The sequence below is a fragment of the Vulpes lagopus genome, chromosome 5 (assembly GCF_018345385.1).
Source record: "Vulpes lagopus strain Blue_001 chromosome 5, ASM1834538v1, whole genome shotgun sequence".
Classification (NCBI taxonomy): domain Eukaryota; kingdom Metazoa; phylum Chordata; class Mammalia; order Carnivora; family Canidae; genus Vulpes; species Vulpes lagopus.
In genome coordinates this window covers 12560454-12617327 of record NC_054828.1, presented here as the reverse complement: position 1 = coordinate 12617327, position 56874 = coordinate 12560454, and the positions used below count along the sequence as shown (strand labels likewise).

At 55.1% G+C, this 56874-nt stretch overlaps 2 protein-coding genes and 1 long non-coding RNA gene across 3 annotated transcripts; all 3 read left to right on the top strand.

The window, feature by feature from the left end:
- The first annotated feature begins 746 nt into the window (after nt 1–746).
- On the top strand, nt 747–3966 carry LOC121492131. Its single transcript, XR_005988114.1, has 3 exons — nt 747–924; nt 2302–2417; nt 3517–3966. It is a non-coding gene; the product is annotated as an uncharacterized LOC121492131 (long non-coding RNA).
- Nucleotides 3967–22366: 18400 nt separating this feature from the next.
- Nucleotides 22367–29598, top strand: HMOX1 (heme oxygenase 1). Its single transcript, XM_041757420.1, has 5 exons — nt 22367–22541; nt 23645–23765; nt 25855–26346; nt 27691–27790; nt 28953–29598. The coding sequence occupies exons 1-5, from the start codon at nt 22519–22521 to the stop codon at nt 29081–29083; spliced, it is 867 nt and encodes a 288-aa protein (XP_041613354.1). The 5' UTR covers nt 22367–22518; the 3' UTR covers nt 29084–29598.
- Nucleotides 29599–32622: 3024 nt separating this feature from the next.
- Nucleotides 32623–52701, top strand: MCM5 (minichromosome maintenance complex component 5). The gene is made up of 17 exons (XM_041754034.1): nt 32623–32745; nt 33256–33430; nt 35029–35155; nt 35248–35376; nt 37504–37676; nt 38817–38972; nt 40508–40674; nt 40985–41156; nt 41972–42083; nt 43329–43472; nt 44024–44089; nt 44363–44539; nt 45146–45258; nt 46624–46752; nt 47721–47863; nt 51312–51439; nt 52352–52701. Exons 2-17 carry the CDS (start codon nt 33264–33266, stop codon nt 52451–52453), a joined length of 2205 nt encoding a protein of 734 aa, XP_041609968.1. The 5' UTR covers nt 32623–32745; nt 33256–33263; the 3' UTR covers nt 52454–52701.
- Nucleotides 52702–56874: the final 4173 nt, after the last annotated feature.

The following is a 56874-nucleotide window of genomic DNA, read 5'->3' as shown; positions in this document are numbered from 1 at the left end:
AGTGCACTGAGGAATTCAGTTTTTGGTTTTTTTGTTTGTTTTTTTTTTTCCTGTAACGCGTCGTCATCGGACTCTTGGCCCTTGCGGCTCACCGGGCAGGTGCTCATTCCAGCCTGAATGAGCAGCCTCGTCCCCGGGAACAGACTGCACCGGCCTGTTCACCGGCCCGCTGCGCCCTCCTGCCTCCCCGGGCCAGAGCTGAGGGCAGCGGCGCCCCCCCACCAGGGTGCCACCGCCACAGCTCCCATCAACCTTGGCCCTAACTCTTCGTCACACGTCACCCATCGGGACCACCCTGCCCTCTACACTGGTCCCTCCACTCTGCAAATGCGGCTCCTTGCCTCAGAGGAGCCCCTGGTTCTCTCCCAGCTGCCCCGTGCCCCCGGCACTTGGAGATCTTGGCTTTCAGACCCCCAACTTCCAGCAAGAAACCCCTCCCCAGTTGATCTCCCACCAGCAGTTCCACACCTGGCCCACCAGCTGAGGGCCAAGAGCCGACAGCTTTGGGCTTTTCCCGATGCGATGCGGCAGCAGAGCTCCAGGGCCAGGAGAGGGTGGTGGAGCCCCCGAGGCGGAGAACAACCAGAACATTCTAGCCCCACTGCCCTCTGTCGCTGGTCCCTCCCTGCCATCTGTTCATCCTGAATGGATGCCTATTCAGCCATCGCCTCCCCCGCCCCTCACCCACCCAGAGCCTGCAGAGACAACTGCCACACAGAAGCCTCGGAGGGCCCAGCAGAGACAGATGTCACACAGCAAGAACCACCCTGGCACCAGCTAAGAGACCTCTCCGTCTTTCCTCCTCCCTGCTGCAGCCCACCAAAGAAGAGAGGGACCCGGAGGACAGACCCGGGGTGGGGTGATGAGGAGCAGGGACCCCACCCCCAAGTCCCTCCGGCAAAGTCCTCAAGTACTGAGTGGCAGGTAGGAGGGGGGTCAAACCAGAGGAGAGTGAGCTGGAGCCTGGACCTAGTTGTGTGTGAAAGTGACAAGTTAGCAGAAGGACCTGAGGTGTCACAAAGGCTGCGATGGCACCTGGCCCAGGGCGGTGGGTGGGGAGGGTGAACCTGTGTCACTTCCAGGTCTGTGAAGGATGACTTCAGGTGTGTAAGCTGGGGAGACCAGGGGAGGGGGCAGAGAGGGAATCCTGTGCTTCCGGAGCCACCGGGAGGAGGGGAGGGGGACCCCTGGGCAACCGGGGGAGAGTGCAGGGAGGATGCAGGTAGGGAACAGGGCATCCCCAAAAGGTGGGGAAGAACAGACCTATCGGGACTCCTGGGTGGCTCAGCAGTTGAGTGTCTGCCTTCGGCCCAGAGCATGATCCCCAGGTCCTGGGATGGAGTCCCATATGGGGCTCCCCGAAGGGAGCCTGCTTCTCCCTCTGCCTGCGTCTCTGCCTCTCTCTGTGTGTGTCTCAGGAATAAATAAATAAAATATTTAAAGAAAAAAAAAAAAAGAAGGAAAGAACAGACCTATCGCAGGTGCCTCGCTAAAGCGTCTTCTGCGTGGGGCCTGATGTCACCCCTCTCTGTGACCTCAGGACCTTTAGTGAGTCCTCTGCTCACAAGGATTTGTCAAGAGTAGGATTTTGCAAATGGAAGAGGGGTGAAGTTTCACATCTGAGTCCGCACAGGACCAGCAGAATCACTGAGGAAGAAGCAGGAGCAGGGGATGGGTGCAAACCTAAGCCTCCAGGTCTGAGATCTTCAGGGCTTCAGACGTGTACGTGGCATCAACTCTGTCCCCTCCCCAACTCCTCCTCACATGCAGCCATGAATAAATGTCAAAAGCCTAATGTGACCGGGTTTCACAACACCCCCATGTCAAACCCCAACCACACACCCTTGCTCTCAAGTTAAAGACCCACTTCCTGGCCTGGCCTCGCCTCCCAGGGCCCAGAGGGGCCACACTTGCCACACTCCAGATCTCTGCCCTGTACACTCACAGGTTTTCATACCTAAGATGGTTTACACCCTGACCACAGGGCTCTTGCACATGCTGTTCCCTCTAGCACTGCCCTGCCCTCAGTTAACAGACTCACCCTTCAGGACTCAGCTCATGACAAGTCACTCCAAGGATGCCTGGCTCAGTGGTTGAGCATCTGCCTTCTGCTCAGGGCATGATCCTGGGGTCCCGGGATCGAGTCCCACATCAGGCTCCCCACAGGGAGCCTGCTTCTCCCTCTGCCTGTGTCTCTGCCTCTCTGTGTGTGTCTCTCACGAATAAATAAAAACAATCTTAAAAAAAAAAAAAAAAAAAGACAAGTCACTCCAGACCTTCTCACCATGTCATTCATCTCAGAATTCACCTCCATGACTGTGCTGGCAAAGAAGAACGGAAGAACCACAAGGTGGCTTAGAGTCCACACCTGAGACCAATCCTTATTCACGCCTGGGCACCGGGCCCACCTTCCCTGGGTATGTTTTCATTTGAATCCCGAACAACTTGGGAGTCTGTCATCAAGGGGAGTGGGGGAGGCTGAGGGGTAGACGACCCACCTTATCCCCCAGATGACCATACACTGCACACTCTGCTGCTACTCGCAGAGGTGGAGGGGGCTGTTAGACATTTCTGGAAGGTGAGGCATGGGCAGGAGCATGAATGAACTTGCCACGTCTGGGGGCTGGACCCAGACTGGCCTGACGAGGTTGGGGGATGTGTGAGATAATGGAGCCTCACTATTGGGCAGGGTGTTTTTAACACAGGTAAACTGCAGGTCAAATCATGTCCCCTGGGACATTAAAAAAAAAAAAAACCCAGAGCAAAACTTCTCACCTCAGTTAGCAACAGGTAAGGTTTTTGTCTCGTCCTCCAACAGAAACCTGGTAAGGACGAGAACGCAGTCATAGACTGGTGGTGCCATCCGGCTAGTCAAGCCCAGTCTTTGCTTACACACACCTCCAGTGATGGGCCACTCACCACCTCCCATGGGAACTCATTTCGCCGACACCGACCCATTAATAAAGCCATAAACTAGCTGACATATTGTTCAGTGTGTAACTGAGTCTCAGTTTGGGATGATGGAAAAAATATTGGAGCTGGATGGTGGCCCTGGTGGCACAACAATATGAATGTCCTCAACGCCACCAAACTGCAAGCTTTTTTTTTTTTCTTTTTAACTACATAACAGTTGGTAAAATGGTGAATTTTATATTATGTGTATGTTACCACAATGAGAAAAAGAAAAAAAAAGCACCGCTTCTGGGCTTCACAACCTACGAGCTGTGTGACTTTGACTACTTTTAAGTGACCTTTTTAAAGTTTGCTTTTTAAAAAAATCCAACTGGTGGTGAAGACAAACAGACACCCCCACCCTCTTGGATTCCCTGATTTCCCTTCATTCAGTCCTGTTCCCCCAGCTCAGGAGGCTGGGCTCCGGATCCCGCATCCATCCTGCCTGCGACCCTGTCCTGTTCTGTGCTCGGCTCCGAGGACCCACCTGGGAGCAACTCACAGCCCCTGGCCTCCCAGACACACAGGGAACAAGTAGATTTTTTTTTTCCTTTTCTTTTTTAGGTGAAACATGGTTCCAGTCTCTGTGAAACCCAGACCGGCCACTAATCTCCCGAAGGAATAGACCATGGTGACCTGTCCCTGAAGACTCACTTGGGAGGAATGATGACAACAGCACAGAGGACACTGGTCCCTGAATGATCGGCACACACAGTGTGTGTGGGATGGAGCCTGTTGGGCCCCTGGCAATGCTGGGTGACCCAGGGCAGCTTGGAGACGTGCCAGGAATGACCATCTCCGAAATCCCCTCCCGGATCAGCCCCACCCGACCCCCCAGGAATCACTGACCAATCAGAGAAGCAGCCGGAGAGCATGAGGGAACCCCAAACCCGGAGGTCTCAAATCTCAAACTGGCAGGCCAAGAGCCGTATCAAGTCCTGGAGTGATTTTGTTTTGTTTTTTATTTTGTTTTTAATGCAGTTATTGCCAGTGTTTGCAAAAACGATGTAAAATTTCTCGTTCTCTAAAAAAAAAAAAAAAAAAGGAGGGGCACTTGGGTGGCTCAATGGTTGAGCGTCTGCCTTCAGCTCAGGTCCTGATCCCAGAGTCCGGGGATCGAGTCCTGCATCGGGCTCCCTACTCAGGGGAGAGTCTGCTTCTCCCTCTGCCTTTGCCCTTCCCCCTGCTCCTGCGCTCACTCTCACTCTCTCTCTCATGAATAAAATCTTTAAAAAAAAGAATGTTTAAGATCTGCTCTTTTAGCTACTTTCAAATATACAAGACAGTGCTGCTGACTAGAGTCTTTGCACGCGACACATCCTGAGAAAAGCATGGCTGCCTGGGCACACGTGTGTCCCCAGCGGGCGGGGAGCAGCACTCAGGGACCCAGGCAGGTGGACAGGTTCCAGGCCAGGGGGGAGGGGGGGAGGGGGGGCGGGGGATGTACACGTTCCTGACACCACTCCAGCACCCAAGGCTGGCACGGTGCCCCGAGAGCTGTGCAGCCTGCAGAGAAGCTGGGACACTCAGGCTCCAGGCCATGTCCCTCCTCCTGGGGGGACTCGCTCAAGTTAAGCAATGGCCTGGCCTGGCCGCTCTTACCTGCCTCTCCGCTCACTCACTCCAGGGAGTGGGGAAGCCCAGGAATGATACAGCCACAGCGCTTGTATCTGCCAATAGTTATCATTATAAAAACACATCCATGAGAATAATTATGCTGAACAATTAATTACAAGCCAGGCACAAGGCTAAGTATTTGACACGGATGATTCCACGGCACACAAGCCTAGGCGGTAGGTACCACTATGATCCCCATTTTACAGAGAGGAACCCCGAGGCCCAGGGACGTTCAGAGACTCTTATTACTGAAGAGATCTGGGGCTGCGTCTTACATGGGTGTTTAACGACCAGGCTCTAGAAGGGAGAACAGCCTTGTTTATATTAATAGATTCGGTTTTCCTTTGTTTAAGGAACACCCCTCACTTGACACAAAGATGCTTTTCCTGTCCTCTGCAGTCAGTCACAGGCTTCGTCAAGGCAAATAAAAAACCTGGTACTGGGGGCGCCTGGGTGGCTCAGTGGTTGAGCATATGCCCTGGGCTCAGGGCATGATCCCGGGGTCCTGGGATCGAGTCTCCCATCGGGCTCCCCACAGCGAGCCTGCTTCTCCCTCTGCCTGTGTCCCTGCCTCTCTCTGTCTCTCATGAATAAATAAGTTGAAAAAAAAAAAAATCTGGTACTGAAGGGCACCTGAGTGGATCAGTCCATTAAGCCTCTGGCTTCAGCTGGGGTCATGATCTCAGGGCCCTGGAATCGAGCCTTTGGGATGGAGCCCCCAGCTCAGCGGGGAGCCTGCTTCTCCTCCCTCTGCTTGTGCTCACTCTCTGTCAAATAAATAAATAAAATCTATTAAATAAATAAATAAATAAATGAACTCTGGCCTCAGCTGGCTGGGTTTCAGTTTCCTTGGTTCTCTCTGACAAGGAGATGTCACAGGACCACATTGGATTCTGGCCAAGAATGTTTAACCAGAATCTAATCGGGAGGAAAGAAAATAAATCCAAACATGGGATATTTTCAAGGCAACTGATCTGTGTCTTCCGAACAATTCTTCAAGAGTCAATGCCATGAGAGACCTAAAAAAAAACATGGCAGCAAAATGGAGGGCATGCACCCTGACTGGAGTCTGGGGGTCCTCCAAGGGACAGTTTCTGGGGGATCCCTGGGAAAGGGTGAATGTGGACTGACAGCAAAGGTCAGTAAGGAACCTGCATCACATCTGTACTCTGATAATGACAATGCGGACATGCGTCCTTGCTCCTACAGGTGAAGTGTCACGATGTCCACAACGCACCCTCAGATGATTCTGGAAAGATAATAATAGAGAAAAGGAGAGAGACACAAAAGCAGCAAATTACTGACAAGGTGTGATTGGAGGGGAAGGCACCCCGGCCTGCAGTGTGCTGTTTGTGTCAGCTGTTTAGCACGCCTTTTTTCAAAATAGAGAGAGAAGAGGAGAGGAAGGAGAAGTTGACCGAGTCTGCCCCTTTGGGGCCCCTTCCGGCCTTGAGTCTAGCCTGTGTCAGGGTGCTGGCAACACCATGACCCAGCGCCACAGACCGGGGGCCTTAAATCATCAAAAATTTACTTTCTCACAGTTCTGAGGGGCCAGAGATCTAAATGTTAGCAGGTTTCATTTCTTTTTTTTTCTTTTTTTCTTTTTTTTTAAGATTGTATTAATTTATTCATGAGAGACACAGAGAGAGGCAGAGACACAGGCAGAGGGAGAAGCAGGCTCCATGCAGGGAGTCTGATGCGGGACTCGATCTTAGGACCCTGGGATCACACCCTGAGCCGAAGGCAGATGCTCAACCACTGAGCCCCCCAGGCACCCCAGTTTGGTTTCTTCTGAGGCCTCTCCTTGGCTTCCCACCAGCCTTCTTAGTGTGTCCTCCCTTGTCTTTCTTCTGTGCAAGCGCCGGGGCGTCTTTCTTCTAGGACACCAGTTACACTGGATTGAGGGCCGTCCTAGGAGCACCACCTCTGTAAAGGCTCATCTCCAAATCTGGTCACATACTGCGGGTTGGGGCTTCCACAGATGAGTTTGGAGAGGGACCCAATTCTGCCTGTAACAGATCGTAAGGCTTCCTGGAACTTCACCCCAAACTCCACGTGGGGTACAAAGAGGGCTTTTCAGGAAATCATGTTTCTCCCCCCTGCAGAGCACTGAGGTGAGCTCCAGGCAGGAAGGGGCTGCTGCAGGCACCTGCCAGGAGTGAGAGAGAGAGCAAGCAATCCAGAGGGCCAGCAAGAGAGAGCCTCCCTCACCTTCAACACCAAGGCCAGCCTTCTCACCCATTCCTGCCACCTCTCCCCACCACCCCACTCCACCCCTCCCCATCCCAGGCACACACAACATGTGCACCTGACTGCCCAGGCAGCTGCCCGGGGGCAAAGTCATGCCAACCAACCTGTGATAAGTCTCCTCCCTGCCCTGGGTGCAAAGTAACAGGCCTCTTCCTGAAGCCCCAGTGTCCATATGTCCTTCCTTCCTTCCCAGACCCCTCAGCGCCTTCACACACCCCCATGCCCCCACCCTGACCCCCATGCTGGGCCTGTCCTTCCTCCTGGCCATCACTCAAACAAACTGAAGCAAACAGCCCCCTGCCCTAAGCACCAGTGGCCAAAGTCATATTTACTATTGAAACACGAGCAATAAAGTTATGAAAAGTAGTATACTTTTACCTACAACTAGGCAAAAGACTCTAAAAGCCTTTTTTCCAGGAGGAGGGGGCAGTGGTAGTGCCTGGGTGGCTCAGTAGGTTGAGCCTCCGACTCTCTGCTCAAGCACACTCCCTCAAGTAAATATACCTTTCTTTAAAGCCTTTACTTTTTTTTAAGATTTTATTTATTTATTTATTTATTTATTTATTTATTTATTTATTTATTTATTTGAGAGAGAACAAGAGAGCATGAGAAGGGGGGTTGGGGGGGAGAGGCAGAGGGAAAGGGACAGGGAGGGAGAAGCAGACTCCCTGTTGAGCAGGGAACCCAATGTGGGGCCTGATCCCAGGACCCGGGGATCATGGCCTGAGCCGAAGGCAGACACTTAGCTGACTGAGCCACTCAGGTGCCCCAAAAGCCTTTTTTTTTTTTTTAAGATTTTATTTTTAAGTAATCTCTATACATAGCATGGGGCTCGAACTCACAACCCCGAGATCAAGTCTCATGCCCCACTGACTGAGCCAGCCAGGTGCTCCAAGACTCCAAAAGCCTTCAAAATAGTTCTATGCTTGGCCCAGTAATTCTGCTCTAGGGTTTCCATCTAATCCCATAATCAAAAATACAGGAAACACTTCACCTGGAGATGTTCCTTTTGCTGTTATTTACAATGATTTGTAATGCAATGGGTGCTTCGATAGTACCCCAAGTTCTTGAATTGTGCCTAAACACCCTTGTGTTCCCTTTAATTAGGAAAAAGGAAAAGGAAAATTAAATCCTTTAATTTTCAGATGCAAAGGTCCCAGCCCTGCCTACCTTCCAGGGCACCTCTTTTGGGGGGGAGCCCATCATTCTGCAAGCCACCCCTTCTTCTCCCTGCCTGCTTCAGACACCTCCTCCATCTCTCCTCTGAGGGTCCACTCCTTTATCTCTACAAAGAACCCCATCGGAGCCCTGGTGAATGGCAGGTCTTGACTGAGGGTTTGCCAGTAGAAGACAATTGCAAGGCCCACAGCTCAGACAGCTCCGGAGAAGTGCAGCATTAGCCACCTCTACCTGCAAGCCCAGGGGCCATTTCTCAGGCCTGGCCATGTCTTACTGCTCACTTTCTCATCCTAGATCCCAGCTTACCAGCAAGGATGCATTCTGATTTGCATGAGCCCATGGCATCTTTGTCTTTGAGGACTCTTTCCTCTGTTAAAAAAAATAAATAGGGGATTCCTTGGCACCTCCTGCATGGAGCCTGCTTCTCCCTCTGCCTGTATCTCTGCCTCTCTCTCTCTGTCTCTCATGAATAAATAAAATCATTATTAATAAATAAATAAAATTAAAAATTGCATTTTAGGACTGCAGTCATATAAAGAAGAATACACTCCAGACTGGATTCATTATCCTATATTTATTACTATTGTATTTTTTTGTTTTCTTCTGATTTTACTTTATTATTATTATTAAATATTTTATTTATTTAAGAGAACGAGTAAGCACAAGCAGGAGGAACAGCAGCGAGAGAGGGAGAAGCAGACTCCCTGTGGAGCAGGGAACCAGGCGTGGGGCTCAATCCCAGGACCCCAGGATGATGACGTGAGCCGAAGGCAGACACTTAACCTACTGAGCCACCAGGGCGCCTCAATTTGATTTGATTTGATTTTTTTTCCTGTCACAATAGAATTTATTTTTGTGGGGTAGGGGAATGAAAATACAAAAGGTAGAAATGAAAATTCAGGTAGAAAAGAAGAGGATGTAAAATTTCAAATGAGATTATTTTTTTAAATGGATGACAGCCCATTTAAAATAATCATCACTCTGGTACTTAGATTCCCCTAGAGTTAGGAGAGTGATGGGACACATTTTAGAATGTCACAATTTAGGGATCCCTGGGTGGCTCAGCGGTTTAGCACCTGCCTTTGGCCCAGGGCCTGATCCTGGGGTCCTGGGATCGAGTCCCTCATCGGGCTCCATGTGAGGAGCCTGCTGCTCCCTCTGCCTGTGTCTCTGCCTCTCTCTCTCTCTCCCTGCGTCTCTCGTGAATAAATAAATAAAATCCTAAAAGAGAGAGAGAGAGAGAGAGACAGCTACTTCCTACGCTCTGTTCCAGTTATGATTGTTCCTTACACGGGATCCTGTCTACATGATGTCCTGTCTACATACTCCTTTGTGAGCCTATCAGAAGGCCGATGGTTAGTTATTATTTTTAATCCTAAGCAATCCACTAGAAGGTCCCGGGCGGTAGACTTCAAGGCGGGCCGGTGCCGGGCAGTATATTCTAACTAGAGGGTCAAATCGGATCATCTAAAAAATAAACAGACGCCCACGGAATGCCATCCGCCGAAGGGAGCTTCCGTCTGCCCTCAGTGTGACGATGGGGAAACTGAGGCAAGCAAGCGTCTGATGCTGAGCGGGGCAGGAAATGGTGGCGTCGCTCCGCGGTGCCCAGGACCGCACCCCCACCCCTCCCGGGGCTGCGGCAGCGCCGTCGCCGCTCGGGGCCCTGGGGGCGGCGGAGACACCTGCTCTGGGTCACGGGCGGCGCTGGTGGCTCCGGGGCTCCGACCGCGCGGAGGCAGGGGTGGGGCGCCGAGGCCCGCCCGCCGAGTACCCCCCCCCCCCGCACCCTGCGCCCTGCTCTGCCGAGTCACGCTGGCGGGCTCCGCGCTGAGTCACGGTCCCGAGGTCTGTTTTCGCTGAGTCACGGTCCAAGGTCTGTTTCGCTGAGTCACGGTCCAAGGTCTGTTTCGCTGAGTCACGGTCCCGAGGTCTGTTTTCGCTGAGTCACGGTCCCGAGGCCCGGGCTCCCTTCCCGGCGGCGGCGGCGGCGGCGGCGGCGGCGGCGGCGGCGGCGGCCACTCCCGGGGCCCGCAGGTCGCGCTGCCTGCGGCCTCCCCCCAACCCCCGCCTGCTCCGGGTCCTCGCCGCCCCCACCCGGCCTCGGGGACCCGGCCCTCTCGCGCCCCCGCCTCCCCCAGCCCAGGGCCGTGATCCCACCGGAGCCGGTCGTCCTCCCCGGGGGGCGGGGGGGGACCAAGGCGGGGTCCCCGCGGTTTCCCAGCCGCGAGCTCGCTGCCCGGAGCACGCTACGGACGTGGGTTATCTCGGCTTCACTCGGTTGCAAAGCAACATTAACATGATCATGGAACAGGTTCAGGATTCCAGCCTCCGTGGCCCTTCGGACGACTAACTTGGCTTCTTAGGCGGCGCCGAAAGAGCCCAAGTGGCGCAGTAAACCCGATAACAGAGTGGGGAGGAGGTTAATGCGCCAACCCGCAGGCGCCTGTGGGCGCGGGCGAGATAAGGCCTGGGGGGCGGGGCGGGCCCTGGGCCGGGCTGCCCCCGTGTAGGCCGGGCCGACCCCAGCGCTGCTGCAGCTCCGAGCTAAGTGATCAGAGAGGGGTCCTGTCCGAGGCACAGCGGCCTTGTCAGGGGGGTTCCGCCGTTTGGGGCTCCTGCAGACCCCCGGTACTTCCACCCGTTACAGTTGTGGGGTGTCAGCGGATCTGGTCTCGGGATATCTCAGAGCTTCGGTGCCCTGCTAGACACAGGCCCCTGCTGGACACCAGTGACTCCATCTTGCTCTCCAGTCATGAAGCGCGGGGGGCTGTGCACAGCAAAGCAGCAGGACAGCTCTGCTGGGTCTGGGCTGGAACCCAGACACGGCGAACAACAGTTGGGAGACAATTGATGACGTTGGAATGTAGGTTTTATAGAATGTATTTGCGCTGAAGTTAAGGGTCCCTGATGTTTACAATTGTACTAATTGTACTGTGGTTCCAAGAGGCTGTACTCTGGTATAATACCTGCTAAAGAATTTGGGGGCAGGGGGGCATGATGTCTGCAACTTACTCTCTAATAAGCCAGAAATACAAATATATATGTAAAAGAGTATGTGTGTGTATCTATAATCAAGAGAGAGGGAGGGGGATCCCTGGGTGGCGCAGCGGTTTGGCACCTGCCTTTGGCCCAGGGCGCGATCCTGGAGACCCAGGATCGAATCCCACATCAGACTCCCGGTGCATGGAGCCTGCTTCTCCCTCTGCCTGTGTCTCTGCCTCTCTCTCTCTCTGTGACTATCATAATTAAATTAAAAAAAAAAAAAAAAGAGAGAGAGAGAGGGAAAGGATGATGAAACCAATATGACAAAATGTTAACAACTGGTGAATCCAGGTGAAGAATTCTGTGTACTCTTCTTGCAACTTTTCTGGACATTTGGAATTATTTCAAGGAAGTTTACTTATTGAGAAAAAAAATTAAGATGAGGATTCTGAGGTTCTGTTTTTGTTTTTGTTTAGAGAGAGCAAGGAGCAGGAGAGGGCCAGAGGGGGAGAGAGAGAGAGAGAGAGAATCTTGAGCAGACTCCATGTCAATTGTGGGGCCAATGCGGGGCTCGGTCAGAGCTGAAATCAAGAGTCAGACACTTAACTGACTGAGCCCCCCCAGGCGCCCCAAGGACCCTGAGGTTCTCAACTCCCAAGTGAGAGCAAGGTTTGTGAGATTTTAGTGACCCCAACCTACTCAGAACCACCCAGAAGTTTCTAGGTAGGAAGCAGTCCCTGCCAGAACCCTGAGAGGGGAACTGGTTGCCACAGTCTGACCAAACAGAGCAAGGAGTGCTTAGTGAAGGCTTCCTCTTCCACTGGCCCCATTTTGAGCTTCTTACACATGTTAGACTAATTTGATCCTGACCACATCCCCTGGAGCTGATGGTGTTATTACTTATCAATTTGTCACATGAGGAAGTAAAGCTTAGAGGGGTGAAGTGCATATATGGGCTAAGTCATGGGACCTGGATTTGAAGCAGTGTTTGTTTAGAGTTCGTTGCTTGAACAATGAACTGTCTACACCACCTAGAAGTGCCTTGATCCTGTTGATCCAGGCTCCATGTTGGCCAGGCTGGCCTCGCAGCCTGAACTCTCCAGAGTCCAGACTGCTGCCTGGTCTGGTCACTGGTCTTCAGTCGTTGGATCTGGGCAAATGGAAACTGAGTAATGCCTGAGAAAGAGGTTGCTCTTTGTACCCCCTTCACTGTCCCAGACCCAGCTCCAGATGGCAGCTTGCTATAGAACTCGAGTGTGCTTTGGGACGCCTGGGTGGCTCAGCAGTTGAGCGTCTGCTTTCAGCTCCGGGTGTGATCCCGGGGTCCTGGGATCAAGTCCTACAGCGGACTCCCCGCAGGGAGCCTGCTTCTCCCTCTGCCTGTGTCTCTGCCTCTCTCTGTGTCTCTCATGAATAAATACAATCTTAAAAAAAAAAAAAAAAAAACTTGAGTGTGCTTTAAGGTGAAGGGGAGTAAAATGTGCCACCCTCAAATATGCCACTTTGGTATATTGATTATTTTGAGTTAGAGTTATTTAAGAAACAGCCAGTGCCAAGGACATTCTGAATCTCCTTTGTCCCTCTGAAAGCAGGAAATAAATCTCCCATGTGAAAGGTGCCCTCCCTGTACCAGGACCGTGGAAGGCATCCTTATCGCTGGAGATAAGGCATTCAAGCCCGAGAGGCTGGTACAAATAAAGCTTGTTACTTCCTATTTTACTACCCCAAACCCAGACTTCTTTGGCTTGTCAATTGTTCACAAATTTATTGTTTCTTTGTCTGTAAGGCATAAAAGCTGACTGATTTGGTCATTTCCTTTTCTTTTTTTTAAGATTTAATTATTTGTTTTAGTGAGCGTGAGAGTGGGGGTGGGGGAAGGGCAGAGGGAGAGGGAGTCCCAAGCAGACTCCACGCTGAGCATGGAGCCCAATGTGGGGCTTGATCCCATGACCCCGAGACCACCACCTGAGCTGAAACCAGAGCCAGATGCTCAACGGACTGTGCCACCACCCAGGGGCCCCTGATTTGGTCATTTTTTCAAGTCCCATATTTTTATGTGCTCTCATGTGTACAAAATTAAATTTGTTTTTCTCCCGTTAACTTGTTTTGTCCATTTTATTGTTAAGCCGGCCTAGGAACCTAGATGGGAAGAAAGGAGATATGTTTTTGTCCCCTGCAAGACTTAGACCTGGCCTCCATTCCCTGTGAGCCGTGTGGCTGCAGGTGGGGAATTCAACCCTGCTAAGCCTCATTTGGTAAATATATAGCACCTGCCTGTGGTCTGCTGGGCTCCAGGCCTAGGAGAGGGGATCCCCTGCAGTCCTTATGGCCTTCATGGATCTCACAGTTGGAGTGGGGGTGGTGGGGACACAGCTCAGTGAGGGGCCTTATGAGGCAAGAGGGAAAAAGCCTGGGCTCAGCCTGTTTGTTTTACGACTTTATTTTTTTATTATTGAGATATAATTGACACAAACCCTGCATATTTAAAGTGTATAATTTGATGAGTTTTGGTGTAAATATACCCATGAAGCCATCTCCACAATAAAGATAATGAATGTATTCACTACTCTCAGAAGTTTCCTCATGGTCCTTTGGGGTTTTTTGTTCTGTTTAAAGATTTTATTGGAGAGAGAGTGTGTGTGCAAGAGCAAAGGGAGGGGCAAAGGAGGACTGAGAGAATCTCAAGCAGACTCCACCCTGAACACTGAGCCCAACCTCGGTCCTTGGTAATCCCCCCATCCAGCTAGGTAACCACTGATCTGATTAGAGTAGCTTGCATTTTCCAAAAATTTGTAACATCCTATATTCATTTTATTTTTTAATAATATTTTATTTATTTATTCATGAGAGAGAGAGAGAGGCCGAGACACAGAGGAAGAGGGCAGAGGGAGAAGCAGGCTCCATGCAGGGACCCCGACACGGGACTCAATCCCAGGACTCCAGGATCATGCCCTGGACTGAAGGCAGCGCCAAACCACTGAGCCACCCGGGCTGTCTGATCCTATATTCATTTTATAGATAGTTTTACATAAATGTAATTCAACAGTAGGAATTTTTTTTTTCAATCTGGCTTCTGTTATTCAGTATTATTATTTCAAGATTCGTTTGTCTTGTTGCATGGAACAATGGTTCCTCCTCTTCATTGCTGGGAATCCAGCATATTGTTATTCCACAGTTGTTTCTCTATACACCTGTTGATGGACTTTTGGGTGGTTTCCAGTTTGGGACTATAACCAATAAAGCCACTGTGAACATTGGTATACAAGTCTTTGTGCCGAAACATGCTTTTATTTCCTGTAGGTAAACACCTAGGGGTAGAATGGCTGGGTTGTATGGTGAGTGTTTGGTCTCTTAAGAAATTGCCAACTCTTCAAAAGAAGCTCTACAGTGAGAGAGTTCATTTCCTCTACCCTCCCAGGTTCTGGAATGGGGAGGAGGGCCTAGAAATTAAAATGACAAAGACAAATTAGCAAGCAACAATTTATTAACACATGCATCACACATGCACAGGAGAGAAACAGTGATGAGTAATTGAAAAGAGTTCAGGAACTGGGGCTTAGGACGCCAGGGTGGCTCAGCAGGTTAAGTGTCTGCCTTTGGCTCAGACACTTTGGCTTGATCCTGGGATCAAGCGCCTCTGAGCAGGGAGTCCGCTTCTCTCTTTCCCTCTGCTGCTCTCCTGCTTGTGCTCTCTAACTCTGTCACATAAATAAATAAAATCTTAAAAAAAAAAAAAAGGAACTGGGCCTTATATAGCATCTCAACAATGAACAATGCTGCTGACGCATGGGACACCCTGCACAGCTGAAAATTCGTAATAACTTTTGACTCCCCCAAAACTTAACTCATCATAGCTTACTGTTGACCAGAGTCCTTAGTGATAACACAAACCATCAAGGAACACATGTTTTGTGTGTTATATGTGTCCCATACTGTATTCTTATAATAAAGTAAGGTAGAGAAAAAAAATGTTACTAAGAAAATCATAAGGAAGGGCTGCCTGGCTGGCTCAGTCAGTAGTGTGTGCAACTCTTGATCTCAGGGTTGTAAATTCAAGCTCCACATTGAGGGTAGAGATTACTTAAAAATAAAATATGAGAGGGTTCACCTGGGTGGCTCAGTGGTTGAGCATCTGCTTTCGGCTCAGGGCATGATCCTGGGGTTCTGGGATCAAGTTCTGCATCAGGCTCCTTGCATGGAGCCTGCTTCTCCCTCTGCTGGTGTCTACTTTTCTGTGCCTCTCATGAATAAATAATTGTTAAAAAATCTTAAAATTTTTCTTTTATTGGAATTTGATTTGCTAACATATAGCGTAACACCCAGTGCTCATCCTGCCAAGTGCCCCCCTCAGTGCCCATCTTTTGAAAATATGGGAAAAATCATAAGGAAGAGAACATACATTTATAGTACTGTATTTATCAGGAAAAAAAATCCCTATATCAGTGGACTTTCACAGTTCCAACCGTGTGGTTCAGGGTCAACCTTATAGTACATTTGTACAGAAGGCAAAGGAAAAGGGGTTGAGGTTTTTCGGGGAAGCAAGCAGCAGGTGCAGATGAATACTTGGGGGAAATTTAGGGAAGATAAGTGTTGATACAGTAAGGCTTATTGTGATGATTCCTCTGGGTGCCATCTCTGAATTGTTAAAAGTCTGGATTTATCTCAGGTGATTATGAGTCTAAGCCTGCTTTCTTAATATTGAATCGTACAAGTTCTTTATGTATTCTAGAGACAGGTCCTTTGTTGGATATATGTTTGCCAATAGTTTCTCCTAGTTTCTAGCTCACCTCTTAGGTTTAATAACAGTGTCATTTGAGGAGCAAAAGCTCATTTTTTATGAAGTACCACTGATTACCATCTTTTTCTTTTCTGTTTTGTGCTTTTTGTGTTTTATTTGAGAAATCCACCAAATCTAAGGTCACTGAGATTTTCCTTTATGATTTATTCTGTATTTTTATAGGTTTCACTCCTTCATTGAGGCCTATTATCTATTTCTAGGCGAGTCTTGGAAAATGAATAGCTTGGCACAGGAGCAAAGAGAGGGGGATGTGTGTTCTAGGCAGGAGGGACCAGCCCGATCAAGGGGCCAGAAGGATGTGTGCCTGGATAGTTGGGAGTAGGTAAGCGTTGCTGAGAGTGGCATGCATGATGTGAGGGTAGCAGGTGAGGCCCCCCTGCTGGACAGGTGGCCAGGGCCAAGGGCGGAGGTCCAGGTGTGCCAGGTGGAGGAGTTTGCATGTTATCCCAAGGGCGGTGGGAGCTAGTAAAGGGTGTTGACAAGAGAGGAGTGATGTGGTGACCACTGTTGCCTTATCTGCAGAATCCGGGGCTGGAGGAGTGAAGGTGATAAGGAGGGGAAAGGTGTTCCACTGGCAAGTTGGCAGGCTTCTCTTACCCTCCTTGGCTCCCCAGCCTTCTCAGGAGGCTGATGATAAGCACCATGAATTAAATGTTAACATTTCCTAGTGACTATTTGTCCTACTGCTTTAGGGAGCTCTTTTATTACTGTTAAAAAATAAAATTCAACTGAGTACATTTCAAGATCAAATTGGCTTTATTCAGTAATTTGGGAATTGGGCACCATTCTCCCATCCAGCAGAGAGGAGCTCTGAAGGGTTTTTTATAGGCAGAACGGGGGCGGGGAGGGGCAGTGAAACAAAGGGCAGATTGTTTCTGGCAAGGTCACCTTCCTTTATGGACTAGGGTAACGAGGGTCTATTTACCACACTGGCCATCTCACAAGTCCCACCAGGGGACTCCAGACTGGGCGCAGGTAGCATTCCTGGAAGAGGCAGAAACTGGAATTAGGTCACATGTTAGCCTTGATTTGCTGACACAGGGCTTAGCACAAGTGACTCCATTTGGGGCCAGTCCCATCTTTCTTAAATATTAGGAACGTGTTGCCATCTTTTGTCTGTGACACGTGTGGTATCCCCTCCCAGTGTGTCATGAGGTTTCAGCCTTGCCTATGGGGGCCCTCGAAACCCAGAAAATGTCTGTGTTGTGCAGTCTTGTCCGAGGATGTTTTTATGGCTTGGGCTGGTCTGCCTTGCTGAGAAAGGCTATACCTCACCACTGGGCTCTCTCTCTCTGCACCACTCCCCCTTGCCTCTGCTGGGTCAAGGATCAAGGGCATGACCTCTTGGGTTTTCATGGGTTAGGGGACCGTCAGGACACCCCGTGTCACCTTGTTAACTTGGGATGCCCCTGCCTGAGGATATCCAGGCGGGTCTCCTGCTTCTCCTTGAACACCATCCAGCCCAGGCCAGTCTCCCCGTGTCTTCCTCCCCACTCTCCATCTGCTGAGGCTTCACCTCTGTTTTTCACCATTAGAGCCTTGGGAGACAGCCCCACCGCCCTCTGTCCCAAACCACTTCTGCTTTCCTGGCGAGTGGCGGGCGGTGCCTGCCCAGTGCTGAGTAGAGATTTCCACATTCCCCGGAGCAGCTGCGCTTCTGCTGAGTCACGGTTGGGAGGGGGGCTCGCGGAGACAAAGAGGACCTGGATTTTGCTGAGTCACCGGCAAATCTCCGCCTCCTCTGGGCGATCTTGGGGAAAGGGCAGTTTCATAGCCGGCTGGAGGAAGTGAAGCTTCCAGAAAAGAGCAGAAGCCTCCAGTTTATCTCTAGTCCCTGCACATTGTTTGCAAAGCATGATCCCAGACATCTCAAAGGTGGTTCCGCCAAGACCCAAGGGGCAATTCCAAGTTCCCATTCGGCCCAACTGACAACGTTCTCAGGGTCTCCCTCCCCCCTGACATCCCACTTCCCATTCTTCTGACATTTTTTAAAAAAGATTTTATGTATTTATTTTGAGAGTGAGAGAGGATGAACGGTGGGGAGGAGCAGAGGGAGAAGGCGAAGCAGGCTCCTCACTGAGCAGGGAGCCTGATGTGGAGCCCCATCCCAGGACCCTGGGACAGATGAGCAACCACTGAGCCACCCAGATGCCCCTAGATGGGCCCGTTTTGTATGAGTGCTAGAGATACAAAGCTGAAGGGGCTGAAGCCCACCTTGTCAGAGCCTGTGTGCTCAGGATCCTAATGGAAGAAGTCTGGGACCAAGAGAAAATGATTCGGAATGGGGGCAGGGGGTACAGAAGACAAATGTGGGTGGAAACTGCAAAAAATCCTGAGGTCTGCTGGGAAGCCAGCATTCTTCCAAGCATGGTCTCATTTCACCCTCACCAAATGGAAGTGGGAGTTTCTCTGTGGTGGGCGAATCACAGCCCTGAGCCCCCCGCCCCGGGCTGCCCATGCCCTAATACCTGGAACTTGGGGCTACCTTATGTTACTGGTTCAAGACGCTCAACGCCCTTTGCATAAGTTGGGAAGGTTACAGACTTCAAAGTAGGGAGATCCTGCTGGATTCTCTGGGTGGGCCCAATCTCATCACAGGAGCCCTAAAGTTGAGAACTTTCCCTGCCTGGAGGCAGAAGAGCAGTGAACAAGGAGGGCCAGGAGGACTCCGTGATGGCAGTGTTCAATCTGGGTCAGGTGAGGGCCGACTCATAGGCTGGGACTCGTGGGAAGTTGTTCAGGACAGAAGGCTGCCCATCCCCAAAATCCAGGGCTGGGACAGGACAGGGAGAGAAGCAGCCTGGAACCTCTGAAGGTAGAGCCATCAAGAATTCTGAGCATCATGCTGGGAGACAACAGAAGGGAGCTGTTGAGGGAGAACTTCCAGGTCTATCCAACCATCTCCTGCTTCCTGCAGCTGAGGCTCCCTCCTGAGATGAGGAAGACAGGCTTTGAGGGGGCCATACTCCTGTTCTGCTGCTTTATTTTTTTTAAGATTTTATTTATTTACTCATGAGAGACACAGAGAGACACACAGGCAGAGGGAAAAGCAGGCCCCATGCAGGAAGCCGGACATGCGACTGGATCCTGGGACTCGATCACGCCCTGAGCCACCTGGGCTGCCCTCCTGCTGCTTTAAAATGACACATGTTTATTCTCCAGGCATCTGGAGGTTGGAAGTTCTAAAAGGGTCAGCAGGGCTGCACTTTTTTTTTTTTTTTTAAGATTTATTTATTTATTTATTTATTTATTTATTTATTTATTCATGATAGACATAGAGAGAGAGAGGCAGAGACACAGGCAGAGGGAGAAGCAGGCTCCATGCTGGGAACCCGACGTGGGACTCCATCCCGGGGCTCCAGGATCACTCCCTGGGCCAAAGGCAGATGCTAACTACTGAGCCACCCAGGGATCCCCCAGGGCTGCACTTCTATCTGGAGTTCCAGGGGTGCATCCACTTTCTTGCCCTTTCCAGCTTCTAGAGGCCACCTGCTCTCCTGGCTTGTGGCCCCTGACTCCCTCTTTAACACCAGTGGCTTCCAGTCGGGGGTCCCATTTCTCTTGTCATGCCATATTCGGTATCTGCAACTCTGCAGCCTCCCTCCTCAAAGGATCTTTGTGAATACATTAGGCCCATGAGGATAATCCAGGATAATCTCCCATCTCAAGATCCTTAAATTAACCACATCTGCAAAATCCTTTTTACCATGTCATGTAACACATTCAAAAGTTCTGGGGATCAGGATGCAGACATCCTTGGTGGTGGTGGGGTGCATTATTCAGCTTACCACAAGAGGAGGAGGAGAAAGAATACCATTTGGATCATTCCAGTTGTTTGAGGACAGGGAAGGGGAAGTCAGAAAGCTGAGTCAGCACACAGAAGGACCACAAGCTCAACACTGGGACAGAGGAAAGAGCCAGATCAGCTTTGCCCCCGGCCTCCTCTGCCCTGGGGTTGTCTGTATGTGGGGTCTGTTCTGGCCACATCTGGGGCTCCCCAGGCAGCAGTTGGGATGAAGAACAAGCCTGGACTGGGAGCCAGGAACCTGTGGTCACTGAAGGTTCTGTGTCCTATGGGCGTGCAGCCTGGGCAAGTCAAACCCCACTTGGGGCCTCTGTTAAATAAGAAGAAATTTATTATGTTAAATAATAAATAAGAAGAAATCATGTTAAATAAGAAGAAATCAGATCACACAAGCATTACTTCCTGGGGTTCCTGAATTGACAGGCTCTGGATGTGCTGAAGGGAAGTTTTCAGAACTTGACACTTATTCTCGAAATTCCTGGGGCACGGAGGCAGCCTTCTGTGGCAGGGCAGGTGGCGAGGGGGTCAGGAGCATGGGCTCTGGTTTCAAAGCACCAGGATTTGGATCCCAGCTCTGCAGTCACTAGCTGTGTGACTTGAGAAAACTGTTAACGTCTCTGTGCCTGAGTGTCTACGTGGACACAATAGAAATGAAACAGACAGTAACCTGGAGGGGCCAATGTCAGTATTAACTGAAATCCTGCACGTAAAGGCTCTGCCCATGGAAAGTGCTCAGTAACACTGGGCTAAGATTGCAGTGTGTAGCTTGAATCCAGCCCTTTTGGGGCAGCCTGGCAATATTATCACGTTTACCAGAAAGAGATCTTGTAGCTTATCTATTCGTTCTTTCCAATCAATCAGTGGGGATCGCCTTCTACCTTCCAGGCATTGTTCCAGGCTGTGGCATTTGTAGAACAAGGCAAGGTCCCAACTGTCCAGGAAATTTGCATTCTAATGAGGCCATTGGTTTCTAATAGCTCTCATTTCTAGAAAGTTCTTGGCAACTCTCTCTCTCTCTCTTTTTTTTTAAACCTTCTAGTAGCTACAGCTCTACTTCTGACCTTTGTGAGTCTTGTCATCCCTGGGAGAGGTCACCTGGAAGTTTGAAATCTTTGTCTTAGACTGCCTGGGTTCAAAACCTTGTCTTGACTTCTCTGCCTTGGTGTTCTCGTTTGTAAAACACAGGTAATAATACCAACCTCATGGGGTAATTGTGAGGATTAAATGAGCTGATGCATGTGAGGGCTTATATAGTAGCTGGTGCACAGTGAATGCTTGGTGAATATTAGCTATTAGTGTTGTAACCATTGTTCACAGAAGCAGAGGTAGTTCTATAGGTTATACGGAGGACTGAACTCCTTGGCATAGGCCCTCTATCTAGAAGGCTCAGCAACTTCCAGGTGGCCGGATTGATTTGGTAACTGACCCTCAGGAAAGAGGGTGGCTCTTGGGCCAGAACTCTGACCTCGGATTAGATGCACCTCTGCCCACTGCTCGAAGACTGTCTCCAAGCACCAGGTGTTCCTGGACATGCACGAACAGCAAGGACGGCAGAAGTCAGCCCCCACGGTCCCCTACCTGGGTAATCCATGCTTGACAGACCATCTGGAAGCCTGTCCCTGCGTTGTTTTCCCAGGCGGGACACTTGCCACCTCTGTTTTCAAACAGCATCCCTGTACCGAGCCAAGGTCACCTTTTTATAATTTGTTTTTTACTTGTGTTTTTGTTTTTAAATTTAGAATCCAGAATTGTGGCAGTGGGACAGGGCTTCAGGACTCACCAGCTTGCTGGCTGGGGCTCACCCAGTGACCGGCGCCCCCCACCCCCAGTCCTAAGCCTTGGATCTCCTGCAGACCTAATTCAGTAGATCAGAGAGGGCCAGCTGTGTGAGGAGCTGAGTCAGCGGTGGCAAGGCTTGGAAGAACACCAGGCATGCAAGCGGGGAAGTGGTTTGTGTAAGAGGCCTTGCTCTCAGGTTGCGAACCAAGTGCTAAGACAGCTTGGAGGTGGAGGGCGGGCTTAGACGCACTCTCGGGTTGGGGCCCGGTTTCCTGCTCTATGTGTGACCCTGGGAGCGCCACTTTATCACCCCCTGCCTCAGTTTCCCCGCCTGTAAAATGGTAGTGATCTACCCCACAGAGTGGTTGTAGGGATGAACCATAGAAACAGCACAGTCTCTAACATTTAGTAGGTGCTAAAAAAAAAAAAAAAGTCCTAAATGTCCATATTAAGTGAGAATGCGGAGGCAGGCTGTCAGCCGAGGGTCCCCTGAGGAGGTGGCATGGAGCAGAACCGGCGCCCAGACCCGGAGGGGTGACAGCAGGCAGGGCGGGGCTCCCAGCTTTCTGGCCCTTTCGAGGCTGCGGGGAGGTGGGGCGCGCAGGGCCCATCCTGGCCTGGGAGCCTCTGGGAGGGCCGAAATCACACGGCTGCTCAGATTTCCACAAGTTGTTTTATTTTTTTAAGCGTCCTGTTTTAAATTGCTTTGTTTTCCTTGGGTCATATGACCGCCCCCACCCCCGCCGGCCCGGGGCGGGCGCGGCGCGGGTGTCGCAACCTCGGCCCAGTGTGCGGAGCAGCTGCCGGCCGCCGCCACGTGACCCGCCCCCGGGATAAATGGGCCGCGCGGCCCGGCAGCCGCGGCCACCGCCGCACGTCCCCGCGCCTCCGCAGACCCCGGAGCCCGCGCCCGGCCGGCAGCACCCGCAGCACCCGCAGCACCCAGCAGCGCCCGGCAGCGCCCGGCAGCACCCAGCAGCGCCCGGCAGCACCCAGCGCCGCGGCCGGCAGCACCCAGCAGCGCCCGGCAGCACGCGCAGCACCCAGCACCGCAGCCGGCAGCACCCAGCAGCACCCAGCGCCGCAGCCGGCAGCACCCAGCAGCACCCAGCAGCACCCAGCGCCGCAGCCAGCAGCACCCAGCGCCGGCCGGATGGAGCGCCCTCAGCCCGACAGGCAGGCACCGGGCGCGGGGCGCGGGGCGCGGGGCGCGGGGCGCGGGGCGCGGGGTCCCGGGTCCGGGCTCTCTCTCCCGGGTGGGCCGCCCCTGCCCGCCGCCGGGAAGCGCCATCGCCGAGTTCCTTCGGCTTTGGACTACGGAGGGGCCGGGCTTCGGTCTGGTCCGGTGGGGTCCTCAGAGGGATGAAGGCGATTTACCCGTCTGGCTCCCTGGCACAGGGTGGGTGCCCAGATGCAAGTGTCCCTATGGTAGCCAACTTTTTTTTTGACTTTTTAACGTCGTTGGAGGTGCTCCCTGCTTCCTCCGGGATCCCGGGGGCTGCCGAGCGGGGGGACCGCGGCTGGTTCTCCAGGAGAGCCCCCTGGCGGCCGCATCCTCCTCTTGCTAGCGGCCCCGCACCTGAGCCGCTCGCCGCGGTGCCGTCCTGCCCCCCGCGCTACAGAGGAGGGCTGCACAGCTCAGGGAGGCAGCAAGCCCAAGGCCCACCCCCACCCCCCCAGCAGGTGTCCAAGCTGGGATTTGAAACCACAGTCTGCCTGGCTCCTTCCCTTCCCCCGGGAGTGCGAGCACGAACAGAACTGGGGGTGATGTCTCTGGAAGGGGTGCAGGAGAGAAGGGAGAATGACAATTCTGTGGGAGGTGGATACGGACATATGGCAGAAATATTCTCAGAGACGGACTTTTTCTTGGAGTAAAACAGTTTTGCAGATTTTTTTTAACCCAACCCCTTTTAGGATGGGCATATTCGTATCTGAAATGTCAACAGAATGAATGAATTAGATCTTGGGTCTAAAGCCAATCAACGGCAATTACGACATAAAATACGAATGTTCACACTGCTACTTCTCCCTGGGCATTGCTAACAGCCGCCCCCCCCCCCCCACATCACCACCAAACAATATCTGGTACCAGGATTTCCCATTTGGTTGTATGACTTGAAGCATCATAAGGCAGCTGGGAAGGTAGCCTGTGTATTAGATGGCAGGCAGGACTTGTTCCTGCAGAGAAGCCTGGTATCTCTCCGAGGCTTGAAGCTCAGTGTTGGGATGAGCCCTGCTCAGAGCAACCCTTGCTCACCCTCCCTCCGTCCTCTCTGCAGCATGTCCCAGGATCTGTCAGAGGCCCTGAAGGAGGCCACCAAGGAGGTGCATACCCAGGCGGAGAATGCCGAGTTCATGAAGAACTTTCAGAAGGGCCAGGTGACCCGAAAAGGCTTTAAGGTATGTGGCCTGGCGGGATCAGCCCTGGTGGAGTGTATGAAAGGTGTGGGTGTGCCTGAGGCACTCAGGCCAGTGGTTGAAGTGGGGACTGGGACCAGGGATGCTGAGAGACCAGACAGGCATGTCCAGGGGAATCGTTTTTGCAGATGACTTTGAGGCTTAAAGAGGCGAGGTGACCTCTCAAGGTCACACAGCAAATTCACAGCTTGCTATGGAGGGCTGAGGAGGGGCTGGGGCCCTAGAGCCATCAACTGAGCACCTACCTGTCCTGTGCTGGGCATTTTACACGCTTCATTTCTAATCTGTGCCTCAGCTCTGGGTAAGGCCAATGAGGAAGGGTAGGCTCAGGGGGTGATGTAGCGACCGAGAGGTCACACAGCCAGTTACTAAGTGGGAGAGTCTGAAATCAAACCAAAGCTGCTCTTACAGAGCTTGTGCTCCTGATCTATTTCTGGTGTGCCTCTGAAGGCAGAGGGTGGCACAGGTTCGAGCCCGAGTGCAGGTGTTTCCTCACAGTGAGATTGTGGGCATCTTACCTGTGAAGTGTCTTCAAGAGCAGAGTCTTAAGCATCTGCTCTGCGCGAGGCGTTGATCTTGCTATTTCCCAGCACGGCTGAGGAATTCATGCAAACAGAAGGCAGGCACTCGAACCAGGCAGGTGTCGGGTGTTCAGACAGCAGTGTGAGGAAAGGCTCGTTCGGGGTGAGCAGAGGGGGCTGGGTGGGGAGCACTATCCCCTACTCCTGACACCCCTCTCTTCTGCACTCTGCACCCCGCCCCCCATTGACTTCCCACCAGAGAGATGCTTCAGTGACACGTGCCCTGCCATCCTAGGGGATTGGGCCCTTGGCTACCTCGCTGGGTCTAGTCCTGGCTCCCCCTCCCTGCCCTCTTCCTCCCTCTCTCAAAAGGATGGCACATGCCACGCCCATTTGTAGTACTGTGTCTGGGGGCAGTGGGAGCCAGGGAGGTGACTGCTGGAGTGTCCCATCCCCAGCCCCTGGGACTTTGGATCTTGCCTCTAAGCCACTGAGTTCAAAGTGGACACAGATGCATGAGAGAACCCAGTGCTCACATAGGTGATGCGATGGAGGTGGCATTTTTCACCATAGCCTTGGAACCGAGGGCTAAATCCCAGGCTGAGCCTACTACTTTGCCCCTGTCACCCTGCTTGAGGGCAGCTCTCACATCAGCCCCCCTTAGGACATCATTATCCTCTCTGGCAGGGGAGGTGATCAAGGCTTGACTTGACAGTCACTCAGATCTCCAGTCACCCACAGAGGGCAAGCGGCTTACCCGAGGTCACATAGCCCAGGATGGCCCGAGCCATCCTAACCAGGAAGTGGGTCGGCACCCTCAATAGCCCAGGCTGTCTTGTATCAGGCTTCCTGGCTTTGTGCCCATTTGAGAAAGGGGGCTGCCAGGAGCGTTTGTGGCTCAGAAATAACTGGGAAACCTCAACCAGAACATCTACACTTTGTCCTCCCTCAAACTCAAACTAGAGTTCCTGAGCCAAGGTGTGCTGGGCCGTCCTCCCCTGCCCAGCCCCCAGGGTGGTGGAGATGCAGCGGGTCTCTGGAAAGGAGCCTCCGCTCAAGGATAGTTATCCGGGGGTCAAAGTGCAGAGGCACTGTGAGGCTCTAGTGAACGCTTTCGTTCAGGCCCCCTTGCCCCAGAGCTGTGCTGGCTCCTAGCAACGCCTGGGCCCAAATCCAGTTTCACTGCTTGCTCGCTGTGAGGTCTCCCAGCGTCGTACCCTCTCCAAGCTTTAGTTTTTCCCTCTCTGTAAAGTGGGGAGAGCAGCTCCTCTGGATCTTTATGAGGCCTGAGTTAGGGTTTTAGGTTCAGCAGGTGGAATAAAAGGGTTTTAGGTTCAGCAGGTGCACGATGGAGTTTGACACTCCAGCTGTCTACGGTGCAGTGGGGATGGGGGGCGGTGAGCAGGGGGAGGATTGGGGGGATGACCAGGAGGTGGGATCGGAGGGGACGAGCTGGAGGTGGGAGCTCAGCTCAGGGAGGGCATGAGGGTTCCACCGGGGCGGAGGTGAAGGGGCGGGACAGGGTCCTGACCTGCTCACCCCGGTTTCAGCTGGTTATGGCTTCCCTGTACCACGTCTACGAGGCCCTGGAGGAGGAGATCGAGCACAACAGGGAGAACCCAGTCTACGCCCCCCTCTACTTCCCAGAAGAGCTGCACCGCAAGGCCGCCCTGGAGAGGGACATGGCCTTCTGGTACGGCCCCCGCTGGCACGAGGCCATCCCCTACACGCAGGCCACCCGCCGCTACGTGCAGCGCCTCCAGGAGGTGGGGCGCAAGGAGCCAGAGCTGCTGGTGGCCCATGCCTACACCCGCTACCTCGGTGACCTATCGGGGGGCCAGGTCCTCAAGAAGATTGCTCAGAAGGCCCTGGACCTGCCCAGCTCAGGGGAGGGCGTCAACTTCTTCACCTTCCCCAACATCGCCAGCGCCACGAAGTTCAAGCAGCTGTACCGCTCCCGCATGAACTCTCTGGAGATGACGCCCGAGGTCAGGCAGAGGGTCATCGAAGAGGCCAAGACTGCCTTCCTGCTGAACATTCAGGTGAGGGGCTGGCAGCTGTGTCCCCCTGCCCCAGCCTCAGGCTGCTCTGTGGGTGGGTAGTTCTCCTCCATGGCGGGGAAGGCGCTGGGGTCATGGGGGAGTGTGGGCCCACTTACAGCTGGGTGCTCTTACCTCAGGTTCCCCATCTGTAAAACGGGGATATGATAGTACCTGCCTCTTTGCACTGTTGGGAGGGTCGGGTGACTTTATACCAGTCGAGTCCCGATGGCAGGAGCTGGCACAGGGCCAGCCCTGTCGTGTTAGCTGCGTTCTCTTGGGATGTGATGGGCACAGCTATGGCCTTCTATGATAACACAGATGTGTGTGTGTTTGTGTGTGGTCAGGTTGGCACTGCAGGGTCACTGTTTGACCAGGAAAGTGGCATGCAACTTTCTTTCTTTCTTTCTTTTTTTTAAATTTATTTATTCCTGAGAGACACAGAGAGAGAGGCAGAGACACAGGCAGAGGGAGAAGCAGGCTCCATGCGGGGAGCCTGATGTGGGACTCGATCCCAGAACCCTGGGATCGTGACCTGAGCCAAAGGCAGACACTCAACCACTGAGCCCCAGGTGCCCCAGGAAGCAACTTTCTAGAAGCATTGCCTTAAATCCAGGGGGATAGTAGCTTTGAAGGATGAATGGGTGGAGCTCGGGGTGGTGTGAGGCTCCTTCTAACCCCGATGTTGTAGAATCCCATAGCTCCCCGATCCTCCCCGAGGTGCTGCAGGGACTGGGGTCCTGGCTCCTGCCCTCTTGGCTTCTTGTTCCCAGCCTGGGAGCCAGCACTTGTTCTGGGGCACCTTCCTGCCCTTGCAGTCAGTGGCAGACAAAACCCGGTCAAGCCTCTGAGAAAATCTGTGCCTTTCAGAGAGGTTCTGAAAGAACAGGGGAACGGGGGCTTTGGAGGTCAGCACCCCGCTGGAAGGTTGGCTCTTGCTGCCTGAGCTCTGGTTAGCCTGCAGGAGCTGCAGCTGCAAAGCCTGGCCAGGGAACCCCATGCAGCGCCCTTCCTGGGGTGCCTGGCACAGGGGACAGCTGGGGGAAGGCAGCAGGCTGCGGGACACAAGCCCTGGGACACAGGAGAAGGGCACAAAGAGCCCCGGTGGACCCTCAAGGCAGGAAGCGGGTTACCGGGCAAGGATGTGGGGGGGAGCAGGCAGGCGAGGCCAACGCACCTGTCACATTCTCCCTCCAAAACTGAGGGAAGGCAATGGGACTGCTCATGAGTTTTCTTACAATTTCGTGAGGTCCTAAATATTTCCTAGCACAACCTGGAAGCCCACCTGTGCCTGGAGCCTAGCACCGTCTCTTTCTAGCTCAAGCTTGTGTGTCTTCTGTCTCTTAGCTGTTTGAGGAGCTGCAGGAGCTGCTGAGCAAGGACACTGAGGACCAGAGCCCCTCGCAGGCCTCAGGGCTACGACAACGGGTTGGCAGTAGAGCACAAGGTGAGCCCCCTGCCCTCCGATGGGCTCCGTGGGAGGGGCTTGTGGCCCAGCTGTCTGCCCCCAGTACCTTCTGGCTATCCTGTCTTCTGGGTGTTTTAAATGAGCAGTCGGGCACTGGCCTGGGGGCCTGAGGCCCTCCTTCCAAGGGTGGCTCTCCCCACCTGTCTTCCCCGTCTCTAAAATTAAGGGTGGTCAGCAAGTTCTGGTTCACTGGTGAGAAGCACAGACATGCATATAAAGAACCCTCAGAAGGCATGGGCAGGGCCTCTCGTGGGTGTGTGGAGTCCAACGCGGGACTTGAACTCACGACCCTGAGATCCTGATCTAAGCTGAGATCAAGAGTTGGATGCTCAGCTGATTGAGCTCCCCAGGCACCCAGGGGCAAAGCCTTTTAATGTAGGCTCCTTTGGGGCCCCTTTCATGGTTCCTAAGCAGAGCACCCTCTGCCCCGATGTGGGACAGGGTGTCTGGGAGCAGTTCTAGCTGCCACTGTGCCTTGGGACATGGGGAAGACGGAACCCCTTACTGCATGCTAGACCTTCCCTCAGGTGCCCCAGAGAGGGACATGGGTAGAGAGAACATCTGGAAAACTTCTAGAAAGACCAAAGTGCTCCATGAAATGTACCCTCACCGAGCCTGACACATGTGTGGGTAGGATTGTGGCTTTGGGGGGCGGAGGGGAGTGAGTGAACAGAGAGGTGAAGCCCTGCCACCTGCCAGGCAGGTTACCAGAGGCCTTTGCTCCTAGAACCACCCTGCCCCACCTGCCTGTGGCCTTCCCACCTGTGCAGGACCATGCGGAGCCCTCCGTCAGGAGCATGGGAATGAGGCCAGTCCTGATGGGACGGGTTGGCTCCCTGGTAGGGGAGGGGTCCTTATCCTCATGCCGCAGTTCTCAGAGTGGGGTCCCGAGTGCCCCTGGAGGATGTGTTCCCACAGTGTGGGCTGGCTGAAATGGAAAAGCAGACAGCCTGCAGGAGGAGGAAGCTCCCCGTCTTTGAGGGGATCAGAGCAGTGGCCAGAGGGCTCCCTGTCCGCTGTTGCAGAATCCTGGCATGGAGCAGGAACTGTACAGGAGCCTGCTGAGGCCCTTCTGCTGTGACATCCCATACCGCCACCTCTGTCCAGCTGTGAGTGACAATGCTCCTCCTTTCTCTTTCAGACTCGACTCCCGCGGAGACTCCCAGAGGGAAGCCCCAGCTCAACCTGCCGTCCCAGGCACCGCTCCTCCGATGGGTCCTTACACTCAGCTTTTTGGTGGCAACGGTGGCTGTGGGACTTTATGTCATGTGAATGCACGGGCACTGGCTCCTTAGGCTGTGAACTCTGTCCAATGGAGGACCTTGTTTCTGGAGAGGGACTATCTCTTGGCTTCCTTACTTTAGGCGCAGAGGGCTGTCTGTGCCCCCCACCCCCGCCCTGACCCTGCATCCCTCTCTTTGGAAAGGGAGAGTCTGTGGCATCTTCCCCAACCAAAAGCACATCCAGTTCAATGACATGAACTTCTGAAGTGGGATGAGGGGTCCTGTCTGGCCCCTCAGCACCCCCAGTTCCTGCAGTAGAGCCCAGAAGACATGGCCAGAAGTGGCGGCTGTCTTGAACCTCCAAATGCCCTGGGTGTGTGGTCTCCTTGACATGCTATGACCACTTTCTCCGTGGGCCATGGCGATTTTTATATCAAAAAAGATGTTGTGTCTTGTGTTTGTCTTGTTTTTGTCGGAGCTGCATTTTGTTCCTGGCTCCACCTGAACTGTGGTATTTTGTTTGTTCTGTTTTTATAGCACAGTTAGGGTGAGTTTTGGGGGTGGGTGGGTGGGTGGGATGGGAGGTGTTTAACAACACTGTGGCCTTGGTCTCTAACTTTTGTGTGAAATAATAAACTACAGTGCCTGATAGAAACTTGAAGTGTTTTTCCTGGGCTCTGTTAGCCTTGGGGAGCTAACTCTTGCCCGTTCGTTTCTTGAGTGCCTGGTGGGGAGAAAGGGTGATGGTGCGGGTAGAAGGGACCAGTTTCAGATGTTGGTCTCTGCTCTGAGAATGTGGGGGGTGAGCTTCAGGCAGCTGGTGTGTGAATCTTTGTGTTGACCTTTGATGTAAGACTCAGCTTTACTGAGGATGCCGTGGCCCCGTTAGGCCGAGACGAGCAGATTCGGGGACCAAATATTATCTAGTGGATACAGTGAATGTTTGGGACAGGGAGATCCCTGGGTTCCCATCCCTGCCACTCGCTTTGTAGCTCTGCCTTTGAGATTCCTTATTAACCCGTCTGGGTTCCATTCTGTCACCTGTAACATGAATACAGTGAGATCTATGTCACCTGTCTTGAGCAGCACAGGAGATGCAGGTAGAAGGCCAACATCCTATCACATGAGCGCCTGTTACTAAATGAGAGTGATCAGGGGTTTGCGATTTTTGCTAAGTGATCTTTGTGCTGTGAGCGCCCCGGGTCACTTCCTGTGTCCCCTCATGTGATCCTCGCAGCAAACCCGTGGGGGTGCTACCACTCCGGGGGGGCTGGAAGGATTTAAACCAGGTCTGTCCAGTTCTAAAACCCACGTTTTTTCCCAAGTCATGAAAGCCATTGAAATATTAATAGTGCAGCTTCCCAATATGGGGAAGTGAAAACCCCTCCCCAAAGGTGCAGTTGGGAAAGCAGGGGACAAGGTGTTCCCTTGACACCTCTGGTATGTGAGGACTGGGAGTCAGGAGAGCTGTGTACCCATGCCTAGCTTTGTCACAAAGTCTGGAACCCTTGGACAAGTCACTTGTCTTTTGTTCACTGGCAAAATGAAAATAACACCCCTACCTCCCACAGCTGGTAGAGGGCCCGGCAGCTCGACGTCAGCGTGTGGACAGTGGCGTCAGGATCATAGGGGTGGGGTGGGGATCTTGGGCCCCACCCAAGGAGGTTCTGACCCTGGAATCCTGTTTGTGAAAAGCTCCCTGAGATTCCAAAGTGCAACCAACCAGGCCCAGGAGCCACACTTTAATAAGATTATATTTGCCAAGAGCAGGCATCCCAAATAGCAGCTGTAGCCCTTCCCACCCGAGGCCTGCTTTCCAGTTTTCGGGGAACATGACATCCATATTGATTATTTGTAGTGATAAAGGAAAGGAGGCAGGGGAGAAACAGAAACAAACCATCTTGCTCCTATTGACAAGAAAATGGCCGAATAATCTGTATTCTCTCTACGGAGAACCAGTAGCTGTTCAATGAGTTGGGCACCTAGATGGCCAGTAGGAAGCAACTCTTGATCTCCAGGTCTTGAGTTCAAGTCCCACTTTGGGAGTAGAGATTACCTAACAAAAAATAAACTTAAAAAAAATAAAAAAAGAATGAGTTAAATCTGTTCTGTTCTCCAAGGGGCTTCCATGTAGTATTAATGAGAAAAGCAAATTTGAGGGTCACCTGGGTGGCTCAGTGGTTCAGCATCTGCCTTTGGTTTAGGTCATGATCCTGGGGTCTTGGGACTGAGTCCCATATCAGGCTCCCCATGAGGAGCCTGCCTCTCTCTCTCTCCCATGAATAAATAAGATCCTTAAAAATAAGTAAATAACAAAAAATGAACCTGAAACTTTTTTAAAGGTTTATTTATTCATGAGACACAGAGAGGCAGACACAGGCAGCAGGAGAAGCAGGGAGCCTGATGTGGACTTGATCCCAGGACCCCAGGAACATGATCTGAGACGAAGGCAGACGCTAAACCGCTGAGCCACCCAGGTTCCCCCAATCTTGCCATTTTTCAAGCTAGGTTGGGTACCTGGTTGTGAATTTCAGCAAATATTAAGCATTGCCAAAGAATGAAAAGTCGTTTACAACGAAAACAAAAAAAATAATCTTCTGGGTCTAAGAAAACATCCTTGGGTCCCTTCATTTTATTTATTTATTTTTTTAAATTTTTATTTATTTATGATAGTCACAGAGAGAGAGAGAGAGAGGCAGAGACACAGGCAGAGGGAGAAGCAGGCTCCATGCACCGGGAGCCCGACGCGGGATTCGATCCCGGGTCTCCAGGATCGCGCCCTGGGCCAAAGGCAGGCGCCAAACCACTGCGCCACCCAGGGATCCCCTTGGGTCCCTTCATCAGCCAACTTTGGGCCCAGAGATTTATTCTGGATTTCTCTCCAACCTCAGTTCGAAGGGAGCATGCCAGGGAGGGCTCGGCGCAGGGGGCAGGGGGTGGCGGGAGGGGGGTGGCGGGGAGGGGGGTGCCCGGGCGGGCTCGGGGAGGGGGTGGCGGAGAGGGGGGTGGCGGGGAGGGCTCGGGGAGGAGGCTGCCGGGGAGGGCTCGGGGAGGGCTCCGGGAGGGGGGTGGCGGGGAGGGCTCGGGGAGGGGGTGGCGGGGAGGGGGGGTGGCGGGGAGGGGGGTGCCCGGGCGGGCTCGGGGAGGGGCTGGCGGGGAGGGGGGTGCCCGGGCGGGCTCGGGGAGGGGCTGCTGGGGAGGGGGGTGGCGGGGAGGGCTCGGGGAGGAGGCTGCCGGGGAGCGGGGTGCCGGGGCGGACTCGGGGAGGGGGGTGGCGGGGAGGGGGGTGCCCGGGCGGGCTCGGGGAGGGGCTGCCGGGGAGGGGCGGCGGGCTCCCCCCGGGACCCACAGCTTCTGAACCCCCAAGTGGTCCTGCCCCGGGGCCCCTCCGCCATCTTTGCGTCCAGCTCCGCCGCCGCCACTTCCTCCCGGCTCAGAAGTTTCGCGCCAAATTGTCAGCCTGGCAAGATGGAGCCCGGCGGAGGCCGGGGACCTGACGTCACGAGACAGCAGCCAATCGGATTCGGAGGCCGGTCCGGGAGGCGGAGCTCGCAGGCGCAGAGCGGCCCAATCGCAGGCTGCGGGCCCCCGGGGACCCAATCAGGGTGCAGCGGCCGCGGCGCCCTGACGCGGCGCTTGGTTTTTCCCGCGAAAGGCGGCGGCGGGCGCGGAGGTGCTCTTGTGCTGGGTCCGAGGCGTTCGGAGGTCGAGGTGAGACCCGGGGCCTGGGTGCAGGGGGGCGGGGCGTGCGGGGGGGCGAGGTGAGACCCGGGGCCGGGGTGCGGGGGGGCGAGGTGAACCGGCGGCCGGGGTGCGGGGGGGGCGAGGTGAGACCCGGGGCCGGGGTGCGGGGGGGCGAGGTGAACGGGCGGTCGGGGTGCGGGTGGGCCGGGGCGTGCGGGGGGGCGAGGTGAGACCCGGGGCCGGGGTGCGGGGGGGCCGGGGCGTGCGGGGGGGGGAGAGGTGAGACCCGGGGCCGGGGCGTGCGGGGGGGCGAGGTGAGACCCGGGGCCGGGGTGCGGGAGGGCCGGGGCGTGCGGGGGAGCGAGGTGAGACCCGGGGCCGGGGTGCGGGGGGGCCGGGGCGTGCGCAGGCGTCCGCGCAGGAGGGCGCGGCGGGGTGGGCAGGGTGTCCTGGGCGGGCGGCGGTCCCCCGCCCCTTCCCTCCGAGCGGAGGCCGCCGCCGCCCCCGGCCTGCTCCAGCTGGTCGTCCCCGTGCCAGGCGCAGTCATGTCCGGCTTCGACGACCCCGGCATCTTCTACAGCGACAGCTTCGGGGGAGACGCCGCGGCCGACGAGGGGCAGGCGCGCAAATCGCAGCTGCAGAGGCGCTTCAAGGAGTTCCTGCGGCAGTACCGAGTGGGCACCGACCGCACCGGCTTCACCTTCAAATACAGGTGCGGCCCGGGGAGGTGGGGAGCTGGGGAGCTGGAGACCCCCCCCCGCCCCCCCCGCCGCAGAGCAGGCGCCGCTGTGGCCACGCGTGTGCACTCTGAGCGCGTTAGTGCCCCAGTGCATGGATGGGGACAGGGCCCCGGAGAGGTGAAGGAGCCTGTTCAGGCCTGAGGATTTGGGTACCAGCAGAGCTTCATCCGGGCCACTTCCGCGGCGCATTTGGTTTTGTACTTTTGATGAAAACCCCCCGGGGCCCCTAACCATCAGCTAGAACTTCCTTGGGCCCTTTGGTTCTTTATCTAGGACTGGTTGCTGTTCACTTCTTGTTTTTCTGTGTCATGTCTCTGATGCCTGGTAAACTCAAGCCCTCTATGGGTGCAAAAGGTGAAGGTGATGGTCAGGATTTAATTTCACTTAGGCATTCCTTCCAGTCTGGCCGCCTCTGTTGATCAGCACTTGCTGTCTGCCAGGCACTAAGGTACTGTTCCAGGTGCTGGGCTACCCACTGAACCTGCTCTTTGTCATTATATAGCCATTGGCAAGCCCAGCCTCTAACCTTAGCACCTTGAAATGCAGAGGAGTTGAATCTGTGGGTCCAGACATGGGCGTGAAATTATTAGTTGAGTGACTTCCAGGTAACGGTCTCCGTGTCATCAGTAAACGAGTGTCAGCAATTCTGCCTCCATTTATTCATGTATCAGCTGACATTGACCATGTGTGTGCCAGGCATTGTGCTAGGCACTAAGATACGAAGAGGTCCTGTTGCTTGCTCTTTAGAAGGTTGTACGTCAGTGGTCAGTGAAGCTCCTAAGTCAGTGAGGTCAAGGTGTGGAGGCCAAGAGATAAATTACAAAGTGACAGTTGCCTCCAAGGCGGAATAGCAAAGGGGAGTTAGGGAGGGCCTCCAGAGGAGCCCACCTTTGGCCCCCAGCTGAGAAGAGTTTCAGATATGGAGGGCCTTCTCTACAGAAGCAGTTGCCTGCCTGGGCGGAGAGTTATGGGTGGTCTGTTATAGTAAAGTGCTTTCTAGGTCAGGGTTGGCCGTTGCATGTGGCTCTGGGACATAAGGTCGAAGGGGTTAAGGTCTGAGATGAGGCTGAAGAGAGGGCTCTGCATAGCGTAGGTCAGTGTCCCTAAGTGCATTTTGGGATGGTAGTCCCATGGGATGGATGCTCTGTAGAAGTCCATCTGGTGGTCAATAAGGTAGTCTCTACCATCTTGTCTCCAGGTTTGAGCTTTGTGGTTTGGTAGCCTCTGAGAGAAAGTAAAAGGCTCCAGGGGGTCCTGCAGGGAGAAAAAAACAAAACATCCCAAAGTGACCTGTGCCCACAGCCCTGTCTGAGTGTTGAAATATCCTTTAGCCATCTTGGGGAGTGTTTAAACAGAACTGTTTTTTGAGGATGCCTCTGTGAGAAACAGGGATCCTCCACAGGGTTATATCACAGAACCACCTGGAAGTTGATGTGTGTTCTGGAAGAGGAGTAGGAGCAACGATGGTGATGATGTGGGCACAGTGAGGGTGCAGGTGCACCTCAGCCAGTGTTGATGTCCTCTTCTCTGCACCCCGCCCTGCCTCCACCTTGCCACCTGCCCACTCCAGGGATGAGCTCAAGCGCCATTACAACCTGGGGGAGTACTGGGTCGAAGTGGAGATGGAGGACCTGGCCAGCTTCGACGAGGACCTGGCTGACTACTTGTACAAGCAGCCGGCCGAGCACTTGCAGCTGGTGAGTGGGAACCTGTCCCCATTCAGGGAGCTGAATCCCCCAGGGCTGGCCCTGCTCTGGTCACTAACCGGTGTCGCCTTCCTCTTCTCCAGCTAGAGGATGCTGCAAAGGAGGTGGCTGATGAGGTGACCCGGCCCCGGCCCACAGGGGAGGAGGTGCTCCAGGACATTCAGGTCATGCTCAAGTCAGACGCCAGTCCGTCCAGCATTCGTAGCCTCAAGGTGGGTCCACTTAGAGGCTGGGGGGAGGGTGACAGTGGCCGCTGCACGGAGCATAGGAGCTTCAGACACAGACAGACCTGAGTGCCGGCTGTGCGACCCTGAGCAGCTCACCAGACCTCTGAGCCTGTTTCTTCCTCTGTAAAATTAACTCATTGGACAAATGTTTACCAAGCTCCTTCTGTGGGCAGAGGATTGAGTTGGGTTCTGGAGAAACAATGTTAAACAACAAACTCCTGTTCCTGTGGACTTTATACCCCCCACCCTGAGGGGTGTGCAGGGGGACCCTGAGTAAACCAGAGTATCACCCATGATGGTTGTAGATGATCGTAAGCTCAGTGGAGGAAGTCAGGGGGTGCAGAGAAGGCTTCCTTGGTGGAGAACCACCTGAGCAAAGGCCAAGCAGGGGGGCAGACAGCTGGGAGAGCACTCCAGGGAGGTGGCGGCACAGCTCCTGCAGAGCCTGAGTGCAAGGAGGGCATGCTATGTTCAAGGCCGTGTTGAAGGACAAGCCAGTGTGGCTAGAGAACGATTGGGAGGCAAGCAGGGTGGGCAGAGCCGGTCTGTCATCCAGGTGTTTGTTCTAACCGACAAATACTGAAGGCTGCTTCGCTTAGGTGCTGGGCTAGACCCTCACTCTAGACAGATGGGGCTGGCTTCTCATGGGGCTTATGGTGGGAGAGACAGGTAAGGGACATGGCGATGGCTTCAGGAGCCGGGTACAGTTGCGAAGGAACGAAAAGAACGAGGTAAACATGACAGTGGCTGAGGGAGGTGGATGGTGGTCAGAAGGAGGCCTCTGAGGAAGTGATGTTGGAGGGAGTCTGAGTGATGCATCGTCAGAGGTGTGACAGCCTCAGGAAGAGCCTTCCAGGCTCAAGGAGAAGCAGGTGCAAAGGCATTGAGGTAGGATGGTGGCATGCTTCAAGGAACAAGAAGCAGCCGGGGTGGCCGGACCCCAGTATGGGTGAGGGTTGGAGGAAGGGCAGGGGGAAACGGAGGGAAGAGGCCAGAGGGCCAGGGCTTTTCTAGCCAAGGGAAGGAGCTTGGATCCTCTATGAAGCACAGTAGAAAGACAGTGTATGTTTAAGTCGAATGGACCCGTTCCGTTTGCAAATGACTTCTCTGACTGTCGTGTGGAAAATTTATAAAATAGGCAGGAGAGCAGCGAGCAGGAAGTGATGATGGTCAGAATGGTGGTAGTTGTCATAGGGCTGTTGCTAGAATCTAGGGCAGCACGTGCCTGTGCTCAGCTTTCTCTGCAATAGGCCCCAGAGTCACCCAGTTAGCTAATGGCACCTCCTCATCATGTGCTGCACCCCCAGGGCCATGCTCTGGTCTTTGCTTGTGTCCCCACATCATGCAGATCTCTCGGGGCCCATGTCAAGCCGTCTTTGGCTCACACGGTGGCAGGTCTGTTCCAGAAGCAGGGTGGTGGACCCTGGAGCTTGTCAGCTTTACCTCTGCCTTCCCAGCACTGAGGAGGGGTTCCGTGACTCTGGAATCAAGCTCCATGTCACGTTTGCCTCTCTGTGGAAGTGGCATCCGTTGGACCTGTTTTATGGGGGGAGCTGTTTGGTTAGAGAGGCAAGGTTCAGCTCCCCCGGGGACACACTTCTTATTTTGGAGGACACAGCGTGCTTCAAGGAACAAGGCTATACCTGGCCTGCTTCAGGTGGTGGATTTCCTGTGATGGGGAGGAGACCTCCCCAGAAGGATCATTTGTCGGGGTGGCTTGGAGGGGTTGAAACCCATCCTTTCCAGCTCAGGATTCTGGGGTGCCAGGACACTCGCATCTTTGTAGTTTGTTTCTGAAAAACATGTGCCCCCCCCCCTTTTTTTAAAAAGATTTTATTTATTTATTCCTGAGAGAGAGAGAGAGAGAGAGGCAGAGACACAGGCAGAGGGAGAAGCAGGCCCCATGCATGGAGCCTGACTTGGGACTCGATCCCGGGTCTCTAGGATCATGCCCTGGGCTAAAGGCAGTGCCAAACCACCAAGCCACCGGGCTGCCCCAACACATGCTCTTCTGACTGAACCAGCTGAGTGCCCTAGGAAGAGATTTTTATCACATCGTATCTGCTATCCCTGTCTCCCTTTAACCAACCACCTCTTGGTGGCTCTGTGCAGTCGGACATGATGTCACACCTGGTGAAGATCCCTGGCATCATCATCTCAGCGTCTGGGGTCCGTGCCAAGGCCACCCGCATCTCTATCCAGTGCCGGAGCTGTCGCAACACGCTCAATAACATTGTCATGCGCCCGGGCCTGGAGGGCTATGCCCTGCCCAGGAAGTGCAACACGTGAGTGGGCCTTGCCGGGCCCAGTGACTGTTGGGAGTGACGTCTGGAGGGAGATGGGGGTGGGGAGGACTGGCCTGCAGCATGGGGCGTGCCCTGCGGGGGTGGCACAGGCCTGGGCACCAGGGCTGCTAACAAGGTGTAGTATCCTTCGTTGGTGAGTTCTGTTCGCATTAGGATGCCCACACAACCTTTGTGGGGACCCCAGGGTTGGGAGGGAGAAGCAGTCCAGGGGACAGTCCATCTGGGGTCTTCTAAAGCAAACTGGCTTGCCAGGGCAGCCTCCAGGCTGTTCTCCACCCCGCAGCTGGTGCCTACCCTGCGGGTGACCCAGTCATTTCTATGTCACCCAAAGTTAGGCGTGGTCCTGGCCCACACGACCCTCCAGGACCCACTCCCAGGTTCTTCTGGCCTTTGGTTGTCCTCCCTCTCTCTAGGCCCAGCCTCATTTCATCCCTCCGGTTCCTGGGATTGCTGAGCATACTTCTGGCACAGGGCCTTTGAACGTGCTATTTCCTCTGCCCCAAACATTCCCCTCTGCCCTCCACAGTCCTCATTTTCACTTCTGTCCGCTTTCTCTTATGTCATCTCCCAGAGGTTCCTCCCCAGGCCTCCATCTTACACATGGTGCACGCATACCTGGTCACTCTAACCCACCTGCCTGACAGCATGGGGCACCACTGTTATTCTGTCCTGCAGCCATTTGGCAGCTGGCTTTTTCAGTCTCCCCCACTGAAATGTTCACTGCCATGTCCCCTGGCCCATTGAACAGTGTCTGGCATGTAGTGGGTGCTTTGCTGTAACAGTGCTAGAGTAATTGAACTCTGACTTCATTACATGGGGGTAAGAAGAGGCCTAGACCCCGAGAATGGTCTCCACGTGCCCAGACCCTCACCAGGAGTTCCTGGGATTGGAGTGGGGGTTTCATGAGGTCATTGGTGAGCTACCTGTGGGGACACCAAGCCTTACGGGAATTGAGAGTGTGGTTTGTCTGCGTCCTTTAAGTTAATGGAGGAGCCAGGCCTGGTCTGTGGTCCCCCCCTCCTTTGAAGGGCCTTGTCCAGCAACTCCCAGAATCCTAAACTTGCCATTGGCTGGATCTTGTCCCCCAACTCCAGTGACCCTCTCTCCTTCACCCTATAGGGATCAGGCTGGGCGCCCCAAGTGCCCCCTGGACCCCTATTTCATCATGCCTGACAAGTGCAAGTGTGTGGACTTCCAGACGCTCAAGCTCCAGGAGCTGCCTGACGCGGTGCCTCATGGCGAGATGCCTAGACACATGCAGCTCTACTGTGACAGGTGAGGTGGGGTGGGGTGGGCATCCCTGGGGGCAGGTGGCCCTGGCTGTGGCTGGTGAGTGTGGTGGGAGGAGAGGACGGCTTGTTCTGGACACTTGTTCACAGGGACACTGGTGCTTCCCATCTGTTTCCATCTCTTCCCATTCTCCTGGAATCTGCGGGGGCCCGGAGCCCCACCATGCACACAAGGGCCTGGAACTCTAAAGGACTGGCTGGCTTTGAGAGCTTTGAGCCTGGGCTCTTCTGGGAGGGTCCCTGCAGCTCAGAGAGCCCCCTGCCCCGCCCGTGTCCCAGGCTCTCTGATAGCATTCTTCCTCGGGTTCTGCCGAAGGAGGATGGTGCTAGGGTGCTTGGCTAGCATTTGGTCCCCTCAGGGCCACCTGGGAGGGAGGCTTGTAGCTGTGGGGGTTGTTCCTCACCTGGGCTTGCACACCTGGACATATGTGCTGGTGTTGTGGTGCCGTGTGTTTCCCTGGGGAGTGGATCCATAGGCTTCCTTAGCGTCATCAGTGGCAGCTGTGCGTGTAGAAGTCAGACGGGTGAGTTACATGAGCTGGAGAAGGCTCGGTTTCCTCATCAGTAAAGTGGGCTCAATGACAGTCCTTAATCTCTAGTGAGGCTGCTGGGAGATGTTAATTGGAAAATGAGCCTATTTTGTATAGGCCCTTGATACAAGTTAAGTAAGTATTTGGTGCTTGTTAGGTTATTCTCCACACAGTTTGTAGTCCAGACTTAAGAAGTGGTGCGTGGGAAGGGTGCCCCAGAGTCCTCTCAGAACTGTGACAAGACGCCCATGGACAGTCCTCTGTGGGATGTAATTATTTCTGGCACGTGGAAAGAACACTTTTGGGTCTGTGTCCTCTCTTGAGCACGTCCGATCACTTTATCACTGTTCCCCACACCTCCAAGCTCAGAGAGGTGCGGTGACTTTGTTGAGGCCACATAGCTTCTAAGTGGCAAGAGTGCAGCTACGTGCCCCCAGGGTCCCCTCCGTGCTGCACTGCGGTTCTGACTGGAGGGACTCAGAGACTTCTGTTTCAGCATCTTAGTTTTGAAAAGACAACCTGGAAGTCCAGAGGCAGGATGAGTTGACTGAGCTCATGGAGCCCCGAAGAGGCAGAAATGGGGGGTGGTGGTGACCCTTGCAGAGAAGCTGGAGGGCCTGTGGAGGAAGGCTTCCCAAGGTGGCTGAGGGGAGCCCTGCGACGAGTCCGCAGCAGCTAAGATGGGGATGGGGCTTCTGAAGACTGGGTGGGCTAGCGCTGAGCCTGCCCTGTGGCCCCAACTGGCGGAACGAATGAGTCCTTGAGGGCAGGGAAGGGTCAAGGCCACCACAGCGACCAACGGCGACCAAGACCAATGCAGCCTTGGTCTTCAGTGTCCTACCTGGGCCATGCGTGCTTGGCGTGGGGGCCCCGAGGGATGGAGAGGCCTGGGGCCAGCCCGGGAGGTGAGGGTGACAGGGTGGGTGATGGTCAGGGACTCGCTGTCCCCAGCAGGCTCTAATCTTTGTTTCCCCTCCCCCTGTCTCCTCAGGTACCTGTGTGACAAGGTTGTCCCTGGGAACAGGGTCACCATCATGGGCATCTACTCCATCAAGAAATTTGGCCTGACCACCAGCAAGGGCCGTGACAGGGTGGGTGTGGGCATCCGGAGCTCCTACATCCGTGTCCTGGGCATCCAGGTGGACACAGATGGCTCCGGTGAGTGGGGCCTGGGCCCTGCCTGTGCCAGCCCCCACGCCCAGCCCCGCTGCTGTCTCTCCCCTGGGTTATCGTTGGGCCTCCCTGTCTCCCTCTGCCCACCCTTCCCAGTGGTACCTGGGAGCCTCCAGGGTCCAGCCCTCCAGGTCCTCAGACCACCCTTCTTCCTCTTCCTTCCTGGACCCCGAGAACCAGCTTAGGCTTGTGCTGGCCAGGCTCTGGGGCCTGACCTACAGGAGGCCCTGACCATGCTGGCCGGGTGTCCTCACACAGCACCCACATGCCCTCCCTCTCCGGCCCACCCACCCAGGCCGCAGCTTTGCCGGGGCCGTGACCCCCCAGGAAGAGGAGGAGTTCCGGCGCCTGGCCGCCCTCCCCAATGTCTACGAGGTCATCTCCAAGAGCATCGCTCCGTCCATCTTTGGGGGCACAGACATGAAGAAGGCCATCGCCTGCTTGCTGTTTGGGGGTTCCCGAAAGAGGTGGGGGTTCAGTACTGCCAGGTCTGGGGAGGGGATGGGTGCTTGGCCCATGGAGGGAGCTGCCGAAGCTCAAGACTTGAATGTTCTCACTTTCCCAGGACCCTCAGCCTTGCCTGCTATTCCCAGCCCCTTCTCCAGCATCCAGCCTTGCTGTCAGCCCGCTAATGGCCAGTCCGTGCTCTCCTACCCAGAGGGATCCCGTGACCTGGGCTAGGGGCAGCCTGGGGGAGGGGGCCAGCAGATGCAGTGGGGAGAGCTCTGGGCTTGGAGTCTGGAGACAAGAGGTTAAATCTCTGCTTTGCTGCTTATTTCCTGTGTGACCTTGGGTGAGAGATACCACCTCTCTGGGCCCAAGTTTCCTTGGCGACAGGGAAGGAAAGGACATAGCACTTGTAGGACAGCATGTGTCCTTTTGAAACTAGAAAGCAGTGGAGCTAGGACGATAACCGTACCAGCAGCCTCCACATACGGGGTCCTCACTGTGCACTGGCCTTCTTGCAAGCGCTTTCGTGTGTGCGACACCCAGCCAGTCCTCATGGTGACCCTCAGAGGAAGGGATGTTTGATCAGACACTGTGTGCCCTGGCCCTGAGTGTCCTGTCCTTGGCCGACCCTGCCCTGGAGACAAACTGTTTCCTCCAACGTTACTACGGGCGAGGCAGGGGACATGGTGGCTGCTGTGCAGGAGGGTCTCAGCCCAGAGCCCCTGCCTGTCCGATGCTCTGAGGCTCGTGACGCAGGCTGTGGGGCCGACTGCCAGCTCGCCCTATGACTGGCCTGAGTCTCATCCTTGCCCACCTGCCTGTCTTCCCCCAGGCTCCCCGACGGACTCACCCGCCGAGGAGACATCAATCTGCTGATGCTGGGGGACCCCGGGACGGCCAAGTCCCAGCTGCTGAAGTTTGTGGAGAAGTGCTCTCCCATCGGGGTGAGTGCCTGGGCCTTGCTGTTTTGCTTGGTTGCCCCTGTGTGAAGGCAGGCTGCGGGCAGGGCCGCGGGGTCCCTGGGCCTTCTGGGGGCTGGCCCCCCACAGTCTCTTCCTTATTCTTGTTGGTCATGGTCAGGACAGAACAGAGTGGAGGAAGGGGGCCATCGGGCATGGGTGGATCTGGGGTGGTGGGTGGAGTGTAGCTTGAGAGGCAGCATGGCTTTGGGTCTCAGCCTGGCCAGGAGCTAGCTGGCTGTGGACCCTGAGCAAGTTGTATCGCATAGATGTGCTGGCCTTATTCTCCGCTCACTGCATGGTGGGTACTGTGGTGCCTTTTAAGGAAGAGGAAACGGCACAGAATAGGTCACTCCTGCCCGGGATCCCACAGCTAGTAAGTGCGAGCACAGGGATGTGACCCCAGTTGTATGGTAGGCGGGGTCCTCCGTGTTGTGGTCAGTGGGTCTGGGGGCTCAGAGTGGGACGAAGCTGACCCAGGGGGACAGGGCTGCGCCGGTGGGAGGTATGGCCCGCGGGTTGGTCAGAGAGGGGAGATGCCCGGTGTGGACTCTGGTGGTTGTCTGATGAAAACACACAAGCTCTACTCTGCACCGTGGGGTGTTTTTCAGTGTCTGATGGCCACGTTGAAAGACTAAAAGGAGTAGAGGAAATAAATCTTCGTATTCTAATTCAGTGTATCTGAAGTGTTAACTCTTTTAGTGTGCAGTGTAATATAAATACCATTGCATGCTTTACGTTCTCTTTTTAAGCACTAAGTTCAAAACCGTGTGTGTTTTACACCATAAGCTCACCTCACTTTGGACAGTGGCAGTGTGGGGCATGTGGGTCTGCACAAAGAGGAAGGGCCTGGGGAGGGAGAGCCTTTTCCTTAGGGGTTGGGAGTCCCCATCCCAGCCCTAAGGCCACCTGGAAGTAGGTTGTTCCTCTCCTGTGGGCCTCCATGGGCTCACCTGTGAGCTGGGGCCCTGAGCGCTACATCGTAGGGCTGTGGTGGGGCTCAGATGACCATGTGGATGTGGATTCCCCCTTGGTCAGAACCTAGTGACCAGACTGGTGCCAGGACTGCCTTCCACCTGAGGGAGGAGTACAGGTTCTGTTCAGGGCTCTGCAGCCAGCTTTGGTGCGTGACACTGGGCGAGCCACTTCAGTCTGAGCCCTTGACTCTCTGGGGTGAGGGCCTGGAGCTGGAGCTGGGTTGAGTCCTGATACCTCCCTCCCCTCGCCCAGGTGTACACATCTGGGAAAGGCAGCAGTGCAGCTGGCCTGACAGCCTCAGTGATGAGGGACCCCTCGTCCCGGAACTTCATCATGGAAGGTGGTGCCATGGTCCTGGCCGATGGTGGAGTTGTCTGTATTGACGAGTTTGACAAGGTGGGTCTGATGGTGAGGTGGCGGCTGAAAGGTGGGTAGCACCTCGTAGTCGTGGGGCTGGGCTTGTGGCCTCCTGTGCTCAGACAGCAGCAACCACCTCTGACTTGGAGACCAGCACTGGGTCTCCGGGCCTGTTACTAGAGGGAAGTAGTTGAACCTCTCTGAGCCTCAGTTTGTTTTTTTTTGTTTTTTTAATTCATAGAGACACAGCTAGAGAAGAGGCAGAGACACAGGCAGAGGGAGAAGCAGGCACCATGCAGGGAGCCCGATGTGGGACTCGATCCCGGGTCTCCAGGATCACGCCCTGGGCTGCAGGCGGCGCTAAACCGCTGCGCCACCGGGGCTGCCCTGAGCCTCAGTTTCCACATCTCGAGAGGGGGATAGGAGAGCCAGGCCCACACAGCTTATTGTCAGCAGGATGAGAGGCCACCTAGCTCCTGCCGTGGGCCTGGTGTAGTGTCGGGTCTTGGGACTGGTAGCTGCGTGGTGTTCTGCTGCCCTGGTCACCTGTCCCCTCGCCTGGGTGCCACAGACATTTCTGCCCCACACAGATGCGGGAAGACGACCGAGTGGCGATCCACGAGGCCATGGAGCAGCAGACCATCTCTATAGCCAAGGTGCGTGGCTGCCATGCAGCCTGGCCCAGCCATGGGGAGGGTGCTGGACAGGGCCGGGGGTGGGGGTAGGTGCTTGGGCCCCAGCCTTGGGCTGCTCTATGCACCTAGGGCTGGGGCTTGTTGGCCCATGTCCGCTGGTGGCAGCAGTCGGCCTAACATCCGTTGGCCTGGTGTCTGTCCACCTGGCGTGCTGCAATGAGCGCATGTTTGCACGGAGGGCTATGTCCCTGGCTCCTCATGTCTGTCCTCTGCTCCCCTCCCTCCCCCTCTCAGGCCGGGATCACCACCACCCTCAACTCCCGCTGCTCTGTCCTGGCTGCCGCCAACTCGGTGTTCGGTCGATGGGATGAGACGAAGGGGGAGGACAACATTGACTTTATGCCCACCATCTTGTCCCGCTTTGACATGATCTTCATCGTCAAGGATGAACACAATGAGGAGAGGGATGTGGTGAGTCCTGAGCAGGCTGGGACCGTGGTTTTGAGGGCAGGTAAACAAGGGCCTTGGTGCTAAGTCCTGCCCATCAGATCTGCCTGTTAACAGGCAGCTGGGGGCAGTGGCTGCAGAGAATGCTGGGCCAGGGGTCCAGAGTCCTGCTCCTGGGGGTGCTGTGCTTGCACTTGGGTAAATGATTCCCTCCCTGGGGCCCAGCCCCTTGCATCCAAAAGGGAACTGGACTCATCCAAGGGAACTGGACTCTGCAAGTAACAGAACCCCAGCTCTGGCCAGAACATTTCTGGAAGGGACAGAGTGGCTTATGTAGGGAGTGAGGCTAGGGGTGTGAGGCCCACCCTTCTCTGGGCTCAGTATCTGAGCTCTGTCTCTGCCTCCCTTGCCAGTCTTAGTCTCAGCCAGCTGCTCTCTTCTTGGTGGCAGATAAGGCCCTGGCAGCTCTGGGATTTTGTCTAATCAGCTCACAGCTCGCAAGAAAAGAGGGGCCTCCTTTCCGTGGGTTCTGGCCCTTCCAGCTCCACCCTCCCTGCCTGCTCAACTTGTGTGGGGATGCTGGCTCAGGAGGGCCCACGGGCTGACCCAGTGTCCCCTCGGCCCCCCTAGATGCTGGCCAAACACGTCATCACTCTGCACGTGAGTGCGCTGACCCAGACCCAGGCTGTGGAGGGTGAGGTGGACCTGACCAAGCTGAAGAAGTTCATTGCCTACTGCCGAGCGTGAGTCCTGGACCTAGGCCCTGCGGGAGTCTCCCGGGGTGGGAGGGGACCTAGAAGCCTGGGCCTGCTTCTCACACAGGATGCCTGACATGAGGCCCTTTTTGGGGTTTGGGCTTTGCTCCTATCTGACCTTGTACAGGTCACGCGGTGGCTCCCGGCCTCAGTTTCCCCGTTGCTAAAATGAGAAGGTAGGAATTAGAAGGTCTCGAAGCCCCGCCAGGACTCTTACGTGCAGGGAGGCAGTAATGCAATGGGGACCCTGTGGGCGTGGGCTCTGGGTGACATCTGCCCCACTGTGTGACCTTGGGCAAGTTGGTTGGCCCCTGAGCCTCTCTTTCCCTGGACTGGTGTGACCTAGGGTTCTTGTGAGGATTGCACAGATGATTGAGTGCTCAGTGCAGCCCTGCACTGAGGAAACATTCAGGAAATGGCAGCTGCGACTTCTATTCTCGTTCTTCTCACAAATTGCCAGTAATAGTGATCCCGCATATAGTTAGTGTTCAGTGCCAGGTGGTCCTCTGAGTGAGTGACGTGTGAATGAGCTTAACCCTGTCCCAAAGCCTTTGTGGGTGCTGTAGTAAGCCATCGTACAGGTAGGACTGAGGCGGAGAAGCAGAGGGAAAGAGGTTAAGTGACTCATCCAAGGTTGTTAGTGGAAGGTAGCAGAGCCAGGATTTGAACCCAGGCACTGTGCTGGGAAGCTGCACCTCTGCCTCTCTTGTCTCTTGTTGGAGATAAAACCTGAGGGTGGGGGTCTTCGAGGGCCCCTCTTGCGGGAGATGAGGTGCTGTAGTCAGGTGAGTCCCTAAGTACCCGCCCCCCCAGCTGCAGTGATGAGCCCAGCAGCTCCTGCTCCAGCAGTCCTTGTCACAATTCCTTTTTTTTTTTTAATTTATTATTATTTTAAGATTTTATTTATTCATGAAACACACACACACACAAACACACACACACACACACACACACACACACACAGAGAGGCAGAGACACAGGCAGAGGGAGAAGCAGGCTTCATGCAGGGAGCCCGATGTGGGACTTGGTCCCGGGACTCCAGGATCACACCCTGGGCTGAAGGCAGGCGCTAAACCCCTGAGCCACCTGGGGATCTCCTTTCGTCACAATTCCTTTTGGCCACATCCTCGGGGGCTTGGCCCTGGGTATGAGTCACCCCACCTTGATGCCAGGTCCTGGGTGGCTGTGGGGAATGGACTCCCTTCTCCTGGCCTGGTTTCTTATCCTCTGGAGGAGGGTGGGATTAGGTGATCTGAGTATTGTCCTGAATCTGTGATGTCATTTGGCTGGGGATACAGTGGGTGTCCCAAGGTTCCTTCCTGGACCAATGGCAGCTGCTCCCCCATCCTGCAGGAAGTGTGGCCCCCGGCTATCAGCAGAGGCTGCAGAGAAACTGAAGAACCGGTATATCATCATGCGGAGCGGGGCCCGGCAGCATGAGAGGGACAGCGACCGCCGCTCCAACATTCCCATCACTGTGCGGTGAGTAGGGGCCAGGGGACTGGACCCAGGTGGGCAGGACGGGCCTCAGTTTACACAGCAGGATGTGCCCAGCAAGCCCGGGGCCAAGGGCCCCTATTACCACTGTGCAGGCCCGTAATAAGGGCTGCTGGTCAGGTCAGCTTGGGGGAGTATCAGCAGTGGCCTCCCTGATGATATGTATTTCTTGGCTTGTTTTAAGTTTGAGGAAACGTGGAACCTGTTTTTTCTGAATTTTGTCTGGCTTCCTTCATTGCAGGAAAGCCTGGGGGTGAGGGAAGGGCCTGGTCATGGGATTTCAAGACCTGGGTCTTAGACTTTGGCCCACTCTGACTGAAGGGAAATTCCTTTCCTTCTCTGGACCTCAGTTTTCATAGTTCTTAACTTTTCATTCTTTTGAGTTTATACGGTAGGAGGTTGGGCCTACCTGGGCTGGATCCTGTTTCTAGTAGGATTAGTTAGAAGTGGATTTAGCTGTAAGTAATGGAACACTCAAAAAAAAAAAAAAAAGAAAAAAGAAAAAACTCAAAAAAGTAAAGTCAGTTAATTGAAAATTTACTTCTCACATAAAGATGTTTGAGGGTAAGTGGTACAGGGTTGGTGTGATGGCTCCTCAGTGTCATTAGCAACTTGGGCTCATCCTCATCCTCATAGATGGCTGCTGGATCTCTAGCCATTACCTCTGCATTCCAGGCGACAGGAGAGGAAGGGGAAGAAGGGCCCATCTTTCCTTAAAGATGTTTCCTGAAATCCCCACAAAACGTTTGGACTGAGAACTTGTTGGCTGAATCTTAGTCGCATAGACACGTCTAGATGCAAGGGAGGCTGGGGAATGTCTTAGCTGGGTGCCACATGCCGGAGTCAAAATCGGGGTTCCGTCACCAAGGAGGAAAGGGCAGCAGTCTCTTCTGCGGCCTTCTTCCCTTGGGCGGGGCGAGGCCGTGAACTGAGTCCACCCATGGCTCCCACAGGCAGCTGGAGGCCATTGTGCGCATCGCCGAGGCCCTCAGCAAGATGAAGCTGCAGCCCTTTGCCACAGAGGCAGATGTGGAGGAGGCTCTGCGGCTCTTCCAGGTGTCCACGCTGGACGCCGCGTTGTCCGGCACTCTGTCAGGTGAGCGGACCCCCTGGGACACGGACTCGGCCACGCTGAGGTCCCAGCTTGGTGCCCTGGGGGAGCCAGGCAGTGCCCCAGAGCCTGGGAGCCTGTGTTGCTTCTGTGCGTTGGCCCAGCATCTCTGAACTACCTCCCTTGCGCTTGGCCCTTTTCCCTCCATCTTCCTCCCTGATGAGAAGCCACAACGTTCTCCCTCAGACCCTTGAACATGATCCTTTTGGCTCTGTTAATGATTAAGAACTGTGATTTTATCATTGTCGGGGATAGCATTCCTGCCCTAAGCTCATAACGATTTTGAGTGCTTCCAGAACTCTTTTCCTTGTTCTGTGTCCAGCTGCCCCCAGAGACCGGATGGGCACACAGAAGACAGGCACTTGGGGGCTGGGTCAGGGTGCCAAGGTGTGGTTCCGTAGCTGGACTGCAGATCTCTCCACCCATGGGCCTGTGTGGGTCAGACCCCTGTTGATCCTATTCTGGGTTCAGGCTCGGCCTTGAGGGGGCCCTCCTGGAGCTCGGCCTTGAGGGGGCCCTCCTGGAGCTCGGCCTTGAGCGGGCCCTCCTGGAGCTCGGCCTGTAACGGGCCCTTCTGGAGCTCGGCCTTGAGGGGGCCCTCCTGGAGCTCGGCCTTGAGCGGGCCCTCCTGGAGCTCGGCCTTGAGCAGGCCCTCCTGGAGCTTGGCCTGTGGTAGGCTCTCCTGGAGCTCGGCCTTGAGGGGGCCCTCCTGGAGCTTGGCCTTGAGGGGGCCCTCCTGGAGCTTGGCCTTGAGGGGGCCCTCCTGGAGCTCGGCCTTGAGGGGGCCCTCCTGGAGCTTGGCCTTGAGCGGGCCCTCCTGGAGCTTGGCCTGTGGTAGGCTCTCCTGGAGCTCGGCCTTGAGCAGGCCCTCCTGGAGCTTGGCCTGTGGTAGGCTCTCCTGGAGCTCGGCCTTGAGGGGGCCCTCCTGGAGCTTGGCCTTGAGGGGGCCCTCCTGGAGCTCGGCCTTGAGGGGGCCCTCCTGGAGCTTGGCCTTGAGCGGGCCCTCCTGGAGCTTGGCCTGTGGTAGGCTCTCCTGGAGCTCGGCCTTGAGGGGGCCCTCCTGGAGCTTGGCCTTGAGGGGGCCCTCCTGGAGCTTGGCCTTGAGGGGGCCCTCCTGGAGCTCGGCCTTGAGGGGGCCCTCCTGGAGCTCGGCCTTGAGCGGGCCCTCCTGGAGCTTGGCCTGTGGTAGCCTCTCCTGGAGCTCGGCCTTGAGCGAGCCCTCCTGGAGCTTGGCCTTGAGGGGGCCCTCCTGGAGCTTGGCCTTGAGGGGGCCCTCCTGGAGCTTGGCCTTGAGGGGGCCCTCCTGGAGCTTGGCCTTGAGGGGGCCCTCCTGGAGCTTGGCCTTGAGGGGGCCCTCCTGGAGCTTGGCCTTGAGCGGGCCCTCCTGGAGCTTGGCCTGTGGTAGGCTCTCCTGGAGCTCGGCCTTGAGCGGGCCCTCCTGGAGCTTGGCCTTGAGCGGGCCCTCCTGGAGCTTGGCCTTGAGGGGGCCCTCCTGGAGCTTGGCCTTGAGGGGGCCCTCCTGGAGCTTGGCCTTGAGGGGGCCCTCCTGGAGCTTGGCCTTGAGCGGGCCCTCCTGGAGCTTGGCCTGTGGTAGGCTCTCCTGGAGCTCGGCCTTGAGCGGGCTCTCCTGGAGCTTGGCCTTGAGCGGGCCCTCCTGGAGCTTGGCCTGTGGTAGGCTCTCCTGGAGCTCGGCCTTGAGCGGGCTCTCCTGGAGCTCGGCCTGTAACGGGCCCTCCTGGAGCTCGGCCTGTGGTAGGCTCTCCTGGAGCTCGGCCTTGAGCGGGCTCTCCTGGAGCTTGGCCTTGAGCGGGCCCTCCTGGAGCTCGGCCTGTGGTAGGCTCTCCTGGAGCTCGGCCTTGAGCGGGCTCTCCTGGAGCTTGGCCTGTGGCAGGCTCTCCTGGAGCTCGGCCTGTAACGGGCCCTCCTGGAGCTCGGCCTTGAGCGGGCTCTCCTGGAGCTCGGCCTGTGGTAGGCTCTCCTGGAGCTCGGCCTGTGGTAGGCTCTCCTGGAGCTCGGCCTTGAGCGGGCCCTCCTGGAGCTTGGCCTTGAGCGGGCCCTCCTGGAGCTCGGCCTGTGGTAGGCTCTCCTGGAGCTCGGCCTTGAGCGGGCTCTCCTGGAGCTTGGCCTGTGGCAGGCTCTCCTGGAGCTCGGCCTGTAACGGGCCCTCCTGGAGCTCGGCCTTGAGCGGGCCCTCCTGGAGCTCGGCCTTGAGCAGGCTCTCCTGGAATGGGCTCATTCCTTCACGTGTGGGTGTCCTGTTTGCCAGACACCATTCCAAGGGTCGTGGTTTAAGAGTGAAGGGACCTCAAAGTCCCTACCTTGTGGGCCTCATTCTGAGTGAGGGGAGAGATAGCAGAGGCAGATGGCTCTGTAGGGAGTGAGGTGGGGGGGTTGTGGCAGGGAGTGGGGTGGGGGTTTGTGGCAGGCCAGGTGTGTTGGGAGGAGAAGATGCCTCCCCATGGAGGGGGGGTGGTCAGGATGGCGTCTGTCTCTGAGGAGGTGATGTTATGGAGGCATTAGTGCAACGTGAGGACATAAGGCCCTGGGGGGTCTTATGAGACCCAGAGAGAACTCTGGGTAGATAGAGGGAAGACTCAATGCTGTGCCTCCACAGAGGGTGCAGGCTTGGCAGATTCCAGGACCGGAGTGGCTGGGACCTGGGGTGGTGGGAAGGGCCTGATCACCCCTACCCTTCCCCCTTGGGGATGGCTGCCTCTGCTCTCTGCTCTGGAGGGGATTTCTGTCTGGTGAGACATTGGTGAACAGAGGGCTGTCTGGAATGCTGATGCAGAGGGCACATGTGATTTGGGACAGTGACATTTGAGTTAGGTTTTGCAGCCTGTGTAGGAGTTTGCCATGTAGACCCGTTTGAACCTGGAGCCTTGAAGTCCCTCTGAGGGGCTTTGCACTGTCTCCTCTGCTGAAACTCCACGGCATCTGTAGGCAGGCCGTGCTCAGCAGGAGAGACTCACCCTGAACAGTAGTTGGAAGTCAGGAGCCTCCTGCTTGCCCGGGCAGCCTGACCAGCCGGATTGGGTCCCTGCATTACCAGCATACTCAGCTCATGTCCCTCCTCAGAGCCCTCCACTGCCTGCTTCTCCCAGAATCACAGCAAAACCTGTCCCTGGCCCCTGGACTGGGCTTTGAACAAAGCCAGGTTTTTCCCTTCATACCTTTGCAGCTGCCATCCCCTCTGCCTGGAACATCCTTCAGCACAGGCGGGCCTTGTCTGCTGACTCGGGGCGCTCATGAGCCATCTGCTCAGGCCTACGCTGCGAGCTCCTCCCCTTCCTTGAGGTTTTTCTCCTTTTGAGTTTTTCTTCTGAGCCACCTTTCTTGTCTCAGGGACCCTGTCTCCCCAGGCCTCCCACCATGGGCATACTGAGTTCCATGGGCACCCTGTTCCCACCCACCTGTCTCCTTTTGCCCATAGGGGTGGAGGGCTTTACCAGCCAGGAGGACCAGGAGCTTCTGAGCCGCATCGAGAAGCAGCTAAAGCGCCGCTTTGCCATCGGCTCCCAGGTGTCAGAGCACAGCATCATCCAGGACTTTACCAAGCAGGTGCGCCTTCCCCGGGGCCTGGTAGTGGGGCCTGGTAGTGGGGCTGGGGCTTTCCTGCCAGCTCCTGTAGCCTGGTCCTCATGCACCTGGCACCTGTGTCCTGTTGCTCAACAGACGGGCCTGGGATTAGGATGGGGCAGTGGTTCCTGTCGTTTGTCCCCTAGGGACTGCTTCAGTCTGGGCTGGAGGTGGTTTTCTGTCCCATTAGAGAAGAGGACAGGGGCTGGCGTTCTCGTAGAGATACACCCAGGCTCCCCCATCTGTCCTTTCCCCCACTGCCTGGCTTTTATGGGATGAGAGGGGCAGAGCTGGAGGGTGAGCCGTGCAGTTCTCGAAGGACAGTGCTCTGGACCCCAGAGAGGGGGTGGGGCCTTCCGGATGCCGTGGAGAGCTTGTGGTCATCAAAACCACAGGAACAATCCATCAGTTGCTGGTTTCAGCTCCTCTTCATGTGCATCATCCGGTTTCAGTCTTTACAGCAGTTTCTTGCAGTAGGTGGTCCCACGCCCCATGTAGGTGAGCAGACCGAGGCTTCCAGAGAGGTTTAGGGGTCAAGAGTTGGGTTCTGGAGTCCGTGGACTCAGTTGACAGTTCCAGCTCTGCCACTTAATTGCTGTGTGACTTTTAGCCTCTGTGTGCCTCAGCTCCTCCCCTGTAACATGGGCATAACTGCAGTACAGCTGCGTGGGGACCGGGTGAGGTGACATTCGCCCCATATGTGCTCAGGACATGTGAGCTCTTCTTGGGAGCAAAGGAGATAGTTGTGAAGGCCTTTTATAAACCAGCAGGTTCTCCACAAGTGGGGAGGACATGAGGGTTCCCTTGGGGCTCCGCAGGGCCAGTGGGTGGGCCAGAGGCTGTTTTGGGGTTCCCTCGGGAGGCATGCTCCTGCATCCGGCCTTGTGTCCACAGAAATACCCGGAACACGCCATCCACAAGGTCCTGCAGCTCATGCTGCGACGGGGCGAGATCCAGCATCGCATGCAGCGCAAGGTCCTCTACCGCCTCAAGTGAGCCCTGCTGCCCCGTGGACTTGCCCTTGCCTCTGCGTCCCACAGCCCAAATGGCGCCAGCCTCTGCCTCCCCACCGCTGTCTTGGACATCCCACGTGCTATGCCCCTCCTGGGTGGAGGGGTCCCCACCTGCCCTGGTGGAAGGAGCACCCTGCCCACCTCACTGCCTCTGGGTGTCTGCTTCTGGTGCAGCTCCAGGAAATGTACTTTTGGAGTTTGTTGAAATAATAAAGCCGTGGTGTGTTTGTATGCCTGTGGGCTTCTGTGCCAGGGAGCCTGTTGCCACCCCCACGTTGCCTTTAAGGCAAAGCAGGTGTGGGGGAAGGACAGGCCCTGGAGTCAGACAGAACGGGTTTCTGACCTGCATCGGCCACTCAGGCTCTTTCCCTTTCCTTCTCTGAGTTCCTGAACTGGTCAGTGGGGATGCGGCCAGTTCCTTGCTGGCGGTGGTGAGAATGCCACCAGAGCTAGCATGCATGCAAGCACTCTGTAGAGTGCGGGAGGTCGGCCTGCCTCCACCCTTGCCCAGCAGCTTGGAGGGTGGGCACGAGCCGTGGTTTTGCCTCGGACTGGCTGGTTCACCAGTCTTCTCTGTGCCTCAGTTTCCTGAGCCATAAAGGATGACACACTTGCTTTGTAGGGGTGTGTTTAGGATAAGTGGAGCCAAGTAGTTGGGCAGACTGAGCCGTGTGGTGAGACTGATGGCATTTGGGATTTGGGGACATGGGTTCCCACCAGGCCTTAGAGCTGTGATGTGGCTAAGAAGCAGAGGTGCTGGAATTCTGTGAGCCTCTTTGCTCCTGGGGGGCTCCCCACAGCTGTGCGGCCTTGGCTGTGGCACTGGACTTCCCTGTGCCTGAGGATGTGCCTTCATTTATTCTTCCATTTCCTTTATTTATTTATTTTTTTGGATCCGGTTAACCTCCATCATTACACAGTTCTTTTTCTTGTGATGGAAAATCTTAGGTCTCTATTAGCTACTTTCAAATGCTCAGTACAGTGTTAGCAACTGCAGTCACCGTGTGGGGTGTTGTATCCCATGACGTCCTTTAGAGCTGGTGTGCACCTTTGACACCTCTCACCCATTTCGGCCATTCCCCAGCCCCATCCCTGACACCACCTATCTGTTGTCTGTGTCTGTTGAGGTGTTACTGTTTTGTTTTTTTTTTTTCAGGATTCCATATGTAAGTGAGATCATAGGGTATTTTCTCTCTGACTTCAGCTAGCATGGTGTCCTCCAGGTTTATTCACATTTTGAATAGCAGGATTTCCTTTTTTTTTTTTTTTTTTAATATTTTATTTATTTATTCATGAGAGACATAGGCAGAGGAAGAAGCAGGCTCCCTATGGGGAGCCGGATGCGGGACTCTATCCCAGGACTCCAGGATCACGACCTGAGCCAAAGGCAGACACTCAACCCGTGAGGTACCCAGGCGCCCCAGGATTTCCTTTTCTGTGACTGGGTAATATCTCTGCATGTGCGTGCGTGTTCCTCATCTTTATCCACTTCCCTGTCATGGATGCCTCGGTGGTTTCCATACTCCGGCTGTTGTAAATGCCATTGCAGTGAACCTGCTTGTGCCTGTTTCTTTTCAAATTAGTGTTTTCATTTTCTCTGTGTAATTACTGACATACCCAGGAGTGGAGTTGCCAGGTCCTGTGGCCCTTGTAGTGTTGGTTATTTGAGGTACCTCCATGCCGTCTCTCAGGGCAGCTGCACTCCCACCACCAGCTCCCCAGGCTTCCCTTCCCTCCGTGCCCCCGCCGACACTTGTTCCTCTTGTTTTTGGCACAAGCCATTCTGATGGGTGGGAGGTGCTAGCTCATCGTGGTTTCGATTTGCGTTTTTCTGCTCATGGGTGGTGGTGAGCATCTTCTCATGAGGCCTCCAGAGAACGGTCTCCTGCTCGTATTTTGATCACATCGCTGCTGTCTTGTGGTTGAGTTACAGGAGTTCACATGTTCTGGATACGAGCCCCTTGTTAGTGGGTGGTTTGCGGGTACTTTCTCCCCTAGTGCAGGGCGGTCTTTCATTTTGTTGACAGTTCCCTTCTCCGTGCAGAAGCTTTTTATTTTGAGGTTGTCCCTTCACTCGTTTGTTGTAGCTTTTGCCTTTGGTGGCAGAGCCAAGAAGTCATCGCCAAGACCCAGGTCAAGGAGCTTGCCCCTGTCTTCTCCTGGGGGTTTCATGGTTTTGGGTCTTACGTTCGTCTCTAATCCACCTTGAGTTTTTGTGTACAGCGTGAGGTAGCAGTCCACAGCGTGAGGTAGCAGTCCACAGTTTCTTCTGTGTGTGGCCAGTTTTCAGCACCACCCACTGGAGGGGCTTTCCTGTCCCCGGTGTCTGTTTCCGTCTGTCAGGTCGTTAATTAATTGATCGTGTATATGTGGGTTTATTTCTGCCCCATTGATCTGTGGGCACCTGAGTTTAGCACCACAGGTTGCGAGGCTTGAATCGTAAAAGCTCTAGTAATAGTATAAGAGGAGATGAACAGTACTGGAGTTTTGTCAGTATTGTGCATAATATTGAAACACCAACGTGAGGGTAGGATTCATAAAATGAAAGAAGACTCAGTGAAATAAAATACTCGATGTTTCAGCTGCATTTAGAAATGCAGACTCAAGCAAAACGTGAGTATTCAAAGGTATGAAACATTTTATTCTAGTAAATTATGAGAAGAGCAGGTGCTAAAAATAACCACCACGTAAAAATGAAGGCAGCCGTGACCTTGGAGGAGATGGTGTGATCTTCCTCCACGCTCGAGCAGGAAGCCCGGATGCATCAGCATGGTCATCGTTGTGACAGGAGTGTGTGCACTGCAATTTCCAGCTGCTCCAAGCTCTTTGACTCCCCAGTTCCAGGAAATGGAGCGACGAGAGGAGCTAAATCAGTCTTCCTCTGATGCACTCCTGCTCAAAGCCCTTTCTTCTTTGGTAATTTGGAGAACTTCTGAATGGTTCTTTGTCACCTTGTTTGGATGCCCGTCTTCCTGAGAGCAGTGTGAGCACTTCCGGATCCACTACACCTTTCATCTTTTTATTTTTTATTTTTTTAAGATTATATTTATTTGAGAGAGAGCACACATGAGTGGGGTCAGGGGCAGAGGGGGAAGCAGACTCCCTACCAAGCAGGGAGCCTGACATGGGGCTTGGTCACAGGACTCGGGGATCATGACCTGAGCTGAAGGGAGACACTTAACAGACACCTTTCGTCTTGTGCAGGGAGAGACGAGCACGTCGGGGTATCGGCTGTGCACCTCAGCTTTCTGTTCCTCTGCCTGGGGGTGCTGAGAGGAGAGTGAGGTTTAGCCCTGCAGCCGGGGCTGTGTTTTCTGGAGGCGGAGAGGGATCTTTCTCCAGGGGGTATTATGTTCGCCTGGGGTCTCGTGATGGTGCCTCACCTTCAGACACTGCAAAGTGGTACCCCTGTCATCCCACATTTGTTGGCTGGGATGCACTTAGCCCTCTGGCGGTAGTGGATGCGGGTGCTATGGTTTGCTTCCATTTTACAGATGGGGAAACAGGCTCGGGGCGGCACGTGTCACAGTGCTTTGAGGGCAGGGTCAGGATTCAAACCTGGTTGTGCCCTGAACCCCCGTGCCACTCCGCCTCCTGCACTGTGTCCTCACTAGGTAGGCCAGGTGCTTGGGCTGAGCAGGCCGCTGGGGTAGCGCTGGGTCTGGCCTGGAGGAGCTCCTGGTCCAGCGGGAGGACTGCCCGGGTGTAGTCAGTCTTCCGGGTACAGGGCGCTATGGGCAGGCAGTGTGGACCCAGGGTGGGCACCAGCTTGGCTGTGGGTAGTGAGGGCAGGAGTGGACTCCTGGGAGAGGCACGGAGGACAGGTGAGCACAGAGGGCCTCCCGCAGAGGGAGCAGCGGGGCCCGGCGCCACGAGAATGCCTGGACATCCGGGAGCCCCCTGCACCTACACGGAGGCTGCGAAGAGCAAGGAGGGAGACTGCCCGGCCTCCAGTGTGGCAGTGGGAGGGGGCGCCCAGGCTGGGAGGCTGGGTGGGCGGCCTTCGTGGACTGGAGAAGGAGGATCCTGAGCTGGGTAGGGGTGCAGCTCCCACCTGCTCCAACTGCTGCGGGGGTGGCCCTCCCTCCCCAGCCCACTGCAGGCTACCCTGCGGACACATCCTCTGTGGGGCAGGCGGCTTCATCTCCCTGTTTGGCTTCCCTTTCCTCCTCCATGGAAGGTGGTGCCTGTAGGTCCACCACCCCCGTCCCTGTCCCCCCCAGGAGGACTGGAGGGTTAGTTGAGGTAGAGGCCCGTCAGCCCCCCAGCCCCAGCACAGGGCCACCCTGGGAAGGCCAGGCTTGTTCCCTCTGCCTTCTTGCTCTTCACCTTTCCTGCCAGCTGACCTCTGACGGGGGCCCAGCCCCCAGGTAACTGAAGGCCACCCTCACCAGGCCTGCACCC

What these genes read in the sequence shown, in the direction of transcription:
- HMOX1 (XM_041757420.1), top strand. Translation starts at nt 22,519, where the DNA reads ATGGAGCGCCCTCAGCCCGACAG. An exon ending in TGACCCGAAAAGGCTTTAAG is followed by an intron (nt 23,766 to 25,854) that starts GTATGTGGCCTG and finishes CCCCGGTTTCAG; the next exon opens with CTGGTTATGGCTTCCCTGTA. An exon ending in CCTTCCTGCTGAACATTCAG is followed by an intron (nt 26,347 to 27,690) that starts GTGAGGGGCTGG and finishes TCTGTCTCTTAG; the next exon opens with CTGTTTGAGGAGCTGCAGGA.
- MCM5 (XM_041754034.1), top strand. Translation starts at nt 33,264, where the DNA reads ATGTCCGGCTTCGACGACCCCGGCATCTTCTACAGCGACAGCTTCGGG. An exon ending in GGTGGACACAGATGGCTCCG is followed by an intron (nt 40,675 to 40,984) that starts GTGAGTGGGGCC and finishes CCACCCACCCAG; the next exon opens with GCCGCAGCTTTGCCGGGGCC. An exon ending in AACATTCCCATCACTGTGCG is followed by an intron (nt 46,753 to 47,720) that starts GTGAGTAGGGGC and finishes TGGCTCCCACAG; the next exon opens with GCAGCTGGAGGCCATTGTGC.